Here is a 72,089-nt window from a genome sequence, read left to right on the forward strand (position 1 = left end):
CCTGTCCCCATTTAAGCCATGATGGTTTGGCCCCTGTTGAAGTCTGGCACACAGCCTGTTTCAGCTCTGTTATAGCTCATGATACCACCACCAGTGAGTGGTGCCAATATCCCTGGTTTTGCTTAAGAAACATTATCCTTTCCAGTGAAAATTCCAGAATCATGTATTTTTTAACCAAGAGATGTCAATGTTGCATACTCACCAGCAGAGGGCAGCTCAGTCTTTAGAAAAGAAATGAACATAAAAGTTTCAGATCTTTGAAATGTGGGTGCAGGTTAAAGTTTTTTTTGTTCAGCATCAAGATTTCCTTCTACTCTTGTTCTCCCTTCAATACCTCTTATAATTACTCATTTTGACCTTTAAAATTCTGGTTTCTTAATAAGTAATTCATAAATTGAATTCCATTTTCATTTTCTCTGCCCCTGTCATATCTCATGATACCACCACCAGTGGCCGGGTGCCCAAACTTGAAAGTCAACAGAGCTTGGTGGCCCAATGAAGCCTTATTTTCTACCCTAAAATAACAGACATTTGTTCACTAATTCTACCATCGAACTATATCATATGATAAAATGTCCAGAATGTAATTTCTGGTGTTTCAAGTTGCTTGCATAACTATGTACTTAGTTGAGCTTGTTATTCTTGCTGACAACAGCCCTGCTGTTTTCAAGGAAAGTTCGTGATCCTCGGGCCAGTTTTGACCAGTCTCTACAGGTGCTGAAACACGCCAAGGAGATTCGGCCTGATATTATTTCTAAAACATCTATAATGTTGGGTTTAGGCGAGAACGACAAGCAAGTATATGCAACAATGAAAGGTAAAGATATTGAAAAATGGAGACTCCCGTTTAATTTGCGTAATAGCAGGAACCCCACTTAGAAGACCCTGTTATGCCTTCATAATCTCAGCGAAAGTGCTAGTAAAAACAAACAGTATATGGTTATAAACAGCAGCATACAAAGGAAAGGAAGTGTATTTTCTTAGAACTTTATGGAATGGAGTACAGGAAGTTCAGGATATACAATTTCCTGTTTTATTCTCCACCCTTTTATCAAGTAAGAATATGATTTTGTCTACTTGTATTATTCAGTCATTGGACAATTTTTGAGAGCCATCCAGTACTAGGAGCTCTGGCTGACACTGACATTTCAAAGATGATAAATCCAAACCTTTGAGGAAGAGCTTACTTGTAGCATTGTCACATAACATGATATGCTTTGGACTTTGCTGAACTCCTATAGCCTATTTGTTTTGGGCTTTTTATGTTTTAAAATATAAAAGCTTTTATTTACCTGAGGGTCCTTAGCCTTCTTGCGATTATTGGATCAAAAAGTAATAAGTTCAAATAGTAATTAAAAGCTACTCTTTACCACAATGCATACAGTTTTACTAGAAAGATTCTGATGTCAGAGATCAACTCATATCCCCCAGAGCATCTCTTGTACATTTATCAAAAGCCTAATACAGCATGTTATGTCTATAATTAAGAGTCATTTGTCCATATATCAGCCCCACATGACTGTCTTAATTATTCCTCTGTTTTTAATTTTTACCATATTTCCTGGCACATAAATACCTTTGAATGGATAGATACAGTCTTATTTTCTAATACCAGGATTATAGACCAGGATAAAGGACACACTGTTCTGAAGTAAAATTATGTTCTGGAAAATTAAGCTTAAATCCAGAATTTTAGCATCATAAAAACATCTGCTAATGTGTGCTTGTTTTCTCTAGCACTTCGTGAGGCAAATGTAGACTGTTTGACTTTAGGACAATATATGCAGCCAACAAAGCGCCACCTTAAGGTACAGCTAACCTTGAATTGGCAAATGTTTATTGGTAATTTGAATTAAATCTTTATTATACATAGGTAAAATTAAGAAGCTGTCGGCAAAAATATAATGTTCCATGTATATTCTCAAATTTCAGTTTCCATTTTATCTGCATAAAGCAGCTACACTGTCACTTATTTGCTGTCCCCAAAATTATATAACCTAAGTGAACCTACAAAAAAATTTTTTTTAACTTGAGAATGTACATGGAACATTATACTAAAAAGCCAGCAGCTTCTTAATTTTAAAATTTAAAAGTTTTTTTAAAAATTGGGAAATTGCATTTATACTCACTTGGTAATCTTGCGATTTGTTTTAGAGTTATATAAGAGCCAGAGATAAGAAAAGTCAGGCTTACTATTTTTATATCAGACATTTATTCATTCAAGAAAGTTTTCTTGAGTAGTGACTATGTGCCAGACACAATGCTAAGCAGAAGATACAAGATGAATAAGACACCGTCTTGTCCTCAAGAATCTTATAGAAGGGACTAATTTTTTATTATACCTATTAGCCAAATAAAGGAATGATACAGATATATAATCTATAATCTCATTTTCTTTCTCCATCCTTTGGAGTAGTTAATATAATACAAAGTTAAAGTTTTCTCTTTTCTCTCATATTCCCTCTAAGTGGGGTGGGGGACAGTGGGTAACCAGTGAGGAGGGAGAGTAAGAAACCTGGGGACGCTTGGTTAAATTATAACATGAAAGCCACACTGAATGCATGGGTATAGATTTTCTATAGAATCAAAATGGTTTGTGAAAATTCTAGAATCTATCAGAATTCTTTAAATCTAGGTTGAAGAATACATTACTCCTGAAAAATTCAAATACTGGGAAAAAGTAGGAAACGAACTTGGATTTCATTATACTGCAAGTGGCCCTCTGGTGCGTTCTTCATACAAAGCAGGTAAGTTAGACCACAAGGAATGGTTTTATGTAGACCATAACTTTCCACATTGCAATTATAATAGCTGTGGTTGTCTTTTGTGGGGTAAAAAGTGTTTTTCTGGAACATCCTTAGGAGATTTGCTCCATAAGGGTCATATTAAGGAAAAATTTTCTCTTAAACCTGCTTTGTTCCTTAAAGAAAAAATCCTTCCCCCGCCCCTTCCTTTAATAGCTCAGTTACTATGATGAAAGCAGAAGTAAACGGTTTACTCTATATGTGGATTTCAATAATAGGTTATTCAGAAATGACAAAGATCAGTCAGGCATATAACATGGTTTTCTGGAAAAATGTATATTCATTTGACAGTGATATCACCTGTCTCTCCAAACTCCCAATTTCAGATCAGTTAAAACCTTGAAAACTATCTATTCAATAGCACTGCTGCTTGCACCAGTATATTTGTGTTTTTCCTCCCAGAAGCAACAGAAAAAAATGCTTAAGATTATTTTCCCTATAGAAATTTTTAGTGTTTTTACTAGCTATAATGCCTTTTTACACCTTTGTGATTTTAGCTCTTGATTTGGTCAATAGTTTGAGCTGACTTATGAAAATAAAAGCCTTTTCCAAGAAATAAAAAGTCACGTAGTAATAGCCATCAAAAGGTCAATGAGAACATATCTAAAGATTGAATTTAATCTAAAAAAATGTTTATGATGTTTTCCCTGTCAGTTAAACTTAACAATTAAAAATTTTGAAGACTATACAGCTAGTTATTTTTTGGATAGTAATATAATAATAATAAATAATAGTAATATATTTAGTAATAACAGTAATATATTAGACTCTGATTTTGTAATAAACTATATTACTATTAATGATCTTTTAAATGACATTGGAGTCTAAATCAAAGATATGTTTAAATTAGGCATAAATTCTATTTATAAAAATTTATGTGCAAGTATTGATAATATTCATTGTGTTCTTATAAAGAAATTGAAGACATTTTAATGTATTAACAACAGCTTATCCAAGTTACAAAACCTAAGAATTTGATTCAACACTGACAGGATGTGGGGACTTTGGAAACCAGTAACTACAAGTGATTCATTCTTCAAGTGGTCACTGGCAAGCTAAAACTATATATAAAAGATAGGGAAAAAAAATCAGCTTTCAGAGTATTTAAAGTACAGTGATATCATTTGAGTTTTTGTGGGTTTTTTTTCGGAAAATTTCTAAATTCATAAGGAAGTGAATTATGAACTTTTTAATGCTTTTTAAATTACTAGTAAGATCAAATTCTGGTATGTAGAACATTAGACTCAGATGATGGATTAGGGTCTGATAATGTTGATTCTACTCTTATCAGATTTAGAGGAGGTATGGAGCCACACACATTATTCTTTTCATTCCTTGACTAGGTTATGAGCTTTGGAATTCTTGGTGATTGTGTACGGAGAGGATCATCACAATTCTGCTTGTATATTAAGATGACAAAAGTTTATCAGACTCCACATAAAATCAGGCCTACAGTGCTGTGAGCTCTGCCAGTAAGCATTGTGCCATGCTGTAACAGTGGTAGACTAAATGGAACCCTAGGACCTGAAAAGCAGCTAACTTATTGCACAGGCACAACTTAAGGGGTCAAGAGAAAGCCCATTATAAGTAACGATCTCTTGCTTCCCTTAGAGGAGAATAAGCTAAAGAGATACCATCAGACGAGTCTGCTCAAATGCAGCAAGTTCTGTTTTATAAACATCAGATCCAGGCTAATAATGTAGCAGAATTGCTCTCTGAAATTAATTGTGCAAACAGCAATACTTTTGTCAGTGATAAGGAACAGATAGTACATCTAAAGTGGAATAAATGTATAGAAGCAGACCCATCGATACAATAGTCACCCTTTATAATATTGAGTTACTAGAAAGAAGAGTAGAAACTGGAGTGATAAAAAAAAACTTTTTTAAGAACAGCGACTGATCATTATTGTTGGGGGAAAAGGCCAAAGATATAGGGGATATGTGAGGTTAGAAAATTATTGCCATTGAGATTTGAGAAGAGAGAAATGCCAATAAATACAAAAGTCTTCTTTAAACGGAAACACTAAAGTATAATTATTCTGAAATTACTTTAAAGTGATACTAATATATTTTCATTTTTCTTAAATAGGTGAATTTTTCCTGAAAAATCTAGTGGCTAAGAGAAAAACAAAAGCCCTCTAACATTTAACAAGACATCAAGATCACAGGAATTTTTAAAATTTGATTCCAACTGATAACAGGTAGTGTCAGGATACCTACACTTCAGTGGATGAACTCGTTTTTTATTTTAAGAAAAATGTCAATAAGCCATGCATATTTAATTATAGTAATTTATTTGTCTTTTACCGTGTCTTCTATGTCCCAGTAAACAATCACTTTATATGATGTAATCATAAAACATCTTTATGAGTTTACTGTTAACAGTATAATTTAAAAATACATTAAAACTAATATAAAATAATATTGAATGTCAACTCTAATTGAAAAATAAAAAGTAAGAAAATACATTAAAAACTTCTAGACAATCTTTCAAGACTGTTACCTGTACATCATTGACACAATTCATTTCTGAAAAATGACATGCCGTAATGAATCAGTCGACATAGCTTGAGACTATGGTCAGTTTACTTATGATTAACATGTTTTTTCCATAATAGTAAAATATCATTGGAATAATTTAGAAAGACTTAAGAGTTTAAGTATGGATTTATTTTTACTTTGATACCACTACTTTAGACCTGCAAAAACAGTTTTACATTAGTTACTTGTTTAGGGCTTCTATGAAACTAAGACCTTGGTGTTGTCCAAGACTGGAAAATATAACCTAAAAATAACAATATTAACCTTCATTTTATAATAGTTTGCTACATCTGCATGCACTCTCCCATTATATGATAGTAATGACCTGAGGAAGGAGTTTCTTTCATAAATACGAGAAACTTTTGACTCTGAATCTTATCTTTCTAGTACATCTTAAAAAGGAAGTCTTTAGAAGGCTGAACTAGTATTTTTCATAAAAATAATGCATAACTTTGAAAATTAGTTACAATTTAACTCAGGGGAACCATTTATACTTTGATTCACTTTCTTTAGACATCCTAATAAATGTCACTGTGTAAAATTAACCCCATTAACTTTAATCTCTGGCAACCACTCCCTAAAATCTATTCTTTCACGGGAATAATAGATTAGACTCTGATTTTGTCACAATCTGGGTATTTTCTAATTCTGCACAGTGGAGGGGAATAGTAATGGAACATTTTAGTGAAGGAATCATTTTGTCAAATGCAATTTTCATGGAATCCCAATGTAGAAAAAAAATGGCATTGTATTAATACAATGTAAAAGTTTCAGATTGGTAACAATTATATATAAAAAAAAGTAACTGACAAACTAAAGCTATTTTGGTACAAATGTAAAATTGGGAGTCATGAATGACATTTGCAGTCTTGTCAGCCTCAGCAGTCTTATTCCTTTGTTTTGTTTGTTTGTTTGTTTTTTGTTTTAGTTTGGTTTTTTTTGGTTACACAGTAATAAGAAAAATCCTGATTGGTACAGCTAAATAATAGTAAACTATAAAAAATATTAAAACGTAAGACTCAAAACCATAAAACTTCTAGAAGAAAACATAGGCAGTAAACTCTCTGATATTACTAACAGTAATTTCTTTTCGGATATATCTCCCTGGTCAAGGGAAACAAAAGAAAAAATAAATGAGACCACATCAAACTAAAAAGATTTTGTACAGTAAAGGAAACTATCAACAAAAAAGACAACTGACTGATTGAGAGAAGATATTCGCTAATGATACATCTGATAAGAGGTTGATATCCAAAATATATAAAGAACTCATACAACTCAACAACAAAAAAAAACAAACAATTAAAAAATGGGCAGAAGACCTGAACAGATACTTCTCCAAAGAGGAAATACAGATGGCTAACAGACATATGAAAAGATGCTCAAGGTCACTAACCATCAGAGAAATGCAAATTAAAACCACAATGAGATATCACCTCACGCCTGTCAGAATGGCTATCATCAAGTCAAAAAAAGTATTGGCTGTGGATGCAGAGAAAAGAGAATCCTCATACACTGCTAGTGGGATTGCACACTGGTACAGCCTCTATGGCAAACAGTTTGGAGGTTCCTCAGAATAGTAAAAATAAAACTACCTTCGATCCAGTAATTCCACTTCTAGGTATTTATCCAAAGAAAACCAAAACATGAATTTAAAAAATATACACATTCCTACGTTCTCTGCAGCTCTAATGGAATATTACTCAGCTATTAAAAAAATGAAATCCTACCATTTGCAATGACATAGATGAACCTAGAGGTTATTATGCTGAGTGAAATAAGAGAAAGATAAATACTTTATGATTTCATTTATATACGGAATCTAAGGAACAAAAAGAAACTAATCAAAAACAGACTCACAAATACAATGGACAATTTGGTGACAGACAGGAGGGAAGTTGGGCTAGGAGAATGAGGTGAAGGGTTAAAGAAGTACAAATTAGTAGTTGACAGTTGGTCATGGGGATGGGGAGCATGGCATAGGGAATGCAGTTAGTATTAATATGATAGCCAGGTGCAGGGCCAGGGGAGGGAGGGAGCAATTGGGGGGATGGTTTTATGAACCATATAGATGTCTAATTAATGTACTGTATGTATACTTGAAATTAATTTTAAAAAATATTAAAACACCTCTTGCAAACTCAGGATACTCTCCAGTTAAACTTAATCCAAAAACTTGAAAGAGGAATAGCAGGAAATGTTTGTTTCAAAGTGAAATCACAAATAGTCTATTCTGGATTTGTTATTCAGTCACTTAGTGTTGCATTAAGTGACCATGATACTATGACTAGAATATGTGACCAAATGACAGGGTCTTGTTGGACATTTGAGTGGTGAATGTGCTGTAGAGGTATACTTCCTTTCACAACCGTACAAGAATGGACAGACTTGAATTTTAAAAGGCCAAGGTAGAGCTTTGACCTTGCTAAACAATTATGAATTAATAAGAAGCACATTTAAATGCACAGACACGGCAAGAGGTTCTTGATTAGACAGCAGAAATTAATGCATCTGTGGTCTTCAGCATATGAAAATTTATGTGCCCATTTCAGTATGTCTGATTTTTGTCTCTGTAGCACAAATGGCATTTTTAAGAAAACGAAAGTGATAAATGCACATGGCTTTTAAGAAAACTAGTATAGGGGTCCCTGACCCTTTCCCAACCACTGAATCAGCCAACCCTGAAACACACCTCCCATTTGGTGAGATAATAAATGACTTAATTAATGAAACCAGTCTGAATAGTTTTCTCTTTCTTGAAGCTGAAAACACCTTTAGAGCTATTACATTAAGAAATATGAGCACTAGTGGCCATAGGCAGAAAAATGGGAACAACCCAAAGAAAGATTCAGAATGTGAGTAGAGCAAAATAGCAGGAGCTGCAGCTAAGAGGGACATGTCATTCATTCCCCTGGGGACTCAGAGGCTACACAACTTTAACATATTTATGTTAATAATACATCATTTTAATGTATTTTACATTGGGCTTCCATAAAAATGTAATTTGACAATGATTCTTTTGCTAAAATTTTGGCCACCACATTTTAATTTCAAGAGCTCTTCTCTGATATTCCTTTTTCTTTTTTTTTTTCCAATAGCATCCTGTACTTGTTTCTTAGCTACAATTTCTTCCATTTTTCTCTCTGAGGATAATTAGATTTTTGAACTTACGGTTCCTCTGCATTGAGCATTGTCTCTGTTTCTTTTGTTGATTTTGGTCTCTGCCTTTTGTGTTGAAGGCTCCTCAAAAGTCTGGTGATCCTTGCTCTACATGCATACTAACTGTTGAGCCACTCTAAAACTAACTGGAAGCTGGGGTGGGGGAGCTATCTAATAGAGCTTTGCTGTACAGTGCTTAGGGGGTGAGCTGGATTTTTCAATGGACTCCCAAATGTCACAATTATTTCTCTAAAGCCATTTAAGCTTTTCAAAAAAATCTCAAGTCTCTTGCCTTGAGGGTTATAAACTTGGCTGCCAGCTTTCTCAGAGCTAGATGAATAAAAGCAAGTAGGATAGGGAAGTGTGGGTCTCTGTTCAGTATGCAGGCTTTAATCTAGTTCCTGTCTGGCATCTCACTAACACTCCCCAAGTCTGAAACTTTCTTATTCTATTCCTCCTGAAAATAAACCTCTATCCTATGAGAGTAAAGGATGGGGAGGTAGTGTAGAGGTAGTGTAGAGACTTGGGTGCATCTAACTGTTGGGTGCATCTCTTTGTGTGAGGTAGTGTAGAGACTTGGGTGCATCTTAATGTTCCTTATGTAATCTTCCACCTAAGTCCCCTGTTTTCAGGCCCACACTTCAGCTCCACATTTTGTATCTGGTGCCTCCAGTTCTTGAGATCTAAGAGGCCAATTATCTACATCTAGAAGGCAGTCCCTTGCGTGGGCATTGAAGTTTCTCCTTGCGCTTTGTTATTACTTTGCCTCCCATTGCTTTCCACATTCTAAAAATTGGTTGGCATCGCTCATCCACTGGTGCCTGCTTTCCCTTTCTTTGTTCTTGTCTATTTATAGCTTTATTCTTTTGCTGCCATTTTAGTAAGGTTTCAGGAGATAATGAAAATGGGACAAGTGTTTAATTCAACACTTACAACCGAAAGTCAGTCCAGTCTTGATCTGCTGACTTTGCTTTAGGGCAAATAGGCAGCTGGAGTAAACTTCACCTTTGTGTGCATACTGCATTTTGTTTTTATCTTTCATGGCCATTTTCATATTTGGTCAGTCATTTCTGTATGTCTTAGCTTCTCTACAAGATTGCTTTCATTCATCTATGTCCTCTTTCTTAGCACCTCACAGCATTTACCTTATAGTGGGTACACAGACACCTACTTTGAAACATTTTAAATAGGGTTACCTGAATGTGAGTATAAATGAGCTACCTAGACAGCTAGATCTTACTTTCACTAGCTCATCTTGCCGAACCCTACCCTCTCTTTCCCATTCCCAGCCTCCTGTTGAACCTCAGACCCCTTTCTAGTAAGTAGTTGGGAGTTCCCAGGAAGATGAAGGAATGTACTCACATCCTTCTCAGCTGCTGCCCTATCCATCTTCTGATTCTTTCACTGGAATGTTATTCCATTCTGCTTAAGGCCACACTCACTCTTAATATCTCTAAAATTAGGATGCTTTTGACTTAAGAAAAGTTCCTATTCAAACTGCTGTGACCGTGAGCAAGTTACTTAATCTTTCCAGCCTTCAGCCTTTCATCTGAAGGGCAGATGAAGGAATTATCCCAAAGGAATTATGTAAGGAATAGATGAGAAAATGCACCTAAAGGGCTTAGAGTAGTGCCTGCTCTATAATGCTGTTAATTACTCTTAGTGGTTTCAGAAACAGTAGTTCAGTGTGACCAGATTGTTAACGGTGTCCAACAGAAGTGCCCATCATTTCCTAGCCAGCCACTGTGCCATTAAAATATTTGTGTAAACATTCATCTCATGTAATCCTTATAACAATTTTTTTAGTTAGAGATGAATTATTTCTTTTACAGATGGTGACACTTAGCCAAGATATCACATGCTAGTAGATACTGAATTCAAGATATAAAGCTGAAAGTCTTAAGTGGAATAACACGATTTTGGAGAGCACATTGTTGGAGAGAGATTTTAGTTTTTTATATACCCTTCTATAGCTATTTGAATTTTTTTTTTTTTTTGCCATTTCCATGTATTATTTTCAGTTTTAATTATTAGCTAATAACCTCACCAATATACATTGGCCCCATCAAAAAATTACTAGCTAATAAAAATAGAAACAGTGTACCAATTTTAAAAAATGGTCTTTTAAAGTTCTTAGTAGGGGAAGAAAAGGCTAACCATATTCTTGCAACTTTTCACACAACAGTCTCAAATTGCTGTGTTACCTCTCTAGTTACTGGGGTTTTATTTCTTCCCATCACAAACATCAAATATACATGGTTCTATGAGCCATCTTTTGCCCATTTTCCTCCACTTACCAATTCTCCTAACTTTTAATCAATAACTGTATTTTACATGTAATTATCAATTGTAGGCATTGAACAATGCTGCAACTAAAAACCAGTGCCTAATTCTAACTGCTTTAGCAAGACATTTTTGGATTATAATACCTTTACTAGAATATAAAATTATTAAGCAATATTTTCAAGAATATTTTCAAGCAGAAATCTAAAGCTAATTCTAATTAATAAACTCATCCTTCCAGATCTTATGAGTAAGGAATCATGTTATGTTCCAACACTCTGATGTTTGTCTCTTTCAAGGGTCTGCAAACTTTTTCTTGCAGTGTCAGCAAATATTTTAGGCTTTTCAGGCCAAGGGGAAAAATTGGGGACTTAAGTAACCATTTAAAATGTAATCATGGAAAACTGTAAAAACCATTGTTAGCTCACAGGCAGCTGGCCAGATATGGCTCATGAACTATAGCTGGCTGGTACCTGGTCTATTTCCTAATTTCCCTTTCTTGCATTTTTTGAAAGTATAAAATAATGCCCTTTTCTTTAAAAAGTGATTTTTTTTCCTGCCTAATGTCAGACTGTCATGACTCAATAGTTACTTACACTATGATAAAAAATACACTCACACAATTGTTGATGCAGAATATTTTATTTATGTATTTGATATCTGTACAGATGTCTCTGTTCTCATCTTCCATTTGTCTGTTCTTATTGAACTACATTAATTCCCAAAAGATGAGGCCTGTATCTATGTGCTTAACTCAGTTTGTACACTCTCAGTACAGCATAAGCAGCAAATGGGCATCTGACATATTTCAATAAAAATAAAATAGAAAACAATCAAATATAAGTCAACAAGAGACATAAGAAGAAAGCAGATGGAAATACATACAAAAATTCTTATTTTAAAATTATGCTATATATAACTCATAAAATCTGTGTCTTTAAGTTTATACATGAGCTTATATTGGTTTTCTTATTTTAAAAAGGGGAAATTGCAATGAATAACAGAAATAAGAATGCAAAGTCAACGTCACAAATATTTTTGGCTCTTGAACTAAAAAAAATAATAGTGAGGAAAACAAAAAGTGAAGAAGAATGGAATAGACCATATTATTGATTTTTCTCTTCAGCTAAAAAAGAAATTGCCTTTACTCTTATCTGGACTGATTGGAAACAGTAGTGACGACTTTTTTGGGCCAAAAAAACCAATGAAACAGCTCATTAAAACAAAAAGGTTACTTCTAACATGGAAACATAGGAAACATAAGCATTAAAAAAAATAATAAAAAAAAAAAAAATCAGGAAAAGCACAAAAGGCCCCATTTTATCTATTGTATCCTCCTCCTAAGTTCCTAAAGACAAGAAATGGCTTGGAAAACACCTTACCCAATTAAGCCAGAAACCTCTAAGTGACAATCTCTGAAAGGTTAACAGGGTTAGCCTTTTATGGTTTAGAATACATATTTAATGACAAGTAAATAAACTGATGATCAGAAAAATTGAAGAGTACCTTTCCCTTTACAATGTGATATTAAAGTGCTGCCTACGAATATTTTGTAAGTAAAAAGTGTTTAAAGTTTAATTTTTGTTTTACAAAAATTGACACCATTAAAACCAACATGATTATTTGCCACTCATCCAATCACTGAGGTAACTATATTATAAAAATGTGTAAAAAATATTCTAGATTCATAATTACCAGATATGCTGATTCCCATATAGCTAATGTAAACTGATTATTAAAAAATAGTTTTGTTTCCTTAAAAATACTTGGTTCATTTACCACTAAATATCAGAAGGATATTTTCTATCCTGAAGTACTAAAAAAATTATAAATAAAGATTGGTAAGGTCTATACTTTGGGTTTCTTGTTAGGTGGATCTTGAAGACTAAATTTTGGAATTTCACTAGAAGGAGCATATGGAATTCTCTTTGAAGACACCTTTTTGCCAATTGTTTCAATCTAGGGGGGAAAAAAAGATTTTAGAAAGAAAGCTATTAACAATTATAACACATAAATGTAAAACCTCTATAATGAAGTGTAATGGGGGGAACTTATCACACTGCTCTAAGAAACTAGCTGATAGCAATCTCCTGGCACATTTCCTTATCCTCCCTGACCTCCACCTGAGCCACCCACACCCATACTCACTGCTGTGAAACAGATGCAACAGGTAAATGTATTATTTGCAGGTTTTTGTCAGTTTTCTAAGCATTCCATAATTAACAAACTCTGAATGAGAAGAGGGCCAGTACCACTGAAGCTCCCATACTTTTCCTTCAGACCTCTCATATCTAGGACAGTGCTAAGCACTCAGAAAGCATAGGATCCTATACCAACAAGTGACAACTATATTGCATTTTGCAGTTTTCAGGACATTTGTATAGGAATAAAAGACCTGGCCTCTGAGAAGGTCAGTGTGATACAGACAGTTCAGTAGAATAATCTGTGGTTCAAAGAAAAAAATGTTTTTAATATTTTCTTTCTTAATCTTTGTGATATGAAGTAAGGCAGGGCACATTTTGTCCCTATGTGATAGGCAACTGATGACTTCCTAGATACTGCATAAGGGAAATAAACATTGAATGACCTGTAGATCACAAATTTAAGGAAAGAATGGAATAGGTACAAAAATCCCAGAGACATCCCAGAGAACTGACTCGTAATCATGTTGCCCCAAAGTCATGTTACAGCTAAATGAGAAAATATTAAAATTCTAAAATGCAAAGCCATTATTAAAAAGCAAATGACCAAACAAACAAAACCAAACCAGTCCATGATCATGATTACCTGGAAGCCAATGGTTTGTAGTTCATTGTGGAGCCCATCCAGGACACGTCGTCCATCAAAAATAAAGGCTGGCTTCAGCATTTTTTTGTGAATATGTTCATAATCTAATTCCTATAAAGACAGTACCAAAAGAATAATTAGAACACCTACATGAGGACATATTCAACCTCAACTATCACTAGAAAACCTCTAAAATTTTCCTTAATACCATTTCTGTCACCTCACCTTAAACATGTCCCATTCAGTGCAAATAACAACAGCATGGGCACCATCACATGCTTCATATGGATCCTTAGAAATGGTCACAAGTCGGGACACTATAACAACAGCAGCAACAAAAAATTGGCAATAGGAAAGGAGTTGTTTGAAACTATGTATTTTAAGACTAGGATTACCAGAGGAGTTGAGAGTTTGAAAGAAATGGAATGGTCTGGTTGAAGTGTGAGTGAGGATAATGATGTGGGGCCTGCAGCACCCCCAACCTTGCCCCAGAAGTATCTCCTTGGAACCTCTAGGGCTTTTTAGAATATGCAGAAAAAAATCATCAGAGTAACTTCATCACTTTAAATTAAAGCTGACAAAACAATACCTAAGAGTTTAATTTTAGAGAAATGAGGTCAAAAGCAGGGCCTGCCAATGATATAAATGATAAAAACTGAATAAAGAAAGGTTTTTGGAGAACAAACAAGTTTTAGGGCCTATATTCATGAGACTCAAAGCCTTACCTTGGTCATCCTCTGAAACTCCTGGATGAGAAAGATCCACAACTATTTGTTCCCTTGGTACTTTTGGATCATATATATGGAGGTGTGCACCTTCATCCATCAAATATTTGCTAATATATATACTAGAAGATTCTCTGAGGAAAAAAAATCAGTATCACTAAGCTTTTTAAATGGCATATATTCTAATACCTTAGGGTTTAATATTCAGGGAAGATTCTATTTCCTGTGAGGATATAGATGTTCACTTTATTTTTATTGTTTATATTATATATATACAGGTATTTCACATACTCATGCACCATCAAACAGCAGAATAAGATGTTAACACTCTGAACAAGGTTGAAATATTTTAAAGAACTGATACCTCGTATCACCAGTGTCCTTTTTGAATGCAAACCCCAAAATAGCTATCTTCTTATCCGTCACTGTATTAAAAAGACTGTCTATAATCCGGGAAGCAAACCTTCTTCTCTGGTAGTCATTTATATCTATCACCTGAAATTACACGTACAATTATGCAATGATTAATTAAAAGAGGTACAGCTTGTGCCATACATTGCTCAGAGTTTTATGGCGTATACTACTGTATGAATCCAAGCCTTATAAATTAACAGGAAGCAAAGATTAACCAACCTCTTTAATATCTACAGATTGAAAAATAAATTACTCCCACTTAAAGCTATACTAAAAATTTTATTTTTCATATGGCTTATCTTTCCAGGTATCAGGCTGGAATGAATGTAAAGATAGGGAATACAGCTAAGTTTCAACCCCATATGAGGATAGCCTAAATAAGGCACAGAGAAAACAGTGTTCTCCTTAGTCAATTTCTGCAGACTCTGTGGAAGCAAGGCTATAAGCAATCAAATTCCAAAGTACTCCCTCATATGCTTACCCCCACCCTCATCAAAATTGAGTGTGAACAGAAAGTGGACAAAGAACAGTCAAACAGCTGCCTCTGGAAGAAGCATAATACCATGAACACTTGGCAATTTTTAACTAAATGTTATAAGTAAAAGTCTCTGATCACTTATCTGTTATTCTCCTAAGAGTTTATAAACAAGACTTCATACTGGTGACCAGATAAACATAAGGAAAGAGACTGTTTTTGTGGGGTTTTTTTTAAGACTCCAAGCTTCTAGAGAGTGTATCAAATCCTGGGAACTTGGGAAATAAGCCCAAAATGTTGGAAAATCCAGTTTTTATCTTCATTTTCCCCACAAAGGACAGTAAGATAAAGCCATCATGATGGGCTGAGTGAAACAAACTTAAAAGTGTACATTTCCATTTTTAAAAAGTGCATTTCCTTACATTCCCACTCACTGCTGACATCTGAAAAACTATAAACTTGGGGAAATATTTGGGAAAGGTATATATACTGGCTGCTATCTTGGACAAATTACTTAACGTCTCTAAGTTTCAACTTTCTCATCACAAATGGGAGATGATGTTAGTAATGAGAACTAAAATGAGCACTAAGCAAAGTACTTAAGAGTGCCTGGCACAGAGTAAGTACTCAATAACCGTCAACCCTATTTCCAATTTTGGAAAGATTTTTTAATTTTAGCTCTGTGAATCTCAAAGGGACAAGACAAATAAATATCAGAACATGCAAACCACTGGCAGTCATTATAATATAGGTTCTTCCATTATTTTGATTTTATGCCATTCAAGGTAGAGAATTATAATTTAGAGTAAGTTCTTGCTTTACTCTGGGAACAAATTTAATTATAAAATTAGAAGAAATACTGCTTTATCAGAAACGTCCATCACAACTGATTAGCAAAGAAGACAAAAACACATAAACCCAATAAATAAACCTAAAATAAAAAATTGAATATAATAGTTGAATTCCTGGAATAAATATATCCTATCAAAAACATTTCACAGACAAAGGGTAACATTTTAATTAGAAATTAATAAGTTGTTGACTATAAAGATTAATACCTGCTGCCAATAATGAGCTACTTCAGGCAGATTCAGAGCCTCACAGAGATAAACCAAATTCAGAACATCTTTTTGAAAGCAGCTCCCGCCAAAACCTAAAAAAAGAAAAAAATGACAATATTTTCATTTAGTAACCACACAAGTGAGTAATGTGACAAATTTCCATCACGCTAAAGCAGAGGGCATATCCTAGGATTTTTAATACTAAAATTCGGATATTGGAAAATCAGTGGGCTTATAAATTGTGTGAAATTTGCAAGCAAATAATAAATTCTATAAATAAATTCCAAATAATTTTCTAGCTAAAAGTTTATTATGGCTGTATTTTCTACTTTTTTCTTCATTCATCTGGTATCATTGCCCCATATATCTAACTCTAGCATAGCGCTGACAAACTTTTATGAGCCAGATAGTAAATATTTTAATTTTTGTGCGTCATACAGTCTCTGGCACAACTCTTCAACTCTGCCTTTGTAGCTCAAAAATAATCACAGACAACATATAATCAAATAGACATGGCTATGTTTCAATAAGATATTATTTGCAAAAACGAGCTGTGAGCCCACCCCGTTCTAATGCAATACAGTATACAGTGAGGGTTGGCATGAACTCTGGAATCAGAAACACCTTGCCATTCATTAGTTTTATGACTGTGAGCAAGTTGCAAAATTTTCCCTGATCCTCAGTCATCTCTATAAAGGAAATACCAGCACCTTCATAACAGGTTATAAGGACTAATAATGAGATATATAAAGTGCTGGTTCAAAACTTGGCACATAATATGCCTTTAGTAAATAGTAGCTATTTTTATTAAATGGTAGCTAGAAGAAAATATCAAAAAGAGAAAAAGCCAAAGAAAGCAGTACTAGGAAATGGCATAAGGCCCTAGAAATACAGGAAGAGCTGCCTATGGCCTAATCTGTAAAAGGCTCTATTTACTTTTACATCAACTTTATTAACATATATTAAAAACAGTCAGTTTTCATTATACCTGGTAGTTATTTCTACATAATTGCCACAAACACTGAATTAGCAAATACTGAAGCGCTGCCCCTAGGTGAAATTCAGTGTTAAATTCCTATGAGTTTCTGGTCACATTTTTATCAACCAATCAATACATAAAATTGTTTTATGTGTCTCTGTTTAAAGATACCTTATTTAATATGTACGGTTGATTCATTAACATTGAACTCACAGCCAACAGCACTGTAACTCATGCAAAAATGAAGCTTATCTAACCAAATATATTTTCTCCCTAAGGCATATCACAGCTTTCTGGCACTTCAGAACACTAGACAGCACTTCATCAATATACGTGGGGGCCATTTTAAACAATGAAATCACCAACAAAAAGCACAAAAATGCAAAAGACGTGGCACTTCATACACCACAAAAAGAGCGCATGTTTGCAGTACAAAAGCTGAAAGAAGGCAAGAGCATTGTCTTATTTAACTTCAGCTGGGAATGTATGTATCAGGTGACTCAAATATTTTGCTGCTCTGTTTATGTCTGCAAATGACCACAAAAGCATCACAAATATTGATTTTGGGGTTACAAATAAATTTTAGTGAGTAAACTAACTCACAAATACAGAATCTACAAATAATGAAGATCAACTGTATTTCACCAAGGCCACATTTCCAAAAGTATGTTAGTAAGAAAAGCAAATGATAGCGAATTTTTTACTACCTGCTTTGATAAGGCATTACTTGAGTTATTTATTATGTGGTCTCCCAAATTTATTCTTCCTAAATGTTCTTACTAAATACTAATATATTCCTCCTAAAACACTGAACTATGTTTATCCTACTAATCAGTCAGTAATTAACTATTGCCTCATTAAAAAGTCCCTGATAGGATAGGCCAAAGGCTATACATAAAATAGAATAATTATTTTAAGAGCATTAAGTTAAACAAACACTTCCTTAAATTTAGAGACCTAGCTAAATGAACCCACTTTATATACCAAATATTTTCATTTTACCAACACTGGCTTTCAGAAATTTATTTCCAATTCTCTGGTCCATTCCAATGGCTGTCGCCACCTCTTCTACATCAGCTCCTGTTGCTTCACAGAGTGCACTTATAGAGTTAATGCTGCTGATTCTCTGGGCAAGAAAAGCATTTGCTGCCTTAAAAAATTTTAAAGAAAGTATAATGAGCTAAAACAGCAATTTTATACATCTGGATTATATTTCATTCAGTTGATGCATATTACTGAGAGAGATATAAAAGTTACTGATGGGCTGGCTCAATTTGAGAAGGCAACGGATGGATTGGTAAGGAAAAATGTTTTATTTAGAAAAGATGTTTACGAAAGATGATAAAAAGGAATGATTTTAAAAATCACTATTTTAATGTATCCTCAATTTTATCTTATTTTATTAAAATTTTAGAATTTTCCAGAATATTTTATACATTGATATTTGATCCCCCAGTGAAAATTATTTCATAATTATTTCATAATGGATAAGAATATTATCTTCAGAAGCATACCTTTTATTAATATTAAGAAAGTAGCTATGTAATTTATCAGGTTTAAGAAAAATAAGTCCTTCCCTTTAAATTTAATGGAGAATTGAATGCTATGTACCAACCAGTTTGGAAAGTTCTGAAGACCAAGTATTGGTAGTGAGGATCTTTTCTTTGGGAACCCAGTGCTCATACACAGCACACAGTGCCTGCACAGCAATCTGGCCTTCTGGGGTTTCATCCCCTCCAATCAGTACTCTGTCTGGGTTCTTTAGATCCTTGATGGCCGTTCCTTCAGCCAAGAACTCAGGGTTGGACAGCACCTAGAATCCCAATGCAAAGAAAGTTTTGTTTTGTTTTGTTTTTAGGCCAGGCAGTCCTTGGTTGACCTCACAGATTGCAAGGACCTTGTCAGCTTACAATCCCTGGTTTTCCTAGGTGGTCTCCCATCCAAGTACTAACCAGGACCGACCCTGCTTAGCTTCTGAGATCAGTTGGGATTGGGCTTATTCAGGGTAGCATGGCCGTAGATGCAAAGAAAGTTTTAAGCTAAATTAATTATGGACAACTTTAAGGCATCAATATTTACATATGAAAAACTAGATTGTAATGTTTCCTTTTTTTATACCTGTAAATTCAAGTTGGGTTTCGTGTTTGCATCAAATATTTGACGAATACTTTCTGCTGCCCTCACAGGAACTGTGCTTTTCTCAGTCACAATTTTGTACCCATGTGAGTTTTGCACAATGCGTCTAGCACAAGCTTCAATATATTTTAAATCTGCTGCGCGGCCTTTACCCATTCCATAGGTTTTGGTTGGAGTGTTCACCTGGTGAAAGTATATGGGATTAAAAACAGATTATCTGTGAGACGCTCAGTGATTTCAAGATAGGCCTTAGACCACTAATTAGCTAGTCAAATGGGAAGTTAACTACAATCAGTGCCCTTGACTCTAACCCTCTATTAGTTCCTCGAAAATAATACATTTTATAAATATAATCACCAGAAGGAATAGGTTGAAGCATCTGGAGAATTCATTCAATAAATGTTTGCTGAAAAGCTAATATACATGGTCAGATACCAAGGCAGTCAAGTTATAAGCCAAGCTCTGAGTATATAAAGATGAATGAGACAGTTCTTCTCCTAAAGGAGTTCATAATCTGAAATGAAATGTAAATTTTCTCTTCTTTCCTCTCTCTATTGTATGTAGTATATTATCATGGTCTTTAAAACTAAACTTTAAACTCCTTTTTTACTTTCTATTTTTATAGACTTACATCAATAGTTTAAAAAATATTTACAATATCATTCACAAATGCTTTCTTGGCTCATAAAAGCTACAAATTATCTAGCACCTTCAGGACACAGAATACTATGTAGACAAAGACTAGCAAATAAAAGAAAAATAAATCATGAGACCAGAGTCTAGGCATTCAGTTTTGGCTTAGCTATATTGTATAACCTTGAGGAACAGTGGCTGCCTTTGCCTCAATGATCTCATTGAAAAATGGGGATAACGCACTCTCTAAAATCTAACACATAAGTTTTATAACACTCTGATAAAAATAAAAGTACTTTGAAAAGTCTAAAATTCTATACAGGAATAATTTTTGAACCAGTAGTAAGTAGCACCAATTCTCTTCTCTTGACAAGCTTATAACCTAATGGGAGACTTAAAGGAATCAAGCCAAATAAATTAAAACTTGAAGATTGAGTTGAGGTGTGAAAAGCAGGAGGAAAAAGTTGTTTTTATGCATGGAACAACTTAGGAAAAGAGTTAGTCATAGAAGTCAGGGTGCAATAGAGTACAGAAGAAGAATGACATCTGGCTAGTGGGATAAGGTAAAACATGACAGTGATGGGAAATGATCAAATGGCTTCCTCTGGTAAAGGAGCTCTGAAGATAACAACTGAAAACTGATTTGTATAAAACTATTCCTATCTGGAATTTGCCTGAAAATAATCTAGGGTGGGAGGGAAGGAAAAGAAGTAGTAAATGAAACAAGACCAGCTATGATAACTGTTGACAATGGAGAATGAGTAAATAGGGGTTCATAATACTACCATGTTCTTTTGTATAAGTTTGATATGTTCCATAATGAAAAGTATACAAGCAAATAAATAAAAAAAAAAATGAAACTGACCCAGAGAATGGAAACTAGATGTGAGTTATAATGACCCTAACAGGCACACAAAGTGATAGCTTGGAAAGATTCAGGGCAACTCATGCTAGAGAGGCAAATGTAAAATCAGTTATCCGTGCCAGACCACCATAGACAATACACTATTTTTAAGTATTTTTAAGTTGTTTTTTTTTTTTTTTTTGCAGAAAATTTCCCTATTGCTATTCCAGGCTCTGGTTATCCAAACTAGAGGAATAAGATAACTTCTTAACTCCAAGTATCTAATGACTCCAAAGTATTTTCTCATTTTCTCTGCCTCTACCCTAACCTTACGCAAGCTTAAGTAGAGGATGGGTAGGTGAGTCACAGAAGCTGTACCAATTTCTGAAGTAATTAAGGAAGCCAAAAAAAAAAAAAGAAGAGAGAGAGAGAGAATTTATAACAGTTTTAGCACTGGCTTCATTACTACTTTCTTCTAAAGTTCATATAGCTTCACAGTACTGCTTTTGTCTGACCAATTAGAAAACAACCCTTTATCAATGACTTAGAGTCCTTAACAATATGTATAATCAATTCAACAGCATCTACTCTCTATGGACCTCATGGTGTTTCTTTCCTTTATCTCATAGGACCCAGTCAAAGTTCACACCACTGGCTTTCCCTTTATTCCTTAAGGCCCTAAAAGTCTTGAATTATATAACACCCTATATCAGCCACCAATCAGTGATAACTGTACCATCACACACAGAATACTTGAGTAGATGGTTACTAGGACATCAAAAAATAAGTTACCTTGGTTCAAATATTTTATTACCAGAGTTTACTACCAAACATTCGATCTATTTCTTTTTCATTACAAAGGTACAACAGTTTAACCATATGATGACCTAAAGGTGTCTGTGGACAAGCCTGATAACCTAATCAACACATGCCAACCTCCAATTAATTTAAAATGACTTTTGGAATATAATTTATCTAGACAGGAGATGCCTGTAAGTTTGCAGGTAAACTCTGCCTGATTCTCTTTACCTCACCTCTACCAACCAGTAGAAACAAAAAACGATGAAATATATATACTATTACCATATGTGCTCGCACATTACCAGCACTTCCTAATTCTAGATCTCAGACTAGAACTTTCTCTTAGTTTATCTGTTCAATAATCTGAAATGACGTATTTGACCAAATGGTCATTAAAGAATTTGGTGAAGTGTTGGACAAAGTTAGCGACAACTAAAATTTTACTGGGCAATGCTATACTGGGCAATGCTATGGCTTAATACAATGGATTTACTATTAAAGTAAAACTTCTATAAAGATAAGAATACATTAAAACTCACACAACAAAGGAATATACTTACAGAAATAAATACAAGATCAGCTTCTTTAATGGCATCATCAATATTGATAGAAAAAAATAGGTTTTTTCCTCGACAAGATTCTACCACTTCTTTTAGTCCTGGCTAAAAAGAAAAAGAGTTGTACATACTGTTTAGTAGTCATATGAAATAACCTAATAGTATAGAATTACATGTGTTAAAAGCAGAAGTTTATACTGTAATTTAAAGGCCTAGACTTGCTCTCAAATAATACCTTTGTAGAAAAATCAAAGACATATACTAAAGGCTGTAAATGTACACTGTGTAACATTACTAAATAAAGCAAAATTGAACTTACCATAATTAAAGCAGTAGCTCACTTTAATGCTGTGTCATTGTTTACCATGTGCCTGACTGTTTCATAAGTTAATAATTAACTCTGAGTCCACACGATTATCAGAAAATTCAACATCTTCTGTGATTTCAAACAAATGTTGAATTTTGCATTATCATTATGAATTTAGGTTTTTACTCCCCAAGAATTTAGATCATACAACTGCTTATGAAACAGTCAATATTTACACATACATAAATATCTATTTTTTTCTAAGTCTCTATTGTAAGAAAAACATTCTAATGAAAATTTTGTTTTCCCATACAATGTAACAGGAAATATAGTAATATTAAGAATATTAAGCTGCGCAACACCACCTAAGAAGTATTCTTACAAAAATAAAATAAACAAACGAAAAAAAATACTAGGTCTAAATCTAATCAGACCAGTCCAATCAGCAAAATCCAGACCAAAAATTTCTACAGGATAAACAATCTGGTTTCTGCAACAAATAAACTAAAGAGAAAGAAAGAGAGAGATTAAAATATCTTTATGGAGCTTGCACTACTCTTCTGGCTTTTGGTTCACCTCTGAAATACTCTTCATTCTCTATGGTATTTCCTCCTACACCTACCATCCATTAGAGTTTTCCAGAGTTCTATCCTTGACCCATGCTCTGTTCTTTCTATAAGCTCTTCTTGGGAGAGCTCAGCTTCACTGATTTTTAACTACTACCTGCATAATCCTAACTTTACATCTCCAGCCCTGAATCCTTTGCCTAAACTTTTGATATATATCCAACAGTCTCCTGAGCACCTCTATTTGGACATCCCAAAGCCTCTATAACTAAATAAAACCAAATAGAATTTACCATTTCATCTCCCACCACCCTCCACAACACCCTGAATTCTTGATCTCAATAAATGACACAGTCATACACTCATTATCCAAACTGGAAACTTGGATATCATTCTAGATTCCTTCCCCTTCTTATATTATCTTACATTATCTACTATGATGTCCTACTATTTCTCCTTCTAAATATTTCTCTAGTATAGTGAGTCTCAGAGTGAACAGAGTGAAGGCGGAAACATTCTCAAAGAGGCTGTGTACTTGAAAGAGCACATTAAATATTATAATTATATATTAGTTATCATTTCTCTATCAGTGGCCATGAGTTAAACCTTAGTCACCAACAGGGACTTCCTAACATGAAAAAGCAATGCCACAGATTTTTATAGTATCTTTGAAAACATATCTATTTGGTTGTATATTTAAAAATGCATTATAGAAAAAATGCATTATAGGATACAGATTTACAGGAGAAAGTTGACTGCAAATATCTCCAAGGTTGCTCTGGAAATAAAAATATTTCTTTTCATTGTCCAAGGTAGGTCAGTATAAAATTACAACTAGTAACAATATATGTTACTCAATAAAGCAATTCAGAAAGCAGCATGAACTCTGCCATTTCATTTTTAAACCTGCCATTCATTTTTCTTCTTTTATAGTTATTTCTGTTTTACATCACTAATATGGCCAAGGAAATGTGCAGGATTAGTCACATTTACGACATAAAGAATAAATATGGAACAAAGGCCTAACATATCTTTGAAAATGAATAATCGGATCATACAGTTCATTTCCCCAAGTTTTTTTTTTTAACACAACCTTATGGAAATCTTTTTTAAAATTTTTTATTTATAAATTTAAGGAATAACTGACGTCTAAGAAAGACACATGAAAATTATAAGCCTAAAGTCATTTACTTGCTAAGAGGAAAATCATTCTACTTGCTAAGAAGATTTCTCCTAGAATTTTAAAGTAGTAGCGCCCTGTTTTTAACCTGCAAAGCCAGCTGATTTGGGGAAAAAGATTCCATCACTTCCTTTATAGGCTACATCAAATAGTGCAGAACTGAAACAGCTGTCTATATTATCATCAACTAATTTTCATATTAAAAGCAAGGTGAAAGTAAGACTTTAGAAACCAAATAATCAACCATTTAGTTAACTAATAACCATTAAGTAAAGACAATGCAATTAAAGGATTTGTTTTGAGAACTCACACACTGCTTTTAATGAGCACAGTGTTAGCTAGATTTTCAAATCTTTTAAATTCTATTTAGAGAAATTTAAAGAAGAAAAAATTTATGTATGAAATAAAAGTGTGAAACAACTAGAAATACTTTTGTTTCTTTGTTTATAAAGGGCAAGTTATTGAGAAAAAACAAGATATAGAAAATGAATCATTTTAGATCTTAAATCTCTTAATATAACTATATACCCTAAATTTAAAGCACTGAAGTCTTAGGAGGAAGAGTTTCAGATTTCAAATAATAGAAATAGTAATATCAATAATAAGAATCTGGCTAAATAAGAACTTGGCCAGGGAATATGCCCAACCAATTAATTTTCTCCAAAAAAATGTATAATTCCAAATATTACAGATGGTGTATACTTTTTTTTTGAGTACAAGACACCCTTTGGTAGTACAGAAAAGTACATATACATTAGTATAAAAAAATTTATAGCTCAATTTTCACAAGTGAATACACTTGTGTAACAACTATCCATCAAGAGTTAGAATATTAACAGTAAATCAGAGCCTGCAATGTGCCCTCTCCTAGCCACTACCACCCTTCAAATTACCATCATGCTGAATTAGATTAGTTTGTCTATTTTTGAACTTTATACAAATGGAATTATACAATAGGTGTTATTTTGTGTCTGGCAACATACTACTTTTGTGAGAATTTAACCATATTCTTGTATGCAGTAGTTTTATTGATTTTTTGTAGTTATGTATTTTAACAGCTTATATGCAATATTCATATATATTTCTACAATTTGAAAATCTAAAGAATTTAAAAATAAGATTTGATATTTGGAAAAAGAACAGTTTTGCAAAATGTATATATTGTCATTAAAACTCCACAGTTGGAAAAAAATACAAACAGGAGATATGAAAAATTTATGTAAGCAATAGCTTAGTTCATACCATGCAATTAAAAGTACATTAATCAAGATACACAAGTTTTTTAGGTTCTAAACTGAAGGATTTTTTTTTCTGCAGAATCCTTAAAACCTGTGGCACTTAATATTTGTTAGCCTTTCTACTGAGAGGTAAATTATATATAACAGTGATGAAAAAGATTAACACACCGGTTGTCTATTATTAATCATTTCAACTTCACTCAACAGCAGCCAAAACTCTTTTTTCATGTTTTTGTTTGTTTTCCTGATAAAGTTGTGCTACCTGACTATTGGCTAGACTGTTTGGATTTGCTTCATCCAGCAGAGACTGAATTGATGTTAAGATAGAAGATATATTATATGTTGGACTCCATTCTGAAGAATATCTAAACATATGCTATCACCAGCATACATATTTGGATAAAATATTTTGGATAAGCACCTAACAGTTGGTGGTTTATTTGGATATTCTTCAGAAAATTTTATTACTTGTTTTAAAGCACTATCTTCAAAGAGTGTCCCTTCTGATCAAAATATAACTGCATTCTACTGCATGTTATTTTCAGATGATGTGCCACTGACACCATAGGTGAGTCCTGTTGCAACCGCTTGAAATCCCACATGAGCCTCCTCTGGGTGGGAGTCAACTCATGCCCCGCAGTCAGTCTGAAAGACTCACTGATTTTCAATGCAGCATAATGTTTTACTGCAGGATTTAAACTATAATTTATGTATCCATTCTACTGATGATGAATATTTAGGTTGTTTTCCATTTGGGTTTATTATGAATAGCACTGTTAATATCTGTCTTTTGGTACACATATGTATGCATTTCTGTTGGATATACAGTTTAGGAGTGGAATTACTGTGTCATGGGCTATACATAGTTTTAGCTTTAGTAGATACTGTCACACGGTATTGCAAAACAGCTGTACCAATTTACATTCTGACCAGCAGTGTATAAAATTCCAATTATTCTAAATCCTTGTCAATATTTGGTATCATCAGTAGTAATAATTTTAGCCATTCTGATAGGTGCCTTTTGTTTTTTAAGACTAGAGTACACTGCTGGCAGAATTAGTTACTAAATGACTGGATACAAATATGGCTTACAGCATTTCAGATGACTTGTAGCCCTTTTATGGATATCGGAATTATAAAATGCTTTTTCAAGTTATCATTCCAAAATGTTTTTAAAAATTCCCCAAACCAAATATAGTAGTAATGTTATACTTATAACAAGGAAAGAAATGCTATAATATTGGGGTTTTAAAGAACTATCATCATAGGTAGGTCATTTGGTAGAAGAAAGGGTAAAGCACAAACGGAAGCTACCACATACACAGAGGGTATTTTTTTAAAATCTTAAATCTGATTCACATGAGTAAATCCATGATGTTGAGTTGCCACTGTTCTAAGGGTGCTTTTTCATGGATTTTGTTTCACAAACCTATAAAGAGCAGGAAGATTTATCCTAGATAGATCTGAGTTGAGACTTCCCTTCCAAAGGCCTATCATGCCCAAAGACTATGGCTGACAACAGTCTTATAAATAACAAAGCATTTCTATCCAACGTTTATATATATGATACATTGAATTCTACCATGAAGTTTTCAAATGTTTCCCTATTGGTCTTCAAGAGCATATCAGGAACTCATTTTACAGTGAAATAATAAAAAATGGGACCCAGCCAGCTTAATAAAATAGTTAAAGCATATTTTCTCAACTATAAATTCTCTGAATTCACATAAATTTTGAAGTTCCAATTAAACAAATTTGTGATATTAAACACTAAGTATGAAAGACACCATTTATCCATCTAAGGTTTACCTGATATAAGTGCAATAATCCAAAAATGTAACACACTTACATGAATACTATAAACATCTATTGTTTTATGTTTATAGAATACTACTTTTTAATTTTACTATTATAATATGGTAACCATAGTAACAGACAAAATTAGAAAACAGAGAAGAGAAAAAAGTACCTATACCCTCACTGCACTAATATACACTTCTTTCCACTTTCCTTGGCCATACACTTCTAATATACTTCTTTCCACTTTCCTTGGCCATACTTGACATAATTGTAATTAAATTTTTTCTGCCCTGTAGGGAGATAAAGCTCCCCAAATTCAAAAGAGTGCATGGTTTATCTCGGGAGGCCTGCTTGCATAAAAAGGAAAAGGCTGGTTCTGTGGAATTCCAGGAAGAAGATTAAGTATAGACAAAGGGAGTGTCAAAGGGAGTGTCGAAGGGAGTGTCAAAGGAAGTGTCGATTGTACCTCGAGCTTCAGGATGTTACTTTAATTATGTTATCTTGGGATACACAAAGGAACAGATTATGTATAAAAAGAAGCATAAGAAATAAACTCAGAGAGACAGTGTGAGATCTGTTCTCCCTCCTGCACCCTGTCTGTCTTCTCTTTTTTCTCAGTCCCCACTCCCCCATTCAGGTACCCGGTTTGACTTGGTCGGCTGGCTTCCGACACTGCCCCCCGACATAATTGTAATTACAATGTCCATAACACTGTATATCTAAATTTTTTCATTTAATTTCTAATCAGTTGCAGTCATAAATTTTTACATCAATAGTAAATTATTTAACAGAAACAGTAAGAAAACAAGAAGCTTAAGAAACAAAGAGTTGCTTAATATAGTTTACCTCATAAATAGGAAGCGTAGGAGAGTTCCATGCATTAATTCTTGATTCATTGACATCAACAACTGTTACCCTGATTTCAGGGCACATCTGAGCTATGACACTACATGTGGGTCCACCAACATAGCCTGCACCAATGCAACAGATCTTCTTAATTTCAAACATCATTATACTAGAAGGGAAACAGTAAGATTATTCCATTAAAAACAGAAAATTTAAAGAAATCACATTGCACATTCATCACTTGATAAGAACTGTCAGGTGACAGATATATGGAAAGATTTTCTACATTCACACTCATTAAGATTTATGAAAAGAGTGATAAAAAAGAACATTCCAACTGGATGACCTAGCCTATTCTCGGCTGCACTAGCATGAAACATGGAAAAAATTACAGTAACTGATATTACTGGAGAAGAGCCACAAGATTATAATGACACAATATTTAGAAAATCAAGAAGCAAAATAAAACCTTACTTACGCCTCTAATACAGTAGGGCAACTTTGATGAAGGAAAAGTTCAAGGGTGAACATACCAGTGCAAATCTTGCTTAAATGAATATTGGTATACAAAGGTCGGCCTTGAGATAGGTTTAGACTAACACGACAAATATTAAGATTAGTTCCATAGTTCAAAATTGGCCTCTGAGAGTATATTCCCCACCCAATCTGACTTCAGCAGTTTATTTTCAGGTATTTGACAATGATCTTAAACTCGTTTTCAAAGATAAAGGAAAGTAATTTCTGTAGTTACCAAAGCTGTTACACAGATTTTGATAGGTTTTCAAAAGCCATTAAGTAAACTGATTCACACTAATCAAAATTATAAAGAACAAATTTATACATAAGAATGTCAGTTTATTCATTATAATGAGAACAAAAATTGTGAAACTCATCAAGTTCTTAGAATTTTAGTACTTGCCAAGTCCTAATTCATGGATTCCAAAGAAAATAAAAATGGTAGAGAGTTTAAGAATTTATTCATATACTCCTGCATAGATCAGAGAAGGCACTCTGGAAGGTTCATCTAATTACAAAGCCTAGCAAGTATATTCCTATTATGAAAAAAGATACACAAGCACATAATTAAGATGATCCAATTACCTTTAGACTGAACCTGTATTAATCAAACAGTGTTCTAATCTTCATTGTTTCTCTGGGTATATTTCCCTGCTAGAGGAGAATGAGCTGACCAACCCATACAAGTATCCTGGTCTGTATTAGTAAACAATTTGGCTTATAAATTGATCTTTATTGGTCATTATTAGCAGATATCAACTCATAAAGTCTGATGTCTAATGACTTTTTTAAACTATAAAAAGAAACAGAATTTTAGTTAAACAGTATATGAGCAGACTTTGGAATCTAACGATTCTATAAAAGAAAGCAAAATTCTTAGTGATATACATCAAGAAATTTTTTTAATTTATTTTTTTGTTTTGAATAGGTAATACATTCATATGGCTCAAAAATTCAATCTGTATAACAAGGTCTATACACTAAGAAGCCTCACGCCTACCCATCTCTATCTACTTTGCTATCCCCTACTTTGCTTCCACAAGCAACCCCTTTAGTAGTTTCATGTGTATCCTTCCAGTGTTTTCAATACAGTACGGTAAATAGATATGTATTAATAATCCTTTCTTTCTAAATTTAAAAGGTAGAATACCATATATACTATCAACATTTGGCTTTTTTCACTTAAGGTATTCTGAAGACCTGTTCATTTCCTCTCCTCTTTCTTATTTTTTAAGTTACACTGTATTCCATTGTGTGGATGTACTTACCAAGAAATAGTAAAACCATGCTAAATCTGATAGATTCTCTCCTTAGTAATCTAAATAAGTAGGTTAAGAGTTCCCTACTATCACTTGTATAGCCATAAAAATATGATATTCCTGTTAAACGTTTAGGACTCCAAGATTAACCCCAGCAAAAATACAAAATTTACTTTGGCAACCATCCATGTTTCATTTTTCCTCACCCTTTACTTTTCAGTTTGCCCTTTATCACTCTTCAGGCCTCAAGTGCCCTATATGCCAGGAGAAAGAGAAACTGCACAGGAGGAAAACACTGCATTGGGATTGCTAAGTGGTTAAGTTCAAGGGAATGTTCTGAAAAGCTCACAACTGTGGAAGGAACACCTGAGCCTGGAGCAGGCGTACCAAAGATGTAAGATGTGTCTCCAGCATTCATTCACTGCTGCTGTTCCCTCCTCTATAATAGAAAAGGCTTGGTATCTGTTTTCCAAAAAAGTACTTCAGGCCTTTTCCCTTCTTCACCTTCATGAAAAATTAATATTCCCAACTGAAGGGTCTACTGTGTGGGCATAGCAGAGGCTTTGACCATAGAAAAATATAGGTCCTGACACTTAAGTATTTAACAATTTATGTAGGAAATAATTCCATCGAAAAACATTACAATACCTTACTATACGTAACTGTCACTACTGTCTTGTGTACTGTGGATACAATAGTGAACATGGCGGATACCATTCCTAACTTTACATAGTTGTATTCTAGTAGGAATGCACACAAACAAAATAATGGCAGTTGTGATAAATTCCATATAAAGAAAATAAACATGTTGGAGGAGCGGCTGTCTATGATTAAAAGACTTCTTTAGATAGGGTAGTTAAAGAAAGACTCTGAGAAGGTGACTTTTAAACTGACTTAAAGATGGAAAGGAGTTAGTTGCACCCAGGTAATATGGTTAAATTATAAAAAGCAATATAATTGGTTGTCAAAACGAGTGTTAAGATTGAGAAGGAAAAAAAATCAAAATAAGAAGACATCTACATCTAGGCAAAGGCGGAATCTAAGGTTGGCCTAAAGAATGAGTAGGATATAGAAAGAAAAGGTAAGTTGGGGAGGGCATTCCAGATGAGAAGGAAATAAATAAGGACTTACATATGGAAATGAGTCTAGGAAATTTAACTTTGGGTGGTGAATACGTGATGCAATATACATATGATGTGTTATTGAATGTACACTTGAAACCTGTATAATTTTATTAATCAATATCAGTCCAATAAATTTAATTTTAAAAAAAGAAATAGGAAAAAAAATAAGAGGAAATGAGTCTAAAGAAGTGAGATCTGCCTAGTTGGGCCAAAAAAATTGGTATTAAGAAGTAGTGAGTGGCAATAATTGTCTCCCAGGGTGGAAATAAATTGAAAGTGGGTCTTGGATGCCCCTTTCAGGAAAGCATAACAATAACAATACATGAGGCTATAATTTAATACTATAAGGTAACTTATATATAGCTGAAAGTAACCTAAAAACCAATGGCATTAATAGTGTAGCTAAAATCTAACAAACACCACTAAAGGGAAAAAAAAAGGAAAGGGGATTGGCAAGGGGATCAGCCTGAAAAGAGGGAGTTAAGAACAAGAATAAGTGTTTATTTCAGCATTGTCTAGAGAAGAGTGGCACAGAATTTAGAAGTCAAAAGTATTCAAGTTTCAGAGAGATGGCGCAAGAATAGACTTTCCCAATGCTTGGACGGCATATTCTCCAATGATTCCATGTTGCCTTATGAATTCAGATTCCCAGGAACCATAACACTAACAAGGGATGGCCTGGATTTGATACACAAGTATTTCAGGCACTGGAATAAAATCTCCCTACGGTGAGAGCAAAGTTCCATTCTAGTGTATTCATCAGTCTTTTATGAGTATAATTATTATAAGCTGACATTTAAAGTGTCATTAACTCTGGGTCCATGAGGGTGTAGGGGGGAATCTACCTTCCAGATACGCAAGGCTAAAGATCAAGTCCTGAACTATGATGAACATGAAGAACTACCACACACTGTAACACCTTTACTAGACAGCTAGCCAACTTTTCTCTCTAATTAAAACCAGTATATCTATACCATGCTCATGGCCCAAGCAATCTATAGATTCAATGCAATCCCTATCAAAATACCAATGGCATTTTTCAGAGAACTAGAATAATCCTAAAATTTATATAGAACCACAAAAGATCTCAAATAGCCACAGGAATCTTGAGCAAGAACAAAGTTGGAGGTATCACATTACCTGATATCAAACTATAGTACAAGACTATTCAAAACAGCATGGTCCTGGCATAAATACAGATACAATGATCAATGGAACAGAATAGAGAGCCCAGAAATAAATCCACATCTATACCCTCATTTAATATATGACAAAAGAGGCAAAAATATACAATAGGGTAAAGACAGTCTCTTTAATAAATAGTGTTGGGAAAATTAGACAGACATATGCAAAAAAATGAAACTGGACCACCCTCTTACACCAGATACAAGAATAGACTCAAAATGGATTTAAGACTTAAATGCAAGATCTGAAACCATAAAACTTCTGGAAAAAAACATAGGCTATAAACTCTCATATGAGCAATTTATTTTCGGATACAGCTCCTTGGGCAAATGAAACAAAAGAAAAAAATAAACAAATGGGACTACATCAAACTAAAAAATTTTTGCACAGCAAAGGAAATCAACAACAAAACGAAAAGACAACCTACTGAATGGGAAAAGATATTTGTTTTATGATACATCTGATAAGGAGTTAATATCCAAAATAAATAAAGAACTCATACAACTCAACAACAACAACAAAAAACGAACCAACCAATTAAAAAATGGGGAGAAGAGCTGAATAGATATTTCTCCAAAGAGGAAATACATATGAATAGATATATGAAAAGATGCTCAACATAACTAATCATCAGAGAAATCCAATTAAAACCACAATAGGATATCACCTGATACTTGTCAGAATGGCTATCATCAATCAAAAAACAACAAGTGTTGGTGAAGTTGGAGAAAAGGGAACTCTCATACATTTGGTGGAATTATAAATTGGTACAGCCATTGTGGAAAACAATCTGGAGGTTCCTGAAAAAATTAAAAACGGATCTACCTTTTGACCCAGCAATTGTACTTTTGGGTATTTATCCAAAGAAAACCAAAACAATAATTTGTAAAAATCTATGCACCCTTATGATCATGGCAGCATTATTCACAATAGCTAAGATATGGAAGCAACCTAAATGCCCATCGACAGATGATTGGATAAAGAAATTATGGTTCATATATACTCAGCCATAAAAAAATGAAATCCTACCATTTGCAATGACATAGATGGACCTAGAGGTTATTATGCTGATTGAAATAAGTCAGATAGAAAAAGACAAATACCATATGACTTCATTTATATGTAGAATCTAAAGAGCAAAAAGAACAAGCGAATAGAAAACAGACTCACAAACACAGGACAATCTGGTGACGGCCAGAGAGAAGGGGGGTTGGGGAGCTAGGAGAAAGGGGTGAAGGGTTAAAGTACAAATTGGTAGTTAAGCGATGATCACGGGGGTGGGGAGTATGGCATAGGGAATGCAGTCAGCAGTAATGTAGTGGCTATGTGTAGAGGCAAAGGGGTACTAGAGGGGGGATCATTTAAGAAACTATATAAATGTCTAACCAATGTACTGTATACTTGAAACTAACAATAAAAAAAATGCTTAGAAAAAAAAACCAGTATATCTAGAATACCTAAAATCTGATATCTCAAAGTATTTTTGGACCAGAGGATCTTTGGGGTTATCACTTACTTCCATAGCCAAGAGGTTATTAGGGCAGACTATGCCCTCAAATCAAGCAGAACAGGTTCTGCTAAAATTCCTAATAAACATGGATTGAACGTCTATATGAGGCAACTTGGGCTCAAGGAGTTCATTGTTTAATAATGTGCTCCCAGGCTAACAGTTCTTATCTGCTGCTGTTCACCTCACCACCTAGAACAGTGGGCTCTCAATAAATATTAATTGAATGAATGAGTAACTCCCCATAAGGGCCTATCTTTCTGAGATGAAGCCGGGTTGGTATGTGAATATATTTAGTTCAGATGGCTAATCCTAGTATTTTTGTAGAGACTGTCCAGAATCCTATCATCTCCTCTTCTTCAGTATAACTTCAGCATGTCTTCCCAGTTACTTTTTATCCACTTTGATTGCCAGGCTGTATTCAGCTTACCTTACAGCAGCTAGGGTAAATTATTGATACCAAGTGAACCTGTATTATAGAACTGCATGTGGGTATCCCTGCATTGCTATTTCCTAAGTATGGCTTATAGATGACAATAGAAAATTTACAGAAGGAGGTAGATATACAATTTGTGCAAACCCAAATAAATTATCACTTAGAAGTTTCAATAAAATCATTAATAAGCTTTAATATGGAGCATGATACAGTGTTGGTGATATATTTTCCCCAACACTGATGTCTTCTGATTTCATTTTCTATTTCTACTTCTATGTACCCTCTGACCCTCTCTACTGTGCTGTCAGGGAAATGGGAATGGTTACTTACTTTATAAGCCAGTTTGAAATGAGTTTTTACCTCTGTATCTTGGGAAAATCACAAAAAAAAAAAACAAAAAAAAAACAGGCCATTCTAAAACTACTCTTCATTTAAATTTTTATAAATTCAGATCAGTATTTCAATCTAGAAGACATGGCTAACAAATATCCCTCTTCAGTATATTCTGCATACCCAGTAGCTAAAGAAATCGATGTCATAGCTGGATACATCTTCATGAATCATTTTAATCATTTCCAAAAATTAAACACTAACAGATGCCTGACCCAGGAAAAATACTTAACCAGTGAGAGGGTGTTAACGTTATAGCTAAAAGATATCATATAGACTGTAGAAACAGCAAGAGAGAGAACTGAATGTGATTATTAGTTAAAGATTTTATGTTAGAGAAAGAAATGCAGCAATGAGAAAAGAAATGAGATCCTTTCAGTCAGGGCTGTCTACCACTTACCTTGAACTAGATGCTGGGTACAACCAAGCACATCTCAGAACAGACAGTAAAGCTCTTTCATTTCCAGAATCTCCCTGAAGAAACAGACCAGACTACTGTTCTCCATTTCTTAGAGGATATTAAGAAACTCAAAGACTCACTGTGTCTTTGAGGGCAGTCAGTGGACCGCTACTCCCCTGTATATCCGTGAAAAGCTCCCTACCCGTGAATTCCTCTTTTCTGTATACCAGAATTCTCAATCCTACTCAATCATTTTCCTATATAAGAGGATTCAAGCTCCCACACCAACACGATCTCCTAGAGCACCCAAGAAAAGCCTTCCCTGACATGAAATAAAACCATCATACAGTGGCGGCCAACAAGGGATTCCAGGCCAGCCCAGATGTGACAACAGAATGTCTTAGGATTTCGCCCTCGAAAGGGTTTTCTGGCTTCGTATTCTCTTTAGTTTCTTAAGAAGTGACGTGAGGAAAGAGGCAGAGCCCCAGGTGATCAGACCTTACACAAACAAAGACTATAACTCTAAGAGCAAAATGGGGTCCCTAAGCAAAAGACCGCTTCCTTCAGTGGACGTTCGGCTTTCTGAGGCGCCGGGAAAATCTCACTTAAGTCAGAAAGTGGAAAAAAGCAGAAAGAGATGCGGCTGGAAGACTCGAGAGTCTTGAACATAAAGCCCAACCTATCCCATCCCCAGGGTAAAAGATCCAAAGGGCGATTCCCGCTCAGAGTCCAAAAGAGGAGGTGAGGGTCGTGAGATGGGAAGCCCGGGACCAAGCACAGGAAGCTACCCCGAGCAGCGCGCACACCTCGGCTGCGCTCCCTCCACATGCTGACGGAACCCCTCAATATCCCGACCTCGCGGCGGGGCCAGCGGGGGAAAGGCCCATTACCAAGCACCGAGCGCGGCTTCTGCTCCTATCCGGACCGCCTGGACAGCTCCTCCCTCTGGGCCGCACTCCTGCGATCCGCCAGATCTCCTCTTACCTCACCCCGAGTCCCGGGCCCGGGCCCGTATTTAAAGGCTTCTGCACAGGAGGGCGGAGGCTTCATTCCTCCCTAACCAGACCTTCCCAGACTCTTCCCTCCGTCGAAACCCTGCCCCTCCTCCCGCCACAGTAGGCCCTATTTCCTACAAGGTCGGAGAGCTGGGAGCGGGAAACCTGCCCCGCCCCTGGCCGAGCCTGGGCGAATCCGCTCCGGCCAAATCAGCGGCTCCGCGTCTGCCGCGAGCGGCGCTGGGCGGAGCTGCGTGAGTAGCGGGTTAACTTTCGCTGCTGGACTGCGGCCCAGGCTCGTGGTACACGACAATCAGAGGCAGTCGTGTTTTCTGGACCCGTTTCCCTCCTGTGTCTCGGTCCTGGCTGACGGTCGGCGCTGAGGTGGTGCCGCGTGCGCGCCAGGCCAGCCATACTCGGAGTGTGGGGATACGAGTCCGGCTGAGGCCTGAGGTGACCGGAATGTCGCGTCCCTCTTTTTCGGTCTCTCCAGCAGCCTGGAGGTCTGGCATTTGCTTAGGCCCAATAGACCTGGCGGGTTAGACCCGGCCGGCGGCCTACTCCCCTCCCACACCCTTCAGGGCCCTGGGGACAGCCGCACCCTGCAGGCCCACGGCCTAAGTTTTAGTCAGATCCCTTGCGACTCGCCGCTTCTGGAAAGGAGGTTCCTCACGTCCGGCGAATGCTCAGTCCGGTCATGCATGACTGGACCAGTTAGTGCCCCCGCCCTGATCCCTGGGAGGAGAAGCAGGACATCCACGCCCTCCAGAGATACTTTCCGGAGATATTACTCCTGCCAAATTAGGGATCTGAGATGCCCGTGCATGATATTTAGCAAAGTATGCAGCATGTAAGTGCTGTATATGAGGGAGGGTAAAATTAACAAATGCCCACTTTTAATATGGAGAGCAGTTCGTTCCTGTTTTCCTACTTGAAGTTCATCTTAAACCTCAAATCTAAGAAGAAAAAAAGTCACGACTTTTGGTTTCCCTCATTAAGAATTACGTCAGATGACATAATCTACTTGAAGTCAATGACCATTTTTAAATGCGTCATGAGGAAAGTGATTGGGAGTTTATAAAGACAATAAAATACCACATAGATGATGATGGTTTTCTTGATAGGATCATGACTTCTAAAAAGCTGCTGAATGTTTATTAAATAGTTTGCTGTGATTTATAGAAAGTGTGATAGGGTATGTAGGCGGTTAAATTCATCCATCAAATATTTAGTGTTAGACATTCTCCTAGAGACCAAAGACGCAAAATGAATGAACAAGTAATTGCAATGCATGTGACATACTACAATAGAGGTATCTTTTTGAACTTGGCTATACATGGATTTGTTACCTATTAAAATTGGCTTTCTAATAAAAACCACTCTTCTATTAGTCTTCCCTTTTTTTTAATTCAACATTTTTCTGCCTATTATTCACTTCACATTCTTTGTTAGTATTTTGGTAATACTCAATCTTCAAAACATCTCAAATTAAATAAGAATATCAATACTAGCTAGAATGGACCTTTGGATCTATTACAGTAGTTCTCAAAATGTGCTGATAAAACTACTGTTACTTGCTTTATTCATTCTGTCATTAAGCATACAGTGGAATTTTCCAGAGGCTCTTTGACATATGACATTGTAACAATGAATTCAGATATTACAGATTTACAAAAATGTCAAACAATACAATCTTCTGATTTTTTATTTGGAATTATAGTGATTTTTATTAAAATACACTATGTTAACATGTAATAGACTTATTAGCCACTCTAAAGGAACTGATGTATTTTTCATACTTTATCCGTTTTCATTTCTAATATTATACCAATAGGTATAATCAACATGAAAAAACTTTTTGGAGTCTTTATATTTTAACTGTGTAAAGGAGTCTTGAGAACAAAAAGTTTAAGAACTTCTTGATGTAGGTCAATTATTTTCAAATTCCATTTCATGGAGCTCTAGGTTTCTTGGGAAGAGAATGAGTAGGAGGTTGAAACAGGCAGGGCTCTGGGCCTCCTACATCTGCCTCCCTTCTCCAATTCAAAAAAGTCAATTTTCATGTAGGATTTCAATTTATAAACAGGTTCCTTTTACAGTTTAAAACTATTCATTCATTTATTCATTCAGTATTTCCTCCAAGTGTTTACTACATGATAGGATTGTGCTAGTCACTAGGAATATAATTGTGAGTTAAGAAAATCACATTCCCTTCCTTTGTAAATTTTACTCTATGGGGAAACATCAATCACACAGACAAATGTAAAATTACGACTTTATTAAGGGGAGATACATAGTCTTATAAAAGTATACAATAGGAGTATTTAACATAATAGGTCAGGATGCTTCCTCAAGTTGTGATAATTGAGCTTCTAAAGGAAATTAAATGACACCAACAGTATAGTTAGTTGAGCAAGTTATTGAAGTGGGAGAGACACATATGAACCTTTGTTAACGGAGAGCATTAAGATTCTTTGCATTGCAGTTCTTAAAAGGAAAAAAGGTACAAGACAGTATATAGTTTTTCAGAATTTTTTTAGGAATATACAAGCAATAAAGGTAGAAACTATAGGTCTAGGATAGGCCAATGGGAGTGGATGTCTGCAGTTGTGTGGAAAATAAGATCATTGAAGGAGATGTCAGGGGACTGAGTATTGTAAAGATTATCTACATGGATACTGATATCACCAAGAATCATGATAGGAAGAGTGCTGAAAAAACTGGCAGAAAGTCCAGTGCTAAAATCTTCAAGAAATGAGGATTAATCTAGATGTCTATGAATGACTGCAAAAAATAGGGTATCGTGGAATACTCTGTCAGCATGAGCATTCAAAGAGTTGGAGAATTTAAGGGAGGACAGAGGGATAGCCTGGCAGCCAAAATGAGAAACTGGGGAAAAGCTCACTCTGTATTGACATTCTTTGGTTATAGGGTCTGGAAAAAACAGCTCCCATTTGAGAGGGCAATGGGAAAGTCAGTGCTCTTAAGAAGATGCCAGGTTTTGGCGAAATGAGTGGGTATGCAGAGAAAAGATTGAAGATTGTGCTTTTGCTGATGATAGTATTCCTTGAGTTTAGGAAGTTCAGGACATGAGGAAGGGTGAGAGATTGAATCAGCTTAAGCAGATGGTTGAGCAATAACCTGGGAGTCTTGGATTTCTAGTGGATGCTGATAATAAATGGGTATAGGACATGATAGGATTAATCGCAATAGTCTCTAAGGCCAGTTATTACAGCAAGGCCATGAGTGTAGGAAGATAGTAGAAAGGTAAGCTTGAGGGAACCTTGGCAAAAACACGTAGATCTCAGTGGGTCTTCCTCTCAAACAAAATGATAGTGCTGCTGACACCAACAAAGGGGTAATATCACTATGGGGAAATGGAGGGGGTTCTATGGGTATCTCCTGATAATTCTGTAGATACTCTTATCTTCTACCTCAATAAAATAACAACAATAAGAACCACTCCCTCTTACCCTAGACCCATATCCCACTCAAGTTACTGGCCCATTTTTCTGTTCCCGTTCACTGTAAAATTCCTCTAAAGAGTTGCTTATACTTTGGCCCTCCTTCTTTACCCTACTTTAACTACTCCAGCTGAGTTTTCTTCCACATCACTCCACCAAAATATATTTTATCAAGTTCACCAGTGAATCCTTTCTGCCAAAATGTTCATTTCTCTGTCCCTAGTTTATCAGTACAATTTGACCCCACTGAGCTGTCACCTGGTTTTCTTCGTTCACTGGATTTTCCTTTCTCAGTCTACTCTGTTGTTTCCTCTCTCTCAACCAGAGGTCTAACTATTGCAGTACCCCAGGTCCTATTCCTGGGTTTTCTTCTCTTTTTTGTCTTTACTGTCTCTTTAAATGATCTTATCCAGTCCCAAAGATTCAAATACTATCTATATTGTTTGCTTTAAATTTATATCTCCCTTTATGATGGAATCTTAGTTCCCTACATATCTATTCAATTACCTACTCAAGAGCTCCACTTGGATGTCTAGTAGGCATCTCAAAATCATAGCCAACACTGAAGTATTATTTTTCTTCTGTGACAGTGACTGCAGCTGACCCCTAATTCTATTTAGTAATATTTTAGCTGGGAGGATATTTCCCAGAATGAAGCCTACATTGTCTAGCTTCCTTTAGGTATCGTCCTATGGCACAGTTCTGGCTAAGGGGATATGAATGGAAGGGATATGTACAACTTCCAGGATAAACTCTTACATAAAGAGGCAAGCCCTCAAATGTTTCCTTTCCTTTACCCCTCTGGCTATAACACTGACTTAATGGGTGTTGTAGTGAACTATCTTCGAACATGCAGAGAACATTGGGTGGTCCAAAGACAAACAGTTTGAGCAGCACTCTTCTAGGGGTCAGTGGAGCAACAAGATAGTCTAAGTTATGAATATCTGAAGCAAGCATTTCAGCCCTAGACTGTTTATATTCTTGAACTGTGACATGAAAGAGAGTTGTCTATCTGGATTGCACCACTGCAGTCTGTTCTAGCAAATTAACCTGTATTCTAACTAATATTAGCTACTAATCTGTATCTTCTCACCCTTCATTTCCCTTACCATCAACCTTTCCCATCTCAATTTGTATCACCAACCATGTGGTTGCTTAGGCCCCAAAAGCAGATGTCATTCTTGTTTTCTCCCTTCCATTCCATGTGTTGCCAGGCCATTAATGTGGCCTATTGGCTTCAAAAATAAATCCCAAATCTGATCTTTTATAATTCACATTGCCACAAACTTAGTCAAAGCTACTAGCATCTCTTATCTGGACTCCAATGACTTACTAGCTTCCTCCCTTCCTTCTTGATGGACAGTTCATCTTCTACATAGTAGCTAGAGTGAGACTGTAAAATCATAAATCAGGTTAGTCACTTAGGAGCTGTCTGGGTTATCAGAATGACTGGTGGTACTGAAATGCTAACATTCAGGTAACTCTTATTTTACTTAATAATGGCCCCAATGCACAAGAGAGTAATACCGGCAATTCAGGTATGCCAAAGAGAAGTTGTAAAGTGCTTCCTTTAAATGAAAAGCATCTGTGAAGATAATCATATAATTTTTGGAGGTTTCTAGTCAATATGGTAGAGTAAGTAATTGCTGTGCTCACCTCCTGCCATAACCACATCAAAATTACAACTAAATTATTGAACAATCAGTCTGGAGAACCACCTGTAGACTAGCTGAATGGAACTCCTATAACTAAGGATATAAAGAAGCCAAATGGAGACCAGTAGGAGGGGTAGAGATATGAAATGGGATCGTCCCACACCAGGTGGTCCCACACACTGGGTGATTGAGAACTGGGAAAGATATCTTGGCTGCAGAGGTCCTGCTTGAGGAGCAAGGGTCCCAGCCTCACACTGGGCTTCAGTGCTGAGGAGTCCTCATAATAGCTGGCTGTGAAAATCAGCAAGGATTCCATTCCATCCCAGTGAGAGGGAGGACTTCTGGAAACCCAGACATCCTCTTAAAGGGCCTAAACACAGACTCTCACTCACAAACACTCACCCTAAGTTCTAGCAAAGGAAAAGCAGCTGGAAAGGTGCTAGAGACATATGGGGAGAAACTGAATTGTGTGGATTCAGGGCAAGGGCTGGAGGTTCGGCCATCATTGTCCCTGTTAAGGTGTCCCTCCACAAAGCCTGCAGGCATAGGCAGGTGCCAAATCTGAATCTGCATTAACCTAGTGAACACCACTTGCCCCACCCAGGACACCTGCTCCATCCAACTCATGCACCACACTTGGCTCTTTCAAGGGCTGCATCTCAGCAATGCTGCAAACTTTCTAAAAAACTCTCCAAGGTCTGCAGGCCCCAGGCAGATGGTGACTGACATCAGACTACCCAGTGCCTTTGGCTGCGTGGCCCCAGGCCCGGTGTAGGTGGCAGCAAGCCTTGGGTCACAAAATCACCTCTTCCATGCACCTCTGGGCCCAGCACAGGCAGGTACCAACCAAGGATAGCTTTGTAGCTCCACCAGGTTACCCTGGGATAGGCACAGGCAGAGCTGAACTTTGCCTACACCTGAGCCTCTCCCAAGAGGCCTCAGAACCAACACACCCAGTGGCTGGCCTCATACCACAACAGAGCACCACCTGATTAGCTCTATAAACGGAATATCTAGAGAGTGGTAACAGCAGGCACCAGAGCCTCACTGGGACAAATCTCGCTCCATGGAGTCAGCCCATACTGTGATCATGGCCAGTTTCCAGAGCATGTCAGCCTGAGGGTCAACCCCACCTACTGAGGTGCCAACAGCAATCAAGGCTCAACAACAACAGGAAGGCATACACAGTCCGCACAATGGACACTCCTGGAGCACCTGGTTCAGGTGACCAGTGACACCATGCCACTAGGCCCCACAGGACACCTACTATATAAAGCCACTCTACAAAGATTGGGAGACATAGCAGATCTATCTAATACATAGAAACAAACACAGAGAAGTAGCCAAACTGAGACAAAGAACCACATCCAAAATGAAAGAACAGGAGAAAACTGCAGAAAAAGAACTAAACAAAATAGAAGCAAGCGATCTACCAGATACAGTGTTCAAAACGCTGGTTACAAGGATGCTCAACAAAGGTATGGGAAGAAAAGATCAACTCAGTAAGAACTTCAAAAAGATTATAAATGTATAAAAGGACATAGAGATCATAAAAAAGAACCAGTCAGAAATGAATAATACACAATTGAAATGAAGAATACTCTAGAAGGAATCAACAGCTGATTAGATGAAGCAGAGTATCGAATAAGCAACAAGGCAAGAAGGTAGCAGAAAACACCCAATAGGAACAGGAAAAAAAAAAGGATCCAAAATAACGAGAATTTTAGGGAACTCTGAGACAACATACAGTGTACTAACATTTACATCATAGGGGTACCAGAAGGAGAAGAGAGAGCAAAGTATTGAAAATCTACTTGAAGAAATAATAATATAAAACTTCTCTAACCTGGCAGAAGAAATAGACACATGTCCAAGAAGCGCAGAGAGTCCCAAACAAGACAAATCCAAAGAGGCCCCTATCAAGACATATCGTATTTAAAATGCCAAAGGTTAAAGATAAAGAGAGAATCTTAAAAGCAGCAAGAGAAAAGCAATTACCTACAAGGTAGCTCCCATAAGACTGTCAGTTGATTTCTCAACAGATATTTTGCAGGCCAGAAGGGACTATTCAAAGTGATGAAAATCAAGGATTTACAATCAAGACTACTCTACCCAGCATGGGTATCATTTAGAATCAAAGGAGAAATCAAGAGCTTCCTAGACAAGAAAATGTTAAAGGAGTTCATCACCACCAAACCAGTATTATAAGAAATGTTAAAGAAGAAGCAGGGATGGGGGGCTGAGAACACAAATATGAATAATAAAATGGCAATAACTATCAATAATCACTTCAAATGTAAATGGCTCAAATGCTCCAATAAAAAGACAAAGGATGGCTGAATGGATACAAAAGCAAGGCCCATACATATGTTGTCTACAAGAGACCCATTTCCAATAGAAAGACATGGACTGAAACTAAAGAGATAGAAAAGGATATTTTATGCAAATAGAAATTAAAAAGCTGGGATAGCAACACTTATATCTTCAGACTTTAAAACAAAGGCTATAACAAGAGACAAGGTCACTGTATAATAATAAAGGGATCAATCCAACAGAGGACATAATCCTTGTAAACATTCGTGCATGCAACATAGGAGCACCTAAATTTATAAAGCAAGTATTGATGGATATCAAGGGAGAGATCGATAGTAATACAGTCATAGTAGGGGACTTTAATACCCCCATTGACATCAATGGATAGATGATCCAGACAGGAAATCAAGAAGGAAACAGAGGCCTTAAATGACACATTAGACCAGGTGGATTTAATTGATATTTTTAGAACATTTCACCCCAAAGCAGCAAGTACACATGGAACATTTTCCAGGACAGACCACATGTCAGGCCACAAAACAAGTCTCAATAAATTTAAGAAGATTGAAATCATATCAAGTCTTCTTCAACCACAATGGTATGAAGCTAGAAATTAATTACAAGAAAAAAAACTGAAAAGTAAACACATGGAGGCTAAATAACATGCAAGTAAACAATGAATGGGTTTTCAATGAGATTAAGGAAGAAATAAAACAGTACCTTCAGACAAATAAAAATGAAAACACAACCCAAAATCTATGGGACATAGTGAAAGCAGTCCTAAGAGGGAAATTCACAGCAATACAGGTCTACCTCAAGAAACAAGAAAAATCTGAAATAAACAATCTAACCTTACACCTAAACGAACTAGAAAAAGAACAACGAACAAAGCCCAAAGAGAGTAGAAGAAAGGAAATAATAAAGATTGGAGCGAAAATAAATGAAATAAAGTCCCATAAAACAATACAAAAGATCGATAAAACCAAGGGTGGATTCTTAGAAAATATAAACAAAATTGATTAATCTTTAAGCAGACTTAATAAAAAAAAAAACGTGAGGACCCAAATAAATAAAATTAGAAATGAAAGAGAAGTGGCAACTGACACCACAGAAATACAAAGGATTATAAGAAAATACTACGAACAATTATATGCCAACAAATTGGACAATCTGGAAGAAATGGATACATCCCTAGAAACATACACTCTCCCAAGACTGAGATCAAGACAAAATGGAAAATCTGAACAGACTGATACTAATAAAATTGAATCACTACTCAAAAAATTCCCAACAAACAAAACTCCTGGACTGGATAGCTTCACAGGTGAATTTAAAAGAATATTCAAAGAAGAATTAATATTTATCCTTCTCAAACTATTCCAAAACAAGACAAAGATATTACAAAAAAATAAAATTATAGGTCAATATCCCTGATTAACATGGATGCAAAAATCCTCAACAAAATGTTAGCAAAACAAATTCAACAATATATTAAAAAGATCATAAACCATGATTAAGTGGGATCTATTCCTGGGATGTTGGTTCAACATCTTTCAGTAAATTAACATTATATACCATATAAACAAAAAGGATTAAAAAAAATCATATGATCAATAGATGGAGAAAAAACATCTGATAAAACCCAACATCCATTTATAAAAATTCTCAACAAAATGGGAATAGAAGGAACATACCTCAACATAATAAAGGCCATATATGACAAACCCACAGCTAACATACTTAATGGGGAATAACTAAAAGCATTTTCCTTAGCAACAGGAACAAGACATTCACCACTTTTATTCAACATAATATTGGAAGTCCTAGCCACAGCAATCAGACAAGAAAAAGAAATAAAAGGCATCCAAATTGGAAAGGAATAAGTAAAACTTATTATTTGCAGATGACATGATACTATATATAGAGAACCCTAAAGATTCCACCCCAAAACTATTAGAACTGATAAATGAATTCAGTAAAGTTGCGGGATACAAAATTAATATTGACAAATTGGTTGTATTTTTATACACTAATAACAAACTATCAAGAAGAAAAATTAAGAAAACAATCTCATTTATAAATGCACCCAAAAACAAAATAAGAGGAGAAAAAAATGGCACGGATAATAAAGGCTCTGTTCATCCCTCTGGCGACCAAATCAAAGTTGTGAGAAACCAAGGAGCAGCAGCAAGGAAAAATCGCCTGGGATCTAGATGAACAAGCCATACAACTAGGGAGAAATCCAAGAAAGCACCCTGCAATGGCAGAAGGTAGGACAGGGCGAAGATGTAGGGCTCCCCGGTCTCAAGCAACTGTGTGAGACAGAGGCAGCGGCAGTGGCAGCAGCAAAAGCCTCTTAAAGGGGCCGCATCCGCGAGCAGATTTTTGTGTTGACTGACCTGCTCGCTCTGAGCACCAGGGCCAATTCGGCTGTGCACAAGGGGGAACCAGGGACTTACAGAGAGACAGTGTCAGAATGAGGGCAAGGTGAGGCTCGCTCTGTACAGAAGTACTGGCGGTATCCATTGTTCCCTGTTGAGCCCTCCCACCTCCCAGTGTGCAGACACAGCGCCGCCATTGCCGTGATGTCATCTAACTGGATAACGCCCAGCCCAGAGAATTCCCTGAAACCCCACCTTCCCCAACTAGTGGCTCGACCTAAGCCACATCCAGGTGTATCCTCAGAGTCAGGTGCTCCTTGCTGAGACTCACACTGGAGGCAGCCTTGGTTTCTGGTGTGGCCTTTTGAGGCAACTATAAGCACAGCATCTGTGGATTACTTGCTGAATCCTGACAGATGGCCCCAGAGGGCTAGAGGCTTGGACTAAATTTGGTCTGCAGCTGAACCCCTCTCTGGACTGTGCCACTGGACACCTACTTCACAAATACACACTAATAAGACCAGGAGACTTAGGAGCTTTGCTTAGCACACATAAACAGATCCAGAAAGGCAGCCAAAATGGGAAGACAAAGAAGCAGAAACCACATGAGAGAACAGAACAGAGATTCAGATATAATGGAGTCAAGGAATCTAATAGATGCAGAGTTCAAAACACTGGTTATAAAGATGCTCAATGAACTTTTGGGAGGTGTAGATAAATGCGGTGAGAACTTCAACAAAGAGAAAAAAGACATAAAAATGGAAATGGAAATTATAAAATGGAACCAGTCTGAAATGAAGAACACATTATCTGACATAAGAATTATATTAAATGGAATAAACAAAGACATAAATAAAGTGAATAAAGAAGAAGATCAAATGCCCTAGCTAGAGGACGGGAAAGCCAATCAGGACACTCAATCAGAATGGCGAGAAAAAAGAGGCCAAGACTATAAAAACGATTTAAGGAGGATATGAGACACTATTAAGGCTCCAAATATTCGTCTGATCGTAAGTGAAGAAAATCAAGATGTTGAACAGCTATTTGAAGAAATAATAATGGAAAACTTCCCTAACTTGGTGAAGGAAATGGACATAAAACCCCAGAAATCTCAGAGAATTCCAAAAACCAAGGATCCAAAGAGGCCTACACCAAGACACATCATAATTAAAATGCCAAAGTTTAAATACAAAGAGAGAATCTTAAAAGCAGCAAGAGATAAGCAGATAGTTACCTACAAGGGAGCATCCATAAGACTGGCAGATGATTTCTCAAAATAAACTATGCAGGACAGAAGGGTTTGGCACAAAATATTTGACATGGTGAAAACCTAGGATCTGCAACCAAGAATACTTTCTCCAGCAAAGCTATCATTTCAAGTTGAAGGACAGATAAACAGGAATAAAGAATGGTAACAACTACATTCCTATCAACAAGTATCTCAAATGGAAAAGAATTAAGTGCTCCAACCAAAAGAGAGAGTGGCTGAATAGGTAAGAAAACAAGAACCTTACATGTGAAAAGGAAGGGGATGGAAAAGGATACTGCCTTGATGGACCTAGAAGGTGTTTAAGACAGACAAAGAAAGATAAACACTATATGATTTCACTTATATGCAGAATCTAAGGAATAAAAAGAACAAACTAATCAAAAACAGACTCACAAATATAGTGAACAATTTGGTGATGGACAAAGGGGAGGGAGGTTTGGGGGGCTGGGAGAATGGGGTGAAGAGCTAAAGAAGCAGAAATTAGTAGTTAATAGTTGGTCATGGGGATGAGGAGCATGGCATAGGGAATGCAGTTAGCATTAATACATTGGCTAGGTAGAGGGTGAGGGGAGGAAGGGTGCGATTGGGGGGATCGTTTTATGAACTATATAGATGTCTAACCAATGTACTGTATACCTGAAACTAAATTTTAAAAATTAAAAAAAAAAAACAAAACAGGCTTTGGGAAAAAAAAATGCAGAAATAAATAAAAAATAAAATATCTAGAAATAAATTTAACCAATAAGGTAAAAGACCTCTACTCAGAAAATTATAAGACACTGAAGAAAGAAACTGAAGAAGATACAAATAAATGGAAGCATTCTTTGGGTAATATCTATACCCAAATTTGATATCCCTATCAAAATACCATTGGCATTTTTCACAGAACTAGAACAAATAATCCTAACATTTATTTGTGGACCCGCAAAAGACCCTAAATAGCCATAACAATCTTGAGAAATAAGAACAAAATTGGAAGTAGCATTCTACCTGATATCAAACAATACTAAAAGGCTATAGTAATCAAAACGGTATGAGACTGGCATAAAAACAGATACATAGATCAATGGCACAGAATAGAGAGCCCAGAAATAAACTCACATCTATATGATCAATTAATCTATGACAAAGGAGGCAAGAATATACAATGGAGTAAAGACAGTCTCTTCAATAAATGATGTTGGGAAACCTGGACAGATACATGCATCAAAATGAAACCAGACCACCTTCTTATACCATATACAAGAATAAACTTAAAATGGATTAAAGAGTTAAATGAATGACCCAAAACTATGAAACTTCTAAAGAAAACATAGGTGGTAAACTCTGACATTGCTCTTAGTAATATATATATAAAGATAGATATTATCTCCTCGGGCAAGGGAAACAAAAGAAAAACAAATAAATGGCACTACATCAAACAAAAGATTTGCACAGCAATGGAAACCATCAACAAAATGAAAAGACAACCTACCAATTGGGAGAAGATGTTCGCCAATGATACATCTGATAAGGGGTTAGTATTCAAAATTTATAAAGAACTCAGACAATTTAATCAAAAAAAAAAAAAAACCAAACAAACAATTTTTAAAAATGGGCAGAGGACCTGAGTAGGCATTTCTCTCAATGGGATGTACAGACGGCCAATAGACATATGAAAAAATACTCAAAATCACAATTAACCAGAGAAATGCAAATTAAACCCACAATGAGATACCTCACACCTATCGGAATGGCTATCATCAATAAATCAACAAACAACATGTGTTGGTGAGGATGTGAAGAAAAGGGAACACTTGTGCATTGTTGGTGAGATTGCAAATTGGTGCGGCTACTGTGAAAAACAGTACGGAGTTTCCTCAAAAAATTAAAAATAGAACTACCTTATTACCTAGCAATTCTACTTCTGAGTATTTATTCAAAGAAGTCCAAAACACAAATTCGAAAAGATATATGCACCCCTATGTGCATGGCAGTGCTATTTACAATAGCTAAGATGTGGAAGCAACCCAAGTGTCCATCTAAAGACGACTGGATAAAGAAGTGGTACATATATACAATGGAATATTACTCGACCATAAAAAAAAATGAAATCTTACCATCTACGACAACATAAATGTACCTAGAGGGCATTATGCTAAATGAAATAAGTTCGACAGAGAAAGACAAATACCATATGGTCTCACTTATATATGAATCTAAAGATCAAAATAAACAAACAAAACAGAAACAGACTCATAGGTACAGAGAACATTTTGATGGCTGCTAGATGAGAAGTGGGTTGTGGGGTGGGTAAAAAGGGAAAGGGGTTAAGTAAAATTGGCAGTTACAAAATAGTCACGGGTATGTAAAGTACAGCATAGGGAATATAGTGAATAATACTGTAATAACTATATATGGTGTCAGGTGGGTACTAGACTTGTCAGGGGGAGTACTTTGTAAATTATATAAATGTCTAACCACTATGCTGTACACCCGAAACTATAATATAAACAATAATATAATATTGAATGTCAACTGTAATTGAAAAAAATCAAAAATCATAAATTAGATCATATCATATATCCCCCACCCCTACTCCATTTGTTTTTATAATCATAATAAAATCCAAAGTCCTTATTTTGGATTCCAAGATCCTACAAGATTTAAACCTTGTTACTGATCTCATACTGATCATTTGGCCTTATTCTCATCCCTTGAAAATGCCAAGTCTGTTTGAATCTGAGGGCCTTTGCACTTCTCTTTTCTTTTGGAAAACTGCCCAGATCTTTGCATACCTGCATCATTCAGGTCTCAAGTCAAATCACTCTTCAGAATGCTCTTTCACCACGACTGTTTGTATTTTAACTTCTCTTTGCAATTAGCAGTCCCTGAAATCATCTTATTTGTTAGCTTTTGTATTTGTACCCTGTAAATAGAATATAAACTTCTGAGGACAAGGACTAAAAACAAATGACCTTACCATCACAAGAATTAATTTTTCTGAAGGCAAGGACTAAAAACAAATGACCTTACCATCACAAGAATTAATTTTTCTGAAGGCCAGTAAGTCTAATGGTTGAGTAATGAATATTTACCCTGTTAACATAATTTGTTATCCAACTCCTTATAAAGTAATAATCCCACTTGTATTCCTTAATAGTGTTTTTGTTTCCTTGGCCTGTTTTTCTTTAACACAGTTAATCTCCTACCCATATATAGAAATCAATTAGTATGAAGAAAATTATTTTTTATTGTTTCTGTTTTTTCATCTCTAGAACTAAACACAAGGTTTAGCATTCTTTATGGTCACTGGTTCTCACCCTTAACTGCTACTGAAATCACTTATAGATGCTTAGGCCAAACTCCATACCAATTAACCCCATACCAGAACCTCTGAGTTGTGAGGCCAAGGCATCAGTGGTTTTCAAAGCTCTCCAGGTGAGTGTAATGTGTAATAAAAGTTGAGAACCTCTAGCCTAATTAATGGTTTGCTGTTTAGCCTTTCTCACGATGGAATTATTCATCTGTTAGTCAAAATTTATCTGCTTTACAGTTTACCTACCAAGGTTTAAAAATCTTGATTGGAAACTGTGATATTTAATCTTTAATGTTTTTCATATTCCAAACACTGACCTAAAGGTGCTATTGTCCATTCCTCATAGGGTGAATTCCTTCCAATGTAAAATTCAATGGATGTGTCTTAAATCCATAGTTTTCGTACAACTTAGTTTCGAAAAGGGAGGGTTTGTGTGTTGGGATGGTGAAGGCCTTTGCATAACATTTATTTTGGGCTTTACAAAGCATTTTTACAAACATTTCATTTGATCCTCACTTCAGCTTGCTACAAAGTAGTATCATATCCAATGAAACTGAGGCTCCAAATTAAATGGGCTGCCTAAGGGTTATATAACTTGTGCTCCCTAGTCAAAGCATAGGCTGCTCAAAATACTGTTAGTCTTTTATGAAAACTGACATACATAGTTTCTTAAGAAAGGAAGATACTGCAACATTGAATGCAGAAAAATGATAACCCAGCTTTCTTCTATCAAACCAGCCATTAAAGAGATTGGCAAAATGTAAGGCAGTGCCACTCTTCTAAATTTTCATTTTGGAAAATGGTTATTTTTTTCATTTAAAATTTTTATATTAATGTTTATTGGGTTTATTATTTAAAAATACCTAACACTTTTAAATGTTTTAAATTTGGGATAGAGCAAAATTTTTTTACTAAAAATTACTGCGGTGACATTAACAAAATCAAGTAAGTTTCAAGAGGATGCAGTAAATATTGATAAATATAATCCATATAAAAAAAAAAAAAGCTCTTTGGGGGTCCCCATATTAGAGAGTTTGAGAATCACTATAGCTATCACTATATGCAATAGCCTCTGGTATATGTTTTAGTTGTAAGAATAGCTAAAAATCTGTATTGCTTGCCTTAACATTAATTCAGGCTCACACAAAACTACTTTAACGTTTTTTTTTTTTTACCAAGATTAAAACATTATTGACAATACTAAATATTTTTATTTATCACACAAATTGCTACAATGAAAATAGAAGTTTGGGAACTAGATGAAAATTACAATGATAAAAAAATGGTCAGCTTTCTTCAACAAAAACACTGAGTATCTTCAATGCTTTCAGAGATTAGCATCAGAAATTAATATGGGAGGGCACAAGGAACTCAACCTAGTAACTGTTGCCAGTTTACATCTATTTATGTGACTGAGTTCTTAAAATATTGTGACACAATGAAAAAAATTCCTTGGATGTTGCAGAGAGAAAATTGTATTTCTATCCATTCCTCAATGGAGAAACTAGTTTTCAATATTACTTTATTTAGCCCAAGGTTTCCTTAAATTTTCTGATTTAGCTTTGGCTAACAGAATTATGCTTGAAGCTTGAGACTGCTAAAGTTTTCAATAAGCTGTTGCTAGTGAAAAGGAGAAAGTTAAAAGGATGCTGATAAAGGTGCAATGTGAGACAAAACAGTAAAATGTAGTCTTTAAGGTTGTTAAGTAAAAATGAAGGCTAAGAACACTTGCAAGGATATAAATCTTAGCCCATTTGTTGGAGATGTAGGCTCTCCTGTTAGATTTACATGTTCTATATATTGTAACCACAAAATTGCACTTGATGATTAATTGTAAGGGATCCCTTTTAAGACATCCAGACTTCCAAAGTTTAATGTTCATATACTAATTATTTGTCAAGGAAAGCTACATTAAGACTAGGGTCTGTAATGCCTTTTGTATTGAAAGCCCCTCTTCCTATGTTACTGAATTAATGAGAGACCATATGATGGATTCATTTCTTTAAAAACAACATAAGAGACTTACTCAATAATGCTGAATCTGCCATGTAGTATTTGTGCTTTTTAAATAATTCTGCTCAGTTTTTCAAAACAAACAGAATCAATGCAATTGAAATCCATTAATCATCAAGATACAGCCTGAGTGTCTAAAGTTATAAGCAGTATAGGACCAGATATTTAAGAGGTAAAGCCTCTGACATGGCAGGGATTTTAAAGTTTTTTTCTCAGTCCTAAAATTCCTAGAAATAAGCAGTTTTGTATAAGAGAATACATTTTTTTTTTATATCAAAGTTGCTTTATTCTTAAATCTATTCCTGAATAGCATACATTTTAAAGCATAAACAGTTAAGCAGTAAACAATAAAAACACCTGCTGAGATGTTTATTGAACCAACATAGTTCATTTGAGAAAAGATATGTAAAATTAAGTTCCCCATGAGAAAAGATCACACTGAACACTCCAGTTCTTCAAAATGTTAGCACAAGGTGATCATTTTGTTAAGTTATATAAATGCCTAATCACTATGTTGTATACCTGAAACTAATATTGTATGTCAACTGTAAGTGAAAATAAAATCTTAGCATAAGAGATAATCATGGTATTTATGAAACATTTGTGGGGGAGGCAACTCTAGAAATTGAGATTCTGAATGAGAAAACCAGGTGTAATGGCAGGAAGCAAAAAACTTATTTTATTAAATTCCATTTTCTGGGAGGAGTACTAGTATTCAGAGTCATTAAATGAAAACTTAGTTTTACTGAGGATCTAGTTATCCACTTACATACACACATGACAAACTTTAGATTAAAACCATTAACTATCTCCAGCAATTATGTATTTCACAAATGTTGCTATTTGAAATAACATTTAAGTATCACACACTGACATCATAATCATGCCAGAGCAATTTTACCATTTTTACATATGTATAGGTTTTAATGATTTTTTGTATATGGATCAATTCCAGGTTACAGAACAAAAGCAAATTTTCACTTTTGAGTGTTTTCAATACAGTTACACATATAGCTCTTTATAGGTAACATATGTCTGCTCGAATAATTAACACTGTTGGATATTAGTCCCAAAAAGCAAATATCTATTTGACCCTATATTATAGGAAGAAATAAAATAGAATTATGAAAGAAATGTAGTTGCAATTAATTTCCTAGTGCTTCTTAGAATCCCTACTTCTGAATACTGGCCCCATACTGCTAATATATAAATATTTTTCTTATAACTGAAAGTTCTCTCTCAGGAAAGTCTTTAGTTAGGGGTAAAGTCTTACAAAAAAAACTGTTTAATAAAAGATGTTAACATTTTCATAACAAAAGATATTTGTTTCTCTTCTCACAAAAGCCAAACAGAAAACAATGAGTGTTACTAATGTCTTCTATTTATTCATTAATAAAAAGTGCATAGTACAAGCCCTTTATCCCAATCCAAATACTCAGTAAAAGATTACAATAAACCCTGGGTGGCACAGATGGATTTGTTTGGCATGATTTAAACATTTAAAAACAGCAATTAACACTTAGTACATCACATGACCACTTTTGCTTTTAACAAAGTAATCATCACACATGGTAACAAATACTTATGATTTTTCATTTAGAGATATTATAATGTTGACTAAATCTAATATGCAACAAAAATTTAACCCATTAACTGTAAACTTTCTCCTTCCAGTTGTTTTGTCTTAAGTTGAGCTGGTCAAATTTTAGCACATACTCATTTAGAATGACAGACTTTCATTCAGAGTGATAAATTTCCAAGGTTCCTTTGAAAATATAAGAATTTGGTAATTCCATAAACATTATCAAATCAAATCACATACCACAAATAGCTGAACTTAATAGTTACTTCAGAAAATCTCTGCAAATTGTTTAAAATGTGACTTCAAGACCATAGGACAGTGCTTGGATAGACATATGATAAAATCTTTTACTATACACAGTTCTAATGTTAACTTTTTCCAAATGGGAAGCAAAAAAACATTATTTTGCATAAAAGAACATTAAATGACTCTATAACGAAATAAATTCTTAATGGCATTTGTGGAATGTTTAAGAGTCCAAAGTGATTAAAATGTCAGGACTTATCTTTCTTTTTTCCAGATTATTTCAAATGATTGGCTATGATTGTAGCCATAGTACAGGTGAATGTTTACAAGCCAAGTAATGAATAAGAATGTGCTCAATAAAAAACTGTTTAATAAAAGATGTTAACATTTTACATGTAGAAGCTTTAAGAATTAAAAAGAATCTAAATTACTAGTTAGGTTAACAGTAATACTTTATATGCTATAGTACACTGTCTTTTTCAGGACTGCAGAGAAATTTTACAAGCAAAAAACCAAGACTTACTATTCCACTAAAAACTTTTGTTGCTAGTTAAATAGATGGGCTGTATAAGAAAAGGTTAATGTTCTAGATGTAATGTCAATTAAGTGTATGTGACAGAAATGAAGAACCAGGAATAAAAATCCAGATTTCTAGGTCTCTAGCAAACAGTAGACATTGTTTCCATGTTATAGCCATGTCTTCTACCAAAGCCAATTCTCGATTATTTATGAACTGTTGATTCAGTGAATACATCAGTATCTCTGCCAGAGATTGCCTTTCGAGCAGCATAGAGAACTGTTAGGATATATGTGCAAGCCTTCAGGGAGCAAGGGCAGAAAAAGGAATGCATTAGGCAGTTAGCTCCATCTTAACCCATTCATGCCCTTTCTGCTTTAAATATACAGCTGGGAAGGCTTCCAGTAGGCTACGGCAAGAAGAAAAACCTTAACTCTATGGTGTTTACTTATCCAGGATGTGACTTACCTGTGTTACAACATTGCTTCATTAGCACAAGTAATTAAGAGTAGGTTATAATGTGCTCGCTTCAGCAGCACATATACTAAAAAAAAAAGAGTAGGTTATATTATTTCAAGAAGTTGAGCACAAAGCCAAGAGCACAGGAGGAATGCAAGCAGTTAATGCATTATATAATGAAATGAAGCCCTTACAATGTTTATGGCCCAAAATGTAATCATAATAAAGAGAAAAATACACCCTAAGGGCATCAATTGTATCAGAGACTCTATTAAAACAGTACAATGATATAGAGAAGTTTATTCAATTCATACAAGTAATTTCTCAGATTCTCAGATCGATACAATAAAATGCTAGACAGGTCTAAGGGGCAAAAACCCTTACATTGATGCAAAATATCTTCTAGCCCCGATAAATCATCTGCAATCACTTGCTAGGAAAAAATTCCATAACCACATAAGTCATGCAGACTTCTTAAAAATGCCATTTGTATTCATTTTCTTTCAAACTAACCAAAACAATGGAACCTTTTACTTTTTATACATTTCAAAATTTTACCTGTATTAATGCTCCTACCCACCCCAGTCCATCCCATTACCCAACAAGAATGAGATACGGGTCAGAAAAAGATCCTTGTTTCTCATATTCCTCCTTTTCCCTTGGAATAAACCAATAATTCATTAAACATTTGTAAAGTCATAAGGGTAACAAAAGATTCAAATTTTTTTCTTCAAAGAAAAGAATAAAATAAGTAAATAGCAATCAAATGGCAGTAATCAAAGAGGCCCCCAATACAACTATAAGATAGTTTCATTTAACAGGGGAAGTGTTAGATCAGAAAAGCTTTGTGAGAGGCACCTATTTTTAAAATAGAGATTATTAATGTATAGATTATATCTGACAAAAGCAAAAAAAAAGTTCCTCCTTTCATGAACCTTGTAAGGCTAGTTAGTGTACAGTGGCTCAAATGTTACATAATGGACTGTAAATCCTCCATCATATTTAAATTATGTTTATTCAAAGTTTTTTAAGTATATTTTTATGTGAATAAAAAAACTTAGCAAACAATTACTTCATTTCTTTTTTCCTCCTTTTCTAGTCACAAGTTGTAGTGGACAATACAGATTTTAGCTGTAACTTGTAAAATATTCCAAAGGCTGCCACAGTCCCAAGAACGTGGTTCTAATTTTCTTTCATACAATCTCTGACAACCCCAAATAACTTTATAAATACCTATGAAAAAAGTAATTTTAAAATCTATCAAAACTATTTAAAATATTTAAATGCAGAAGTCTCAAATTTCCTTCAATCAGGCCAGAAATCATCATAAAAATTATGATCACAGTTACAAACAGAATTAGTGGAATGTTTACGTTTAGGATAACTAAAGGGCTCATGTAACTTTTTACAGAATCACTTACTCAAATATATTGTAAATAGGAGTGGTGATAACACCGGAAGCAAAAATAAGCTTGCAAGTAAAATTCCTAGAAGCTTATGAAAACAATACCATCCCATATTGCAGATGCGAAAAGAACAGTTCTAATGAGATTAAGAGAGTACTCTAGTCATCTTCGTTCATTTGGTCGTGCAAGGTGTTAATTATTTTCACTTCCCATATCACAAAGTTAGTCCACAGGAGGGGCTGGTGGATCTTGTCCCTGACATAAGAAAGAGAGAAATTATGGAACTGACTTCTTATATCCCAGTGGAACCAATCTAACACATATAGTAAGAACTGAGCAGCAATGCCCTCCACCCTCTCACCCCAAGTCATATTCTTATTTGGGCTTTTCATATATTTTTGCATTAAGCAACACTAGATTGAGACTGTGATTCACAGACATTTGTCTCATTCTTCCCTGCAGTATGGAAGAAAGTGAAATTGTGTAACAATGGTATGTTATGAGTGAATTTGCTCTCCCTAACAACTCTACAGGTGATATTTAAACCAATAAAGGTGGTTTCATCCTTCTTACTAAGGTGATGATTGAATACAGTACAATCAAAGTGAAGCTAGAGAATTTTGTTTCTATCTACACTATGCTAATGGGAACACCTGAGGTTCCAGTTGCTATTGGCAGGCATCTAATGACCACAAAGGGAACCCGCCTTGGAATGAAGGGAAGCTGATGGTATGAGGAAAGAAACGAGGTCTTTGATGACACTGTTAAGTTTTCTAAACACTGACCCTATCTCTGGATTTTCTGATGTGTAGACCAATAAAGCACTTATTTAAACCAGGTTGAGCTGATTTTTGTTACTTGGAATAGAAAGCATCTGAACTGTAGAGGAAAGATCAGCACTTGTAAGAATCTTCAGAAAGATTCCATTTATTTACTCTGACAATGCTATATGAGGCTCTTGTTGAGGGGGATCAGTTTTTCTACTTGAAATTAGTCAATGTCTTCTTGCATATTCTTATGGCAGTGGGACTACTATTCCTAGAACTGCTGGCCTACAATGAACTAAGGTTCAGGGGACTGTAATCTTGCATTTCTGTCACTTTTTAATGGCTTCTACGTCAGCTTATTTAATTGGATTGCTTTAGCTCCAAACACTAAGGAAGTTGCTCTTTGATATGAAAGTAATAAAACTGTACACAGAAAGTAAGAAAAAGGCTGAGAAAGCACTTTATCAAAAAATATACAAGATATTTTACGGGTACCCCTCTTTCCAAAAAGAAACAAAAATAAATTTAAGACTTTTTATATAGTGCTAATGATGCCCTCTTAATTAAATTAGCTAGCATGCTACATATCTAAATGTTCTAATCCTAAAAAAACCAAAACACCGACCAATTAACATTGCACATTTGCTTTCATATTTATATGAGAAATTAGTCTAACTGAACTTTCTTATATTAAAAACACAAGATTAGGGAAAAGAAGCAATTATTTTAGAAATTTCACATAGTGAAGGGTGAAGAAAGAAATTAGTAGGATAATTTGTTCAACAAGTGAATCCGTCACAGAAATATTTTTAAAGATATCCAAATCAAATGTGTGTGTGTGTGTGTGTGTGTGTGCATGTGTGTGTGTGTGTACACACACACATACTGGTTCTAAAAATTATTAAAAGGAATTCTTTCATGGAGGTTCTATTAGAGATAGTACTAAAAACTCCTTATTGGGTCACTTAATCATGTTTTTCATTTAGAAGATTCTAAAAATAGTTATAATCATGACTCTCAAGATTTATCATTATGAATGATTCCTACCTCTGCTTTTGTCAACTCAGCTGATCTACTATGATACAAAACTGGAAAAATGAGTTTGAGAGAAATAGGATGAGAAAACAAGAGGAAAAGAGGATTTAGCCAGATAGACTCAGTGTCTCTACTGTATTTAATAGCTAGGACAGAGGGGAGAAAAACATTTGGACTGCAGCTAGTATAATTTAGGAAGCTGGAAGCATGAGAAGCAAAGGATCAATTTTGAGGTAGATAGAACTGGGGAGTACAGGACTGAGAATTGAGAAATATTGCTGTAAATTATCATGAAATGGATCATTTTTTATGTTTCTCATATGACTAAGATTGAAATTCATTTTTAAATTATTCTTGGGCTACTATGCTGCTCTCTATATGTAATTACATGAAGACTAAACCATTTGGGATTACAAGATTTACTGGGATTACACAGGAAGAATTTATTGCATGAATTAAATCTTCCTTTTCCTAATGCAGTTATTTCAGTCAAGACAAACTCATCCCCCTTTACAAGGCCACACCCATCTCCCCACTGCAATGAGTTTCTAATCCACAACACTTACATTATGAGGACTGGTTGGCTTTCCAGTTAAGTTGGATCCTCTTAGATTAGGAGGTCTCAGTAGAAACAAGATGACTGCAATAACCATCCAGGCCATCAAAATCATGGTAATACTGATGCCATTATCAACAGAGGGTCCTGGTACTAAACACAAACAAAAAATGTATTTACAAGAAAAACTGTAGCATGATTATAACATGATTATACAATTTAAAAATTGTATTAATATAAAAAATTGTATCAACAATTTTAAGAAGTGCGATTATGAAATACTGCACTTTCATTTTCCCTTTCTTCCTGTGAGAAAATCTAAATAGTAAATGGTATAAAATAGTCAAAAGCCAAAACCTATTAAATAAACATTTTAATAGTGTATTTCTTAATATTTTGGGGTAATAAAATGCTTTGAGAATTTCATAAAAAATAAGGACTCTTTCCACCACATGAATCCATGTATACACATTCAACAATTTTACACACGATTGTGAAAGATTCCTAGACTCACAAAACCACCAATCCACATATGTGCTGAGATCTACAGAACCTGGGTTAAGATCACCTGATACACAGTAAGGACACTTTACTTTGGATGGTGGTGGTAAGGGAGGAAATTCTGCATTTTAATTACAGAAGCGGCAAGAAAAAAAACAGGTCAAGGAAAAGGGAACATCTGAGTTGTATAATGTATAAAGATCCCTTTAATGATATTCTCAAAGAGATATTAAATTGACCTTTTTTTGCAAAAAGAAGTTGGATTCGGGTTTAGATATTTTCAAATGTATGCATTTATAAGAGAAATAAGTCAGGGTGTGTGTGTGTAAGCATCAGTCTTTCCCAGCTCCTTGAGGCAGCCATGTCTTATTTAATTCAGAATAACAAGTACCTATTATAGTGCCTGGCCCATAGTATGAGCTTAAAAAATTTCTAATAGATGAAACAGATTTTTTTATTGAAGTATATTAGAGAACTCAATTGTCAGAAATAAAAATTATAGAAGATTGGATTTCTAAAGAAAAACACAGTATCTTTAGTTACCAAAATAGCCTGTCAACAAGTTTGGTTTTAGTTCTCCTTGCCTCAGGAAAAAGTGAAAGAAATCCAGACAAGATGTTCAAACTAAGCTGATGTATTGCACTGGGGTCCATGGGCCCAGAGCTCACTCCCAAGAAAGGGAAGGGATGGGTGCATTGCTAAGGCCAAAGGATTAGTGACCAAAGGGGCAAAGAGCTGAGCTAGCCCAAGAACAGGCTGGATAGAAATGAAGCCTCTGTTCCAATCACTTCCCCAGAAACAACTAACACAGTACTTAAAGAGTCACCGAAATTGCATTACTCATCACACAATGCATCAGCAGCTTTTTTCCTCTATATCTATATCCATTCTTTTCCTTGTTCCCTCTTATTATATTAAACATTACTCCCTTCATAACTAAGACCAATTTCTTCACTTGTGCTTTGGATTCCATTGCTCTCGCAGTGATCTATCTACTATCCCCTCTCTTGTATATTCAACACCCCCTTCTCCACTGCAGCCAACCCATAATCACTTAAACATGATCAAGTTTATCTCTTCTTTGGAAAAAAAAAAAATTCCTCCTTCAACCCCTTTCCCTGTCCAGCTATCAAAACTGACATCTTGAGAGTTGCCTATATTTTACTACCTCTCATTCCCTCCTCTAGTTGGTATCTACCTCCATTATCATTCAAAAGCTCTTCAAAAGGTCACTTTTAACACCTCCACGCTGCTAATCCTAATGGGTAATTTCAGTTCTCATTTTCCATGACCACTCTCTCCCTTTTAATAAAAACACCTTCTTTGTCTTCTGTGCATTACTACTGCCTGATTTTCTTTCTAACACTTAGCGACTCTTTTGCATGTTCATTTCCCTCTTTCTGGCTTTTAAATTTTAGAACTCATCATGGTCAATTTTAGGTTCCATCTCTTCTTGCTCTATACACTATCATCCTCACTTGTATCTTCATTTACCTTCAATATGCAAACCACACCTAAATTTATACCCAGTCCTTCCTCTCTGAACTTCAGACTCAAATCTCCAACTATCTACATCAACAGTTTCTTTTTTTTATCTTCACATCAACAGTTCTTAAACTGGTATACAGTAGAACCATCCAGCAGCTTCTTAAAAACACAGATGACTAAATTCCATCTCGCACTTAACATATTCAATATCCCAAACTAAAATCATGAGCATCTAGCCCTGCCCCATCCTCCAAGCTCCACCAAATTGGGTCTCTATTCATCCAGCTGCCTTAGCCAGAAACCTATAAAAACACCTTTTGTTCTCTCTCAATGACCCATCTCTATTTAACCCATTATGACGTTTCTGTCAATTTTATTTCCTAAATAATCACTCAGATCTGTCTACTTCTAGCTCCACTCCCACACTTGCTCAAACTATCATCATTTCTTGTCTGGTCTACTGAGATGATGATCTCCCCACATCTATTCTTGCCTCCTGTAATTCTGTCCTCTACACTGCTCCAAGAGTGATTTTTTTTTAATCAAATACTATCTATTTTTATTACTAAATAATAGCTAGAATTTCAGTAGTTACTCTTTACCAGGGTTTATCTCTCTTAATCTTTTTAACAATCTTATTTTATGGAAGGTACTACCATATCTTCATTTTATAGATGAGGAAACTGGGAGAAAGGTGGGTTAAATCCCAATATCATACAGGTAGTATGTGGCAAAGCTGGGATTTAAATATAGAGTCTCACTAAAGAACCTGTGCTCTTGACCTCTTTGCTATGTCATAGTCTCTGAAACTATCACATAGTGAGGCAGACCCCTAAAAAGTATTAGTCCTGTAGGTAGTAAAACTGGAAAATATTTAAAAAGGGTTTTATATAAATGAGCTTATTCATAAATAAGCTAACTAACTGTTAGGTAAAACTAGATTATTTAAAGTTAGTCAAAAAAGATAACTGCCTTCTATACATTATCACCTCTTACAGTATCCCTCTCTCTCTCAGAAATAAAATACGAGATTGATTGCATAGACCAGAAATGTAACTCCGATGTAAACTCATATGTTATTCAACTTGGAAAATGGGTCCCTTACTTTTTGCTACTCTTTGCAAGTAAAAAATTCTGAAGCTTCCGAGAGTTAACTCTCAGATCATAAATTTCCTAATTCATATTTCTGAACAAAGCAGCTCTGACAAAATGCCCACTCCTTTTTAAGAGTCTCATAGTGATATTATGACCCTTAGTTCTCTGTAACTGTCTTCTAGCTTGGTTCCTTTTGCAGCCTTTCCTTCTTGCATTTTGCTGCCAGAAAAGTCTGCTTAAGACACTTGCTCTTAACATATTTCTGCTGACCAACCCAGTGACTCACTCTTTACTGCCTACTGCTTTAACTATGAACTCTTTCAGCTTGGCATTTCCTCATATAATGGCCTACTCATCAATATTAACTCTTTCTTTAACCAGTGGTTCCTGGCCTTCCTGTGCATCAGAATAGCTTGTAACAATATCAACACAATAGATTCCAAGACCCTGTCTCACACCATCTAATCTAGGAGCAGCTCAGGAATGGAGTCAGGAACCAGCATTATTTTAAAAGCTTAAATATATCAGTACTAGTTTGGCTGAGAGTATTTGCCAACTTTGCAAATTCACTCCTAGGGTACTCTTTATTTCTCTCTTTCTGGTGTGTTCTTATACCTAACCTCCATTTATTCACCTATATCCTATACTCCTCTCTCTTATGTAAAAACCTCTTTTTCCTCTGCCCACGCTTTCCTTTCTTCTCTGGACTAGTGTCACATTTTTAGTTTGAAGAAATGGCTTCCTATTTCTCCTAATTAGGTCATTAACTTTTTAAGAACTGGGACTGTCTCTTAGCTATATAAACTCCATGCCTGTTTCTTTACCTATGAAATAGAAACATTACCATCATCTCATAGAGTAGTTGTGAGGACTGAAATGGTCAGTACATGAAAAGCACTTAGCACAGTGGCTGGTACACAGCAGGTATTCAATAAATACTAGCCATTACCAGTATTAGGGTCAACTAGCAGCAGTCCCCAACCTTTTTCGCACCAGGGACCATTGCATTATGAGAACCTAATGTCTAAAAATCTGAGGTGAAGCTGAGGTAGTGATGCTAGCGCTAGAGAACGGCTGCAAATATAGATGAAGCTTCGCTTGCTGGCCCACCACTCACCTCCTGCTGTGCAGCCCACTTCCTAACAGGCCACAGACCAGTACTGGTTAGTAGCACAGGTTTGGGGACCCCTGAACTTGAGCACAGAAAAGACTAAAGGCAGATATATCCTATTGGGAATAACTAAATCGGATAAGATAATGAAGTAGGAATGGAAAAGGGTCAAAAACAAATAGTCCTAGTATGGAAGAAGCACATCGCTTGGTGACTGGACTGACTGGACAGGTGGTAAGAGGAGGAAGAAAAAAAAGTTAAGGATGCCTCCAAATTTCTGAAGGTTAGTAAGTAGGCAGTAGAATTTCTCTACTTAAAAGGCTAAATGGATATAGGTTTTTTTGACCTTCAAGATTTAATAAGATCATTTTTCTTTTTCTCCATTAACTGAAGGCTCATCTCAGAATAAAGGATAATAGATGGACCAATTAAAGTCAAACCTCTTGATCACAGTCAATGTTTTTCATCTGTAGCAGTCTCAAAAAATTAACACTGGCTCTAGGATATACTTTCACGTGGGCATATTATGCAAGATTATTAACAAAAAACTGAAACAAACCTAAATGTCAGAAAAGTATGTTTGATTCATAAATTATCGTATGTCTACACAATGGAATACTATGAAACTGTAAAAGAAACTGAAGGAAGTATCCATGAGAAATGCTATTTGACAGGGGAAAAAATGAGCAGTGAAAAATAGTGTGTCCAAAATTAGGGGGCAAATTACATATTTTGCTTGTACATGCATATGAAATTCTGGGAAGAAACACAGAAGACTAATAACACCTAGAGATAGAACCTGAGCAGATGAGAGAATGAGTAGGAAAACAACTTTTCTCTGTATACTAATTAACTTCTTTATTTTTGAATCATATCTAAAATTAAATATATTCAATTAAACTAAAAAGTAGCCTTAAAATATCTTGGTATCTGAATTGATTTAGACTTCTTGAAATATTCAGGAACAGAAATGAATGACCCTGGTTGAATAAAATCACTGTAGGCTTTCTGTGATTATACACAGTCCCTGATGACAAGATCCACTTCTTCATGAAGTCTCAGAATAGGTATGCTACTCAAACTTCCTGACACTGCATATAGCTGATATAAACAAATATCAGGAGCAGCTATTTTAAGGTCAGTATGGAGAGGTAAATGGGCCTTTAAATGATCAGGCCACTGTGGGCTTTTTTGTGATAACTTTTATGTACATATAAATATTAAGGTGCACTCAATCACATTGAGGATATAAAAATCTGTTCTCTCACTTCCTGGAAATTATTTGCCTTAACAGGGTAAATAGTTTTTACTTTATGGTCTGGAAAGATGTCAAATTATAAAAATATAAAAAGGCTTTATATACCAAAATACAGTGTTCTGTTTCGCTTAAGGGTTAAGTCTTTGGTTTTAAGCAAACATGAGTATTATAAATAAGATGCCAAAAAGAACATTCCCTATGAAGCTACTAGCTTAGCTAGACAAAGGAAGATTAAAGAGTAGAAAGGGAGGCTCTATGAGCTGCCAGATCTAGAGGGATTATTTCCAAACGCTTTCACAGGTTTCCCGTGGGAAAAGTAGAAATAGAAAGTGGACAAGGTACCAACAGGCTGTAAGCCTATAATTTTGGGATTATATACAGTAATTAACTGCTATCAGTACAGCTACCGTTTACTTCAAAAGTAAGTTAGTGATTGAGCTGGTTTCCATACAACTCTTTATCTGAAAGACAGTCAGTCTTTCAGAAGAGTGAGCAGACTTATTCTATATTGTTGTAGAGAGCAAAACTGTGGGTGGACATCATAATGAAGTAAAATTTAGCCCAATGTAAAGAATCATGCAACAACTAGATCTGTTAACAGACTGCAATTAAATTCTGCAACTGCATAAGTAATGAGCTTCCTATTCAATTAAATCATCTCAAATATATGCAACACACCATGGCAGGCCCAATGGGTAATGAGAAATTGTGATATAAGAAATATACATTTGTTTTTCACCCTGGTTCCTAGAACAGAGCTCCTAAAGCCCTTGGAATTTCTTGAGTGATAGGGATGATGGGAACATCTTTTGTTATTCATAAGAAATCCCTTTCAACCATGCCTGAGTTTATGCTAATGAGGTGACTCTTGGTGAGCCCCTACAAAGCTTCAGGGTGGGGATGGATGGGTTCTCAGAGCTTAACAACCAGTGTTATTAGAGGGTTGGAACGTTCAGCTCCCCTCCCTCACCTCTAGAGAGAGGAGAGGCTGGAGATCCAGTTAATCACCAATGACCAATGATTTAATCATTCATGCTATAGAACGGAACCTCTATAAAAACCCTAAACAATGGGGCTCAGAGAGTTTCCTAACTGGTGAATACACTGATGTGCTGGGAGGGTGACATCCCAAGAAAAGACAGTGAAGCTCTACATCCCTTCTTCCCACACCTTGCCCTATGCATCTTTTCCATTTGGTTGCTCCTGAGTTGTATCTTCAATAAACCAGTGACAGTAAGTTAATTGTTTTCCTGAGCCACTTTAGCAAATTAATGAACCTGAGAAGGGGGCAGTGGGAACCCCTGATTTATATTTTATGAAAATAGCCTGAGCTCACTGGAAAAAATTCAGAATACACAGAAAAAGTGATTCTATTACCCAGAGGAAACAACTGCTTAAATCATTTAAAAATATGGCTCTCAAAAAGGATTTCCAACAAATGTTAAAAGAATTGGGGGGAAAAAAAACTGGTCAATATGACTAAATTAATATTCAAGGTCTAGAGTTTGCCTTTAGATTAAGGAAGTGAAATTTCACCCAGAAATAAGAGTCTATTTGGTTTACAGGTGGGGCTGCCTCAAGGGTCACAAATATCACAAATGTAATAAACACTAGTTTTTCTGTAAGGAATTCAGTAAAATTATTTTCACTAGTAAGAATAAGTTTTAGCTTTACCGGCTGAGGCAAAAATTTAAGTTGCTTATCAGAGGGCACATTGTAGATTAATGAATGCTACTGAAGAAGCAACATAAGGAAATGTGAAGTGGGGGAACCATCGCCCATCATCTTAACAACCTAACACAACATCTGCACATTAACATTACCTTCTGGTCCAGAAGCATAATTGCCCTGTTGCACCAATGGACGTTTTGACAAAATTTCTACTTTGGGCAAAGCACTGTACCAGCTCCTATTTCTCAAAGTTGTTAATATTTACAGAATTTGAAGGGACACCCAGTTCACACAGCAGTAACAACAATAATGTAATAACAAGCCTCTTCATAATGGTACTTATGTTTTGTTTTAATTTCAAATATGTAACAATGTGGAACTCAGCTTCAGAGATGTTAAGTAAAAGCAATTAGCCTAAGTTGTGACCCTGTTTGTTGTCATTATACTCCAGATAGGCTGTGAGAACTCAGAATTTCCACCCCGGGGCTTCCACAAATGGCGGGGGCAGTGGTAATCCTGGGTGAGGCCCCCTCCCTGCCCCCGTGTCCTCGCTCAACCCCAGCTATTTCTTCTGTGAAAAGAAAATGCTAGTTACTTTGGGGGAACACTGAGAGGGGTATAGATTTTGTATATCAGCATCTTGCACATGTGTTAATTGCTGAAAAAATGCCAGACATCCTGGTTAAATAAATAAGATTTCAAAAAAAAAAAAGCAACTAGCCTATTAATAAAAGCAATTTAGCACTATGTCAAGAGCTTTAAAATGTACATACAAGAATGTTTAAATATTGCTTATAATAATGTTAGGTAGCTAGTCAGACATGAGTAACTGGGTGAACAAAGGAATAGGGGCCCAGCCTAGAGACTGCCCAAAGAACACCCCAATGGTAGTAGAATTCTAGGTATGCACATGCGCACTAGCCAAAGAATTATATAACAGCCAGATGTCAACCAAAATGACCTCATTTGCCAATCACCTAGGAATGCCTTTGGAACCACCCATCATAGCCCAAATATAAGGCAGACATTCCCACTCTTGGCCTCTTTTCCCCCTTCTAGGTTCTCTTTTTTGTGGCCTTTTTGTGTTGGTTGCAGCGCTGGGACCATGTGCCTCTTTGGGGTATTCTTTGTCTTTCTAAAGTATATCTTTAATAAAACTATTAAATCTCAATGACCTGTAAGTCATTTAAGGAAGAACAGAGAGAAAATGTAAGGGAAAATGCTAACTACAATTCTGCACCATCTTTATCCCTCTCCCTCCCTTCTGCAGTTGGGGAGACACTGAACTCTGATTGGCCCTAACAGTGACAATAATAAAAAATATATCATCACCCTAAGATTCCAATAAAAGGGCTTCATTTAAAAACTGGTATATCCCCATAATAGCATATTATTTAGTCAGTATATATTTTTAAGATAAATATATACCAATATATCATAATATAGTAGTGAAAAACAATACATACAAAGTAATCCCATTTTTATAAATGTATATGAAATCTAATTGTGCCAGGCTTCACCATCCTGTGAATGTCTTACTTCCATCCTTAATAGTCAAATTAATATGACAGGCTTAAATGTTAGTTATTAGTTCCCCTTAATGTACCCTTCCAGTTATTTCTGTACTGAAAAAAGATGCCTCACATAATGGCCATCAAGTCTGTCAGCTACAGTCACCATGTAGGATGCATCTTCCTGCTCTAATTCTCACTTTACTATCACTACTGCACATAAAGCCACATGGAGAGAAACCTCTCCACTGCCCATGCCCTTTTGAGAATGCTAATGTCAGAACCAAAGGAATGACTTCACAGGCTCCCAAAATTTTCAAACCTTGGGAAAGAACGGCCTCTCTTTACTCAGTTCTCAAAGCTAGCAATGGATGAAAATAGATGCTAAGAAAAGAGTATGGAATTGGTACTAGCAGCCTCAATGTTCCAGTTCAACCAGCAAAAGGTGCCCTGTTACACATATATTTGCCAAGAAAAAGGTCTGGAAGGGTTTATATCAAGTTTGTCAACAGTGGTTATCTTTTAGCATTCTGGAAGTTTTTCCTTTTCTTTTTTTCTTCTCTGTTATTTTTATAATTTTCTTCAATGAACAGAGTTTGTTTTTGAAGCCAAAAAAACTCCACTATTTTTTAAGATAAAAAGTTAAATATTTAGTAGGAAATACATCACCGAGAAACAATTCCTTAAAGAGCAGACTATGAGAATATCTGATAAATATTCACAGTTATGTGACCTCTAATTCTGCCCCCAATGCCAAGCCTCCTCCTGTCCCACCATTACTTACACTCCTGAAGACATTCTGTGTCTGTGCAGTAGGACTGGGACTGCCTTAACTACAATGAATAAAAAGAAAGGAAAGTTAGCCATTAGACTTAACCAAAAATGAATACTATTTACTAGAAAGATCATGCTTTGTTTTTTAAAGAATGCTACTACAGTGTATATCATACCTTCAAAATCATATATAAACACAGAACACACTGAGGCTGTTCAGTTTGAAGGGATTTTTTCCTACTCAATAATTTTCAAATATACTGTGGTCTACTGCAGTTCACCTAATTAGATTACGGAATTTTTTTAAAAATCACCTGTGACAGAAACTCCTGCTGCCATATATTAGACTTCCCAAAGGAAAAGCACTATACTGTAAAGGAGAACTACTAGAAAGGAACTGAATTTGTTAATAAGATTTTATTTTTTCTAATTGAAAACTGAAGCAGATGGAGGAAAAAAAACATCCTATTTGTAGAAAATACACCTATAAAAGAGAAGAACATATTTTGTTTTCCTTTTTGATTACCTCTGTATAAACAATGGTTGGATAAATAAGAACTAATAAAAATGGATACCACAGGGTGGAGGGTGGGATGGAGGAGTCAAGTAGGCTCTGACAAAGATGAGAATTAGAGTTTCCCATGGCTATCTTTTTATATAAACTAATTTTGGAATCATGTGCTTATGAATTTTAAAAAGAAAAAAACCTATCAATAAACATACATATCATGAATATTATGAAAAGTCCTTTGCTGAGGACTTTTATCATATTAAGAAATAACAATCTCATAAATCTTAGAGTCTACAGCCATGCTACCCTGAACATGCCCGATCCCGTCTGATCTCGGAAGCTAAGCAGGGTCAGGCCTGGTTAGTACTTGGATGGAAGACCACCTAGGAAGATCAGGTGCTGTAGGCGTAAAAAATAAAAAAATAAGGGACTGTAAGCTGACAAGTTCCTTGCAATCTGTGAGGTCAACCAAGGGTTGCCTCGCCTAAAAAAAAAAAAAAAAAAATCTTAAAATAGAGATGACTACGTAGTAAAGACAAAAAGGAGCATGCAACTTTTCAATTCAGCCTCATTACTTTATTATAACACCTCTCTCATAACCTGCAATTGTTTGGGGAAGCAACTACAGAGTACAGTGCTTTGCTTAGCTAGTTAAGTATGAGCTCTTCAGAAAGCCAGATCTTGCTTTAAAGTCTGGTTCTGCAACTTTCTAGAATTTCAAGACCTTGGGTAAGTTTAACACCTCTAAGCTTTAGTTTCCTCATCTGTTAAGGTGAGGATAATACTACCTAAATCAGAATACTAGTGAGGATTAAAATAGATAATGAATGTGAACTGCAGTAACAATCCAAGAAACATTAGATATTATTACTATGCCACACTAATTATGACCTCATCTAAACAATTATTGGAATTAACAACTAAACAAATCATTTTGCAAATTGTTTTCTAAGATGACCCAGCTTGCAATCCCTTAATAGCAATCCTACTGAATTAGAATGGGAAAACAGCTCTTAATAAATGTAAAAATATGCTGTATGTTAATGCTTTCTGAATTTGAATCAATCCAAAACCTCTTAAAATTATACATTCTATGGATATTATTAAAAAGACAACAAACAATAAGTGCTGGTGAGGATGTGAAGAAAAGGAAACCCTTATGCACTGTTGGTGGTATTGTAAATTGGTGCAGCCACTATGGAAAACAGTACGGAGATTACTAAAAATAGAGCTACCGACAAATAGCAGACAAAAATTCCCCAATTCTAACGAATGAGCTGGAGCTTAGAATTCAAGAAGTCAACAGAACACCCAGTTATCTCAAACCAAAAAGGCCTTCATCAAGACACACCGTGTTAAAATTATCAAAAATCAACGACAAAGACAGAATTCTCAGGGCAGCCAGGGAGAAAAAAATGGTAATTTATAAAGGAAAACCCATTAGATTATCATCAGACTTATCAGCACAAACCTTACAAGCCAGAAAGAAATGGAATCAAATATTTAAACTATTAAGTGAAAGGAACTACCAGCCTAGTGCTGGTGGATGTGAAGAAAAGGAAACCCTTATGCACTGTTGGTGGTATTGTAAATTGGTGCAGCCACTATGGAAAACAGTACGGAGATTACTAAAAATAGAGCTACCGATAAGATTCAGTAATTCTACATCTGAATATTTATCTGAAAACAAAAATATTAAATCAAAAAAATATCTGAACCGCCCCCCCATGTTCACTGTAGCATTATTCACAATAACTGAAAAATGGAAACAACCTAGGTGTCCATCTATGGATGAATGGATAAAGAAGATGTGGTATATATACAAAATGGAATATTATTCAGCCATGAAAAAGAATGAATCTTGCCATTTGCAACAACACAGACTGATTTTGAGGGTATTATGCTAAGTGAAATAAGACACACAGAAAAAATAAATACTGTATGATCTCACTTACATGTGGAATCAAAAAACAAAAACATGAGCTCATAGATATAGAGAACAGATTGACGGTTGCTGGAGGTGGGGAGGTCAGGGGTATGCAAAATGGGTGAAGGGGGACAAAAGGTACGAACTTCCAGTTATAAAATGAAAAAGTCACAGTTATAAAATGAAAAAGAGATGTAATGTACAGCATAGTTAATAACAATGTAAAAAAATACACATTCTACAGAAAATAAAGACAATTAGACTCTTAGTCACAAAACAGACTTAATGCATCTCTTAATTAGCATAGATTATAAGTTTATTTTTTCCCAATAAGTAATATGTATATACAATACAAAGTTCAAAAGTACAAAAGGACTGTGGAAACATGGCAGAGTGGAAACATGCCAGGCTCTCTCCTCTTGAAACAACAATAAGCTGAATATCTAAAATTCAACATAAAACACCCAAACTGCACACTAGCACGTCTGAGCATGGGATCTGCGTATGAGACCTATCACAGGTCAGAACTCCAAGTGTCAGGCAGTGGACCAGGAGAAACAAAGAAGCTGTCTCTCGTATTCCCCAAAGCTATCTGAAGGAGAAGGGGGAGGGGAGAAAAAGCGGCAAGTTCCCTGAGCATCCCCGCCTGGGAAAGCTGTGAGCTCCTCTTAGCTGGCAGCAGGGCCCAGTCACCACGGCAGAAGGCAGAGAAGTGGGACAGCAGAAAAATAAGTTGATTTTTACTGGCCACGGTTGCAAAACCGAGGCTGAGACGCAGCCCCCAACCCCCAATCCAGAGGGGGACTCCTCCCATACCCTCTGAGACAGAACACTGGGGACCTCCAAGAGAATCTGAGCAAATGCTACCGAAACTGTTGCTAACACTGACAGGGACTGAAATTGAGGGTAGTGAGCGTGATGAAATATCTATCAGAAAATAAAAAGACATTTTTAAGGCTTTATATAAAGCAGGGATCCAAGAGGCTTAGATGCCACCTACTGGAAACCAAAAGAAAAGCACCTTCTTTGTAGCATCCTAGGAGACAGACCTTTACATAATAAATCTTCTTTCACGTAAAAAAGCAGAATACATTTCCATTAATGCCCAGCCCAGGAAAGAGTCCATTTAACACCACGAACAACCAAGGTGACAAAGCATCTCAGAAAGAAAAAGAAAAATCTCCAGAAAATAAGCTTACAGACATAGAAATATGCAATTTAAATCACAGAGAATTCAGGATGATACTTCTGAAAAAACTCAGTGAATTCCCAAACGAGACATATCGACAATTTCAGGAAATGAAAAAACAACTAGATGAGCAGAGCAAGG

The 72,089-nt window shown here is 35.5% G+C and overlaps 3 protein-coding genes, 1 non-coding gene and 2 pseudogenes across 9 annotated transcripts in view; 2 read left to right on the forward strand and 4 right to left on the reverse strand.

The window, feature by feature from the left end:
• LIAS (lipoic acid synthetase) overlaps positions 1 to 5,230 on the forward strand; it is a 15,628-nt gene extending 10,398 nt beyond the window's left edge. For both annotated transcript variants that reach the window (XM_015597600.2, XM_006922442.3), the window contains exons 8-11: positions 672 to 817; positions 1,738 to 1,808; positions 2,636 to 2,747; positions 4,896 to 5,230. In XM_015597600.2, the coding sequence (XP_015453086.1) occupies positions 672 to 817; positions 1,738 to 1,808; positions 2,636 to 2,747; positions 4,896 to 4,948 (382 nt within the window). In that variant the 3' untranslated portion in view covers positions 4,949 to 5,230. The remainder of the gene's footprint in view (positions 1 to 671; positions 818 to 1,737; positions 1,809 to 2,635; positions 2,748 to 4,895) is intronic.
• A 6,182-nt stretch (positions 5,231 to 11,412) lies between these two features.
• On the reverse strand, positions 11,413 to 36,682 carry UGDH (UDP-glucose 6-dehydrogenase). Of its 4 annotated transcripts, none has more exons than XM_015597602.2 (12): positions 36,552 to 36,682; positions 28,139 to 28,307; positions 22,205 to 22,306; positions 19,349 to 19,549; positions 18,846 to 19,043; positions 18,233 to 18,380; positions 16,249 to 16,343; positions 14,666 to 14,796; positions 14,302 to 14,435; positions 13,802 to 13,893; positions 13,577 to 13,687; positions 11,413 to 12,748 (listed from the first exon to the last, which is right to left on the reverse strand). In XM_015597602.2, the coding sequence occupies exons 2-12, from the start codon at positions 28,301 to 28,303 to the stop codon at positions 12,638 to 12,640; spliced, it is 1,488 nt and encodes a 495-aa protein (XP_015453088.1). In that variant the 5' UTR covers positions 28,304 to 28,307; positions 36,552 to 36,682; the 3' UTR covers positions 11,413 to 12,637. The 4 variants fall into 4 exon arrangements, with proteins under 4 accessions (XP_015453088.1, XP_006922506.1, XP_015453087.1 ...); XM_006922444.3 differs by lacking the exon at positions 36,552 to 36,682 and adding an exon at positions 35,940 to 36,083; XM_015597601.2 differs by lacking the exon at positions 36,552 to 36,682 and adding an exon at positions 35,762 to 36,078.
• Positions 19,134 to 19,252, reverse strand: LOC112471568 (annotated as a pseudogene).
• LOC102880376 lies at positions 25,502 to 27,549 on the reverse strand (annotated as a pseudogene).
• Positions 36,683 to 53,239: 16,557 nt separating the features above from the next.
• The window catches only part of SMIM14 (small integral membrane protein 14), a 64,527-nt gene continuing 45,677 nt past the window's right edge, over positions 53,240 to 72,089 (reverse strand). For both annotated transcript variants that reach the window (XM_025040272.1, XM_006922445.3), the window contains 3 exons: positions 68,332 to 68,380; positions 58,923 to 59,065; positions 53,240 to 56,809 (listed from right to left, as the gene is read on the reverse strand). In XM_025040272.1, the coding sequence (XP_024896040.1) occupies positions 56,777 to 56,809; positions 58,923 to 59,065; positions 68,332 to 68,380 (225 nt within the window). In that variant the 3' untranslated portion in view covers positions 53,240 to 56,776. The remainder of the gene's footprint in view (positions 56,810 to 58,922; positions 59,066 to 68,331; positions 68,381 to 72,089) is intronic.
• On the forward strand, positions 69,122 to 69,240 carry LOC112471520. Its single transcript, XR_003043341.1, has one exon. It is a non-coding gene; the product is annotated as a 5S ribosomal RNA (ribosomal RNA).

Source organism: Pteropus alecto, unplaced genomic scaffold (genome assembly GCF_000325575.1).
Source record: "Pteropus alecto unplaced genomic scaffold, ASM32557v1 scaffold57, whole genome shotgun sequence".
Classification (NCBI taxonomy): domain Eukaryota; kingdom Metazoa; phylum Chordata; class Mammalia; order Chiroptera; family Pteropodidae; genus Pteropus; species Pteropus alecto.

Bases quoted from the DNA above. Each gene is read 5' to 3' on its own strand.
- UGDH (XM_015597602.2), bottom strand. From the start codon at position 28,303: ATGATGTTTGAAATTAAGAAGATCTGTTGCATTGGTGCAGGCTATGTT. The intron at 19,044-19,348 runs GTATAAAAAAAG...TTGGGATTCTAG, and splicing joins AACCCAACTTGAATTTACAG to GTGCTGTCCAACCCTGAGTT. The intron at 14,436-14,665 runs GTATCAGTTCTT...TTTTTTCCTCAG, and splicing joins AAGGACACTGGTGATACGAG to AGAATCTTCTAGTATATATA.